The sequence below is a fragment of the Globicephala melas genome, chromosome 5 (genome assembly GCF_963455315.2).
Source record: "Globicephala melas chromosome 5, mGloMel1.2, whole genome shotgun sequence".
NCBI lineage: Eukaryota > Metazoa > Chordata > Mammalia > Artiodactyla > Delphinidae > Globicephala > Globicephala melas.
The window spans coordinates 114457086-114529174 of NC_083318.1; the positions used below are offsets into that span (position 1 = coordinate 114457086).

Consider the following 72089-nt stretch of genomic DNA (forward strand, 5'->3'; position numbering starts at 1 on the left):
GGCAATGAAGTGAGTGACTTCATGGGCAAAGCACCGACTCGAAGACCACAGTTCCAGGCCCGTAATGTCGGTTTGGGGGCCAAGTTGCTCAGGCCATCACGGCAAGTGCAAGACCGTCTGCCCTGCAGACGCCAGAGGAGGTTGAGCTCCCTCGGCCAGGACGCCGGTGCTCCCTGTGCAGGGTGAAATCACGTTGATAGAATCTGACTTCTCCAAGCCTCTGTCCCACCAGGAAGGAGGAAATCTCAATCTTCTGTTAAGTCAGCAGAGACTCTGGGGGGCTCAGAAACCTAGGGTGAGGGTCTTCCATCGCCGCTGCTCACAAGGTCATTTGAAGGCTCTGGCTCAGATGCTCTGGTGCAAAGAAAGTCTCAAGTCTCCAGCCAGGCTGGGCTTTGACCTCCCCAGATGCACCGTGTGCCCTCTGAGGGTCTCCCACCCCCTCTGCCGGGTCCCCCGTGAGTGGGGCACAGATTCCTGCTGCTAGGAAAGACTTCTTCACCCCACTCCCTTCCTAGTCTGGGGATAACTGGTTATCTCCCCTCCCCAGATCCCTCCCCACTATCTCCAGCCAACTCCCCACCCCGGTTACCTGGTATAATCTACCTGCCACAGAGAGAGGGGTAAGGTGCCAACACTTCTGCTTTAGCCCCATAACAAGTATGCCCTCTGATGCAGTGATTCTCAAAAGGCCAGCAGCCCCCAGGTTAGAGAGGGGCTGGCGAGCAGCTGGAGAGAGCCCACACACGGCTCAGTAAATAATCCTGCCATTCACCCAGGTACTAAGTGTTCCTGTTGGTGGAAACCAGGAGGACACCTTATCCGAGGCATGACCTTCAATGCCTGCCTCACTCACAGCCTCCGCTGGGTTGGCAGGACTCCCGGTGCCACATTCTGGGCATTTAGCCAGTTAGCTCACGAACACTCACACCACCGGAGGGCCGTACTACTGTTAGCCCATTTTACAGGGGAGGAAACTGAGCCCCTGTGTCTAACTTCCAAAGGTTCTAGAGCTTCCAGGCTGTGATAGACGCAGTCTCTCCCCACAGCTCTGCCACTGACCCCCTTTATAACCTCCTCCAAACATGAGGACAACCGTCCTTCTTGTACCTGCATCCCCCTGTTCTGTGAGGTTTCAGTGAGGTGATAAAGAGTAAGCAGGGAGCCCTCGGCCCGGGTTGGACACAAAGGAAGGGCTCAGAGCACGTTCGTTTGCGGAAGGGCTGAGCTGCGGAGGAGAGGCTTCCTGCCAGGCAGCCCTCGGGGGGTGGGGGTGTGAGGGGTGTGACAGTGAGGAAGAGAGCCAGAGTGGGGCTAAGAAAGAGGGTATCCAGCATCTGGGCTCCGGGGTGCACAGGGAAAGCAAGAAAACATTGCTTTTTGTTTGAATCTGCTGGAGTCATTTCACACTGGCAATCTGGCTGGACTTGGTACATTAAGTGACTAAGTGGTTACATTAACATCCCATGGCCCCCCCGACTAGAAGAGTTACATTAACATCACACACAAGAAAATTCTCTTTCATGGTGGGTTTTATGGTTAAAAATCGGCAGCTCTGTGTCCTTCGGTAAATCACTTAACTTCTCTGTGTTGCCTCCGGTATAAAATAAAAGGTTTGAATTAAATGATCCCTCAGATTTCTTCCAGCTAGAAAATTATACATATGTTTACTTTTATTTTAGTCATGAAGGCATAGAATGAGCTACCCTCAGAGCATCTTGGGATGACATGGACCAAGTCTGGCACGTGATGATGGCACGACCACACCACCTGCATCCTCCAGGTACGGGAGCAGCCTTGGAAAAGTGTTTCCCAACCTCCATGGAATCCTCAGAGATGAAGGACCTGCCAACTTCACCAGCGCAGTCCCATCCCTGGGACATTTTCTTCATGTTTAGAGGCTTCTGAAAGGGAGAAATGGAGAATGTGCCTTTGGTAACTTATTTTTTTTACTATTTATTTAGGCTGTGCCGGGTCTTAGTCGTGGCATGAGGGATCTTTTAGTTGCAGCATGTGGGCTCATAGTTGCAGCATGAGGACTCTTAGTTGTGGCACACGAACTCTTAGTTGTGGCATGCATGCGGGATCTAGTTCCCCGACCAGGGATCGAACCTGGGCCCCCTGCATTGCGAGCGTGGAGTCTTACCCACTAGACCACCAGGGAAGGCCCTGACTTTGGCAACTTATTAACACCCTTTGTCCCTTTTTCATGCCTTGGTCGTGAATTTCCATTGACATTGATTGGTGTTTGTAGGTAGATATGGCTATTCTAGTATCGTTATTGTGGTGAGCATTGCAATATTCAGAAATAAAAATTTTATTAAAACTACAGAGTTCTGGGACCATCAGTGTAAGAAAAGAGAAAAATTTTCACAATTTTCTTTGAACTCGACTTTAATTTACTTAAAAATGGGAAATTGATGGACATTTATGTAAATATCGCAGGCTTGTCGACTTGCTTCCTTCTCCATGCTGCCATGCACTTTCTTCCATTGGAAAAAAAGAATCTTTTGGTGCTTTTTTCCTACCCAATTATCCCCTCCTATATTCTCCCTGTTAAAGAACAATACAGACGAACAGGACTTTAAAACAAATCAATAGTTGCTTACTATTTGCAAAAAAAGTACTTACAGAGAGTTGGCTAATGTGAGAAAGTGTCAGCAGTATCTCTTCTCTCTAGGAGTTAACGTTTTACTTGGGGTGGGGTGGCAGGATGTAGAAGAAAGAAGTCAGACGGCAAGTTAGTTGTGTGGCCTTGGCAAGTTAATTAATGTTGATGAGCCTCAGTTTTCCCATCTGTGAGATGGGGAGATGATTAGGTTTCTCACAAGGATACTGTAAGGACTAGGTGTCCTTGTATCATGATGCATAGCAGTAAATCACAGCTGTTATCAGAAGGGAGATTAAAGCCAGGCTACCAGAATTTAGAGCAGAGAGAGGTATTTCAACTAGAAACAAGAAAAGATGGTGGATCTTAGAGGTTAGGTGGGGTCTGGGTAGATAGAGAAGGGTAGTAGAACATTCAAAGCCGGAGAAAGAGATTGCACAATGGTGTGAAAGTGGGAAAAAACGGATCGCGTTAGTTGTAATTATCCGGAAATAAAATGAGGCATGCCTGATGTAGGGTGTTGGAGCTAGTGATGTTGTTGGGAGGAAATGGAAGTAAAGGGAAGAGCCAGGAAGATCTGGAGACTGTCTGTATGGAGACAAAGGAGGGGTTTTTAAAAATTGGTATTTAGAAAGCCTGAACGAAAAATATAACCTATATCTGAAATAGGGGAGATAGCGTTCAATCTTAGACATGCTGAAAACGCCCTCTTAGCATCATCCACTCCTCAGCCAATCTCTCCTAAATGCCTACTAAGTGCAGGCCATGTACACAGGGCTGGGCTATCAAGATGAATAACACAACATCTGCCTTTGTCATGCTGGAGATGGAGACCAAAGCATCAGCAGATAATCACAAAACTATGGGATAAATGATCAGCGGAGATAGACTCACATACGACCATGGAAGTACAGAGGAGAAGTATCTGGGGGTTGGTTAAGAATTGCCTTTTCCCTTTTCAAAAAACCCGAACACTCACATCTTGTGATTGGATGCCAAAAATCAGTCTCAAAGATCAGTCTTCAAGTAATGCGTTTATGACTGTTGTGTAGCCTTTTTTAAGTATCCTACACCATGTTTACTCTTTATCCTCATGTGGCCACTTGGTCCCCCTCCCTGCCCTGCATGGCACCTGACCGGCGTTGTGTGCTTATCTTCTCTGCCACCCAAGCGCTAAACCCCTGGAGGGTAGGATTCGTCTTAAAGTTGCTAAGCTCCAATACATAGCCCAATACCATGCTTATTGTGAGGCTATCTGTTAAATAATTGAGCACAGACAGAAGCTAAGGTGCATGCGTCTCTGTGTTCAGAACTCTATGTGTTTCATTTATTTTAAACATCCTCTTCCAACCTTCTCAGGGAAGGAGGAGTAATAGCTCCCAATTGTTGAGTTCTCACTATGTGCTAGGCACACATCTAACTCTACTTGTGTGTACTCATCTAATCTTCACAACAACCCTGTAAACTATGTATTAATACTCTCCCGCTTTACAGCCTGAGGCATAGAAAGATTAGGACAACTTGTCTGAGGTCACATTGCTCCTAAGCGGAGGAGCTCTGGAACCTGTGGCCCAACCCCTGTGCTGTTACAGCTGCCATCGATGTTGCAGAAAACTGAAGTACACAGAGAGTGCGGGTTGTGAGGGTTCTAAAGAGTACATTAAGGGTGGCAGCGAGACTTCCATTTTCTGCTTCTTGGACCAGGGTTTGGAAGGCCCTCTGGGTAAGTAGGACACCCCGTGAGAACTTCCCCTCAGGGAGGAACTCGCATCCTGAACTTGCAAACCTAACATAAATGGGCAAATCCACTCCTTCAGAGGATGCAGGTAAAAAGCCCACAGCATAACTGCAGGTAAGGGCGCCTCAGTACTGCACATTGTCAAATGTTTTCCATCCTTCCATCCACGGCAGATGTTCTCAAATTAAAGAAATTTTAAAATTCTAAGGATGTATTTTCTTTTTCCCTTTTTTGTCTCCCTCTTTTCAAAATAAAGAACAAGCTTATTCTAGTACCTAAATATAATCCTTCCCTTTCTCGTCCTTCACACTGCCTTTTTCTGTCCCATCACGGAAGCAGTCCCGACAAGGAGGGTTCTCTAAGTTTCCCCCTTACGGAAGTGATCCAAACCTCTTATCCAGCCTGCATCAAAAAGAAGCAGATTGTTTGATTAGCACCCTCCACCCCGCCCTCCCTTGCCAATGGAGAATACCAGGATCTTTGAACGTGAAAGCCCTTCATCAAAATTGAGAAAATTTTAAAAAACATTTTTCAAGGCACCTACAAAGACCAAACTCCAAAGACGATTCTCTGGTTCACTTTTTATAGACAATTTCTGAAGGACAAATTCCTTCTTTGGCTTTATGACCCTCAACTCCGGAGCCGGGTCCAAATTCCCCCCAGACCCACTGGAGTTCTGTCACATTCTGTTAACACAGCCCTTTCTTCTACTAAACGGGCACCTGAAACGGACAGGCCTCGTTCACTGGCCTCCCGTTAAATCGCAGTAGCAGTCAGCCTCTAGGGCAGTGCCGCACAGCCGCTAATGCTACACCTGCACTTGCTACCGGGAGACTGGCCAGTGTCTTTACCGAATCACTGACGTCCTCTGCACACACCTCTAATACGTGAGGGGGGCCCACGTCTGCATGAGTCTGAGGCGTCTTAGAGAAATGTGCTCATTTGCTTCCGAGCAGGAAAGCTGGAAGGAGAAACACCAGCCTTCCCGATTCCTAGGCCAGCACTTAATTCTCTCTTCACATGAAAACATTGCTGAAGGGGACAAAATCCATGTAGCAACAGCACCCTTCAGTTTAATGAAAGGTCTACCTTGAGCTGCGCCAACAATACCACTTTAACGCCATCATTTCACTAAATCTCCTGCCGACTTGTTTGCTTATCTCACAGGGTAAGATGGCGCATCAGTACGAATTCCTCCACCAAAGCACCTCTATCTCCCTCCCAAAGCCAAATTCACACGTGTGTTACTGAAGGATCTGTAGTTAAGCAGAAACTATTCATTATTCGAACATAGTTTTTGTCTAAACAAAATTCAAATATGGCCGCTCCTTTAGTGTTTTGCTTTTCTGCGCCATGTGTATAAAAATAACTCTATTTGAAATATACAAGATAGGAACAGTCCCAAGTGGGATTTATATAGCCAGATTCTTTTAAATTACATATATTATAGAAGTACATCATTTAAAAACAAAAGCTTTTTACCACATATGTTATTAGTTTATTTCTATCGATTTTGAATGGCTTAGACCCATTGAAAATGGATCATTGGCCCAGGCTCTGAGCTTCCTAGAAGCTAAGTAAGAAAGGTAAGTATAACCAGTTGCCTACTTATTATCTTTATGGACCATAAGGAGAAAAATGGGCTAAAATAACACAAGGATAACTAGAGAGACGATAAACTGGCTGCAGGATCTCCGAAAGGATACTTATTGTCGTCTCCTTCATGTCACCTGGCGAGGGGCTCCCTGTGGCCCCTTCCCCCAGTGCTGAGGGAGGGAGGTGTGGCGGGCATGTGACTCTGGCCTGCAGGTGACCAGCCCTGGGATGAGCAGGCAGACAACCCCACGACAGAATAATAATGAAAAACGATCTTGACAGGCCGGAGCAATGAGCTGAATCTAACAAGATGAAATTAAACAAGGACAAATGTTAAGTGCTTTTCTTAGGTCAGAAAAAAACCAATGGTACCAATCCAAGATGGAAGAGATATGGTTCCCCAGCAGGCATAAGAAACAAAACAAAACAAACAAAAAAACTTTAGAGGTTTAAACTACAAGCATGTCACTAAAAACAACCCAAAACTTCTTAGTGCAATTTTGTCTTTTGAACAAGAATATGTTCTTCATATTCTGAGATCACTAGTCTACATTTGGAATTAGATTCTGGGCACCCTGCTTTATTTCTGTGGAAGATGGGTCTAAACTAACATTAAGAAAAATTTTGATATCGTAAAGCAATTAAAATCCAATAAAGATGTTATAAAAAAAAATTTGAAGCAGCAAAGTCGTTGTCCATAAGTTCCTTCACCCAACACGGCTATGTTCATTGCTTGCATGTCTCTTTTCACGTTGCATACTTACTTTAAAATGAGTATACAGAAGAAAATAAATAAAACAGAATAAAGATATGCAAACTGGAGTGCATTTAGAAGAGAGTGGCCGGAGTGGCTTGTGGACTCTGAACCTGCATTTCCGAAGTGCAGTTGGATGGACGGGGAAGAAGATTTATAAGAGGTGTTTTCAAATAGCTGAAGGGTTGACAAGAAGAGATTAGGTTTGTCCAAGGTAAACTTAAGGATTATGAAGAAGAAGAGCGTTTAATCCAAGATATTTGGATATCTTGGATTAAAGACATAAAATGGTTTGAGCAAAGACCTTCTGGCCAGTATGTGGCAGGGCTGAGAGACAACGAATGTGCTCGAGCTCAGAACAAATTTAAATTCAATATTAATAGAAAAAATCCTCCTATGAGTCAAATCTGTACAAATACAAAGTAGAAGTCTGCAGATTTCATGTAGATAGTGTCTTACTTATGAAGCAATGAAAGAAAGGTATTTAAGAATGGGCCATAGCAGTGGCTTTCAAATTTTCAACCACAATATTCAGAAAATTATATATATATATATATAATACATAGTATATGTATAATGTATATGTTACACATAGTATATATAATACACTATTTATTAAATATTATACATAGTATATATTATAGTATATACATATAGTAGATAATATATTTTATATCACCACCATATACATGCATACGTGATTGAGAATAAAATGGAAACAAAAGTCTAACTACTACTACTACTAATTGCTATGATGCACTTTGGGTTTTTCTTCCTATTTTACTTTTTTTTAAAAATCTATTGATTTACTTATTTTGGCTGTGCCAGGTCTTAGTTGAGGCATGCGTGCGTGATCTAGTTCCTCGACCAGGGATCGAATCCAGGCCCCCTGCATTGGGAGTGGGGAATCTTAGCCACTGGACCACCAGGGAAGTCCCTCTATTTTACTTTTTTTAAATGCTGAACTTCATCCACTAAATTGATTTCATCTCCAGTGCCATATCACGCGGACTGAAAAACATTGGCCTGGAGAACTATTGAGTGGGCTGCTTGGGTGAGCTAGAGAGCCAACAATTCCTTCCTACAATGAGATTCAGTCATTCAATAATACAAACTGTGTTATGTAGCTTAAAAAAAACCCAAACCCTAATTGAACTGCTTTTTGTTTCCAGTTTATTGCTTTCCTTCTCTTATTCTAGATTATTAAGCTTTTCAATTCTTGATCTATTTCTATTATCTGTTCCTGCTTATACTACATCATCTGAAAAATCTTTGATCCTTTTACCTGAGTAACTGATGAAAATATGAAACTGTATAGAACCCAGAACAGAAGATTGCAACTCATTTTAAGTGCAGTTGCTCACCCAGGTGTGTTTATTTATGTAGTTTCTTTTCCAAGAATCAGTTACAAATCCTTCAAGCATACCAACAACTTCTCTATTTTATTTTTGTCCACAAGGTTGAGAAATTTTGTTCCGTGTGGTAAGATTAAGAGACCATGGAAAGACAAATACCATATAATATCACTTATATATGGAATCTAAAATACGACACAAATGAACATATCTACGAAACAGAAACAGACTCACAGACATAGAGAACAGACTTGTGGTTGCCAGGGGGAGGGCAGGTGGGGAAAGGAAGGAGTGGGAGTTTGGGGTCAGCAGATGCAAACTATTATATAAAGAATGGATAAACAACAAGGTCCTACTGTATAGCACAGGGAACTATATTCAATATCCTGTAATAAACCATAATGGAAAAGAAGATGAAAATATATGTATATGTATAACCGAAATCACTTTGCTGTAGAGCAGAAATTAACACAACATTGTAAATCAACTATACTTTAATAAAATATATTTTAAAAAAGAGAGAGAGAGAGAGAGACCGTGGCTATGCCATAGGGTGGTTGGTTCTGAGGATGAAATGAGGTGATGTAAGCCGGGTGCTCTAGACAGTGCCTGGCTGGATGGCTGTTAGCTGGGATGACATCGATGGTGATGATGGTGGTGTCACAGTGATCTTCCTCCAGTATAGCTGCTCAAAACCATACTAATGTGGTCTTGGCATGCCTCCTTCAAGTGAACCCAAAGTGCCTCCTAAAAATCACCCCTTTTTTTCCTCTTTTTCTATTTTGAGTAACCTCAGAAGAATTTGAAAGGTTGTAACCTCAAGTCACAGATCCGTTGTTTTCCTAACCTTTTCTTCCTTTTTTAAAACCAGGGCACTTGCTCGCCTCTTGTTTTCTTGGATCTCACAGACTCCTAACAGTGTTTCCTCAAGGTCACCAGCAAGTTGTTTTGTGCGGGGGGACATAATTCAATGAGTTAACTTGGACGAGCTACAGTCTCCTGTATCTTGGTGGATTCTCTTTCTCTCCTAGGAATGTTTCCAGCTTGGAGAGTTGTTTTTTTTTTTTTGAAGAATAAAGAGTAGCCTGGTCTTCTTACCACCTGGTAGCACCCCGTTAACAAGTGGCCTGTCCCTTGGTGGTTCACTTTATTCTGAAAAGCCTCAGCTCATTTGTGGTTTGGGCTTCTTGACATATTCAGGTGGTAGGTTAGAGTCTTTGAAATCAACTGCTGGGTGGAAATCCCACCCCTGCCACTTACTAGCTGGGTGATGCCGAGCAAGTACCTCTTTGTGATCAACTTGCTCATTTGCAAAAGGAAGAATAATGTCTATCTCGTGGGGCTGCTGTGAGCTTAGAACAGTGGCCAGCATGAAATTAGCTGCTGTTGGTATCGGTATCACGGGGAACTCTCTGAAGGCCGATCCTTCACTTTCTCTTTGGAGTTTCTGTACCGGAAAAAACTTTACGAAGGTTTCTAACCTTCTGGAGTCTCCTCTCACAAGATGATGTTTTCTCTGAACTTTTGGCTATCTGCCTTCCTAAAGGCTGGGCTACACGACTGACTACATTCATGTTTATTTTATGTGACAAAATCACTCTCCCCAGTTCCCATCACTTCTGTCGGTGAGCATTTCCTCCTCTGAGCCCAGTATCGACCCTCCTTGGTGTTTCTTCTGATTTCTAAGGGATGAAACTGTCACCCAGGCAAGCCAAAAATGTGTCAGATGACCTCCTTGTAGCGGGATGAGCTGCCAGCCAATGTTAGGAAATGAAGGAATAGCACCGTACCCTGCCTTTGCCAGTGTTTTCAAACTTCCCAATAATATATAATAGTGGGCCTGATGGTGAGGATGAGAGCATGTCTATCTGGAAGCAAAAAGGCCTGCCAACGACCCAGGTAAATTATTTAAGGGCGTCAGGACTGCGTTTCTGTGTGGTTACTTGTCATCAGGAAGACAGCAAACAAACGCCAAAGAGCCAGACACTTTCAGGCACTGGAAATACGAAGCCAAGCACAGCCCTACCTGCAAGGAGCCTCCAGTCTACGATGGCTCTAAAATCCATCCAGTCTCCTCGCTGTTTTCTGTCTAAACACCACTGGAGTGGTGTGTCTCTCATGCCTCCACATGCGCCAGAGAGGAACTTCTTTCTTCATGTTTTGTTAAATTCCTAAAGCACCCACGTCAGTGACACTCACGCACCAGCCCCTCAAGTGGTCACTACCTGTGGGATGGGTCCTTCCTCCACTGAAAGTCAGCCGTGACCACGGCACATCTCCTCCCCCTGCGCGGAAAGCTCGAGGTAGGGTCAGCTTGTTCGAAAAATACAGAAATCGACATGACGTACAGAAGGGCAACTTGGAGAGAAAGGATGCCTGTATAAGCTGGGAGGGGTGATGTCAGGAACAGGAACTGTAGTCTCAAGGCTGGTCTCTCCCACAACACAGGGGAGATGGTGCAAGAAGAGAAGAGAACGCCTTAGTTTGGAGTTAAGTTTCACTCCGTTAAAGGGGAATGAATGACAATAATAAAAGGAATCATATTAAGAGTCTGTTCTGGGTTTTATTCAATAATAAAAAGAACGGTTTTTAAATTTTCTGTCTGATGGCTTGATTATTTACCCTAGTTTTCCTCTTCAGTTAAAACAATACTTTCATTTCTCTGAACGGGCAAAACAGGTTCATTTGGGAAAACACTGTTCTAATCAGGGGAAAAGCACCTATTCTCACTCAGCCTCTCACCCATTCTTCAGAAGTATTTTAAATAGTTCTTAAAATAGATGTTTCTCTTTTTCTCCAAAATGCAAACACAATAGGACATTTTGATGGAGGCCTGCTACATCTCTCGACATCCTGGACTTTTCCATCACAATTCTCAGTGATCAGCTTCAGTGAAAAGTGTGTTTTTTTTTTAAGTTATATAATAAAGTGAAAGATGATAAGGAGAACAGCAAAAGAGGAGTCATCAGTAAACCTGTCAAGTAAAATGTATCTAACAGGAAACACAACACGACCCGGTTGGATTCTGAGCCCCATGTGTTGGGTGTGGCGGTTTCATGGGGTGGGTCTTGCTTCAAGGGGTGGGGGGCGAGGGACCCCTGAGCTCACACTGTGGGTGTGACAGGGTGCAGAGGAGGGTGGTCAAGCAGCACGGCAAATCTCACTCTAGAAAGGGCACCAAACTGTTTCAGTCTTTATTTGACATCTGAGCGCATGTACCTGTGACCAAGGACAATGGATGCAGCCAGAGCTGGGTCGGGGTGGAAAAGGAGATCCCATTGCACACAGTCCGTCTCCATCTCTCTCATGTACTTACTGGGTCCGACGATGCAGCTTCTAACATGAAAATGCAGCAAAGGGCTGCTGGGAAACAGCCTGGCGTGTAGAAATTAGGATTCAGGAGACTCCGGGGGCGGGCGGGGGGAACAAATTCTAAAAGACAGTCATGTCAAAAAACTCAAGATGCAGCACCTGCAGACACAGCCCCAGGGCAGCTTGTACCTCGGCCGGGGTGTAAAGGGCTGTTGGCTGCCTATTGATCTTTCCTGTCACACCCAAGCAGAGCGCCAACAAATCACTGTCAGCAACATCATCTTTGAACGCAGAGGACCGCACACACCTTGGGGCCTTCTTATTGCGACTACTGGGACGATGAGTAAAGAGAACATTGATTTATTGATTAACATACAATCAACAGAGAAGTCGACGGCACTCAGCACTTAAGAGCCTGATCACATCTTCTTTATCCATTCATCCGATGATGGACACTTACAATGGAATATTACTCAGCCATAAAAAGAAACGAAATTGAGATATTTGTAGTGAGGTGGATGGACCTAGAGTCTGTCCTACATAGTCAAGTAAGTCAGAAAGAGAAAATCAAATACCGTATGCTAACACATATATATGGAATCTAAGAAGAAAAAAAAAAGGTCATGAAGAACCTAGGGGTAAGACGGGAATAAAGACACAAATCTACTAGAGCATGGACTTGAGGATATGGGGAGGGGGAAGGGTAAGCTGGGACAAAGTGAGAGAGTGGCATGGACATACATACATTACAAAACGTAAAATAGATAGCTAGTGGGAAGCAGCCGCATAGCACAGGGAGATCAGCTCGGTGCTTTGTGACCTCCTAGAGGGGTGGGATAGGGAGGGTGGGAGGGAGAGAGACACAAGAGGGAAGAGATATGGGAACATACGTATATGTGTAACTGATTCACTTTGTTATACAGCAGAAACTAACACACCATTGTAAAGCAATTATACTCCAATAAAGATGTAAAAAAAAAAAAGAGCCTGATCAAATAGTGGGAACTGTTATTCTAGTCGCAGCCACTCCCCAAGTGACCCAGGCAAGTCTCGGAACTTCTTTGCTTCAGGCTTCAGCGTCTGGGAAAGGCGACTGCCTTGTTCAGTGACCACAGAGGGAGACTGCGAGGACTTGCCCAGTCGGTTCCTGAGGTCAGGGCGGAGGTGTGATCCCGTGGGGATCTTCTACCGCACTCCCAAGGTGGGGAAATCATCCCAGAAATCTCTGCATCTGTGCTCATGCCAGAGAGACTGGGAAGAGGGTGTGAGGCAGGCTTGCTCAGCTCAAAGGTCAGGTCCTACCAACAGGACAAATAGGAAGCACATTCGCTTTCTCAGGATAAAGATACTTAAAATGGGTTTCAAATATACTGAAAGTGAGAGCCATACCAACCTAATGTTTGAAAAGTGATGAGGTTCAGTTTTAGATGTGATATACCCTGTGCCTCTGAGACACAGCTGACACAGGGTATGGCTGTGATGTACATGAAAGGCTCCACGGCTCTCCACAATATGTGGACAGAAAACATACGTGTCTGGCTTGGGATCATGTTTACCTGCTCCACGGAATGGATTTTCTTACCTTTTGCATTTTCTTTTAAATCCAGAAATATAGGGAACTTTTAAGTTATCCTGCAACAAAACCAAACCAACCTATCCACACCCAGCTTCAGAAACTATGGAAGGAACGATCACTACTTTCCTTTGGAATCTAGTGAAGAAGTAGTTAAGGCACTAGGAACACAGGTCCCTCGACCCCTGTCAACGAAAAAAGGATTTTTTTCAAGGCAATAAAAATCTGAGACTTTTTGCAGTCTGTAAGAAAAATGTATAATGCAAAGGATGTAGTTAACATTCTGGGATGGCTAATTTTATGAGTCAACTTGGCTAGGCCATGGTACTGAAGTTTTTAGTCAAATATTCTAGATGTTTTTGTGAGGGTATTTTTTAGATGAGGTTAACATTTAAATCAGCAGACTCTGAGTAATGCAAAATTACCCTCCATAATGTGGCCAGACTTCCATCTAATCAGTTGAAGACCTTAATAGAAAAAAACCTGACCTCCCCAGAAGAAATTCTGCCAGACTGCCTTTGGACTCGAACTGCAATTCCTCCCCAGGTCTCCAGCCTACCCTGTAAATTTTGAAATACCAAGCCTCCACAACTGTGTGAGCCAGTCCTTTAAAATAAATGTCCCCTCCCTGCCCCCCATGGATGGATGGATAGACAGATATACACACACCCCCATTGGTTCTGTTTCTATGGAGAACCCCAATACACATACTGTAATAAATATGAACATTGTTCACCGATATTTCTGGTTTCTTCCCCGTCTAGGTCCATGAAAAGATTATACTTTACTGAAAACTTAAGGTAAACCACGGCCATGTAACCTCCTTTGGCTAATAAGATGGGAGTGGGAGTGACTGGTGTCACTTCGAAGCAGAAGCATTTAAGAGCCAGGGCGTGATGCTTTGCGCTCTTCTGCCAGGGCACCAAGCCTTGAGTCACGCTGAGATGCTAGAAACATAAGGTGCTGCCTCCCTCTGCCTGGGCCCCCAGGTGACCACACGAGCAGAGTCCTACCTACAAGCCCCTGTGGATGTACAGCATGAGTGAAAATCATTTGTTTCAAACCACTGAGATTTGGGTGTTGTTTATGACTGACACACCACCTGGAAAAAAAACAAAGTTGTCCGGTATCCTAGCAACATCCACTCAACGTGCCGATTACCAATTTTTTATTTTTTCTTTATTACAAGTTCAGTAGGACTTCTATTTGATGTAAACACTGAATAGTAATTTGGAATGCTGCACATGATGGCAGTAAAACAGTTTCTCTAAAATTATTTTATGTAAACTTTTCACAAACTGGCCTCGCCTTTAATCCAAATTATTGGTAGAATATTTTGCTAAACCCTCCAGCATCCATTCCATTACGAAACTTGGAAGAAATGGAGTCCATATGGATTTGAACATTTTGTAAACAAGACCTATCTTGTTTACAAAATGTTCTATCTCAACTGCTCCAGTGTTTTATGATTTTATGAAGGTCCTAGAATATGTCCACCTTCTATTTGCTATAACTCCCAAATTACTACTAAGAAGAGATAATCTTTCAATAAGACAGATGAATCGAAACCAAAAATCTGGCTTTTGCTAGATGGAAAAAAAAAAAAGTGTATAAAGATGGGAGTTTGAACCATATGGGCCTGTGAGGAAATGGGATAAACAGATGGGGACAATCAGATTTCAAAATTATCTAGTCCTGAGGTTATCTTGAATTGCAAGATATGAACATACAGTTGAGATGATCAAATCCACCTAAAGTGTTCAGATTTTTAAAGGAATTCTCAAAATTTGTCTCAATTTAAAAAAAAAAAAAGGATGACACCATTTTCTCCCACAAACACCTAAACCTGCACACTTCGTATGGACAGCGTGAACAGGGTCACACTTACTTTACTCTCCCCACAGGACCTAGCACAGTGCCTGCCTACTGCTATCATTCCCTAAATGTGAAACTGATTTCTGCTACCACTTCCTCAAATCCCACTGCCTGGCCCCCTCCCCCATCCCCTAAACCAGGGAAGCAGGCTGAGAGAGGCGCAGAGCAAGTGTCAGGGTCACATCCACTGTCCCGCCTCTTGGCATGTGCCACTCTTGCCCACCCACTTCTGTGGTCTCATCCCCACTTTGGCTAACTGGACTCCAACTGGTGAGTCAAAGCTGGTCGGTCAACAACGGAGACATGCGTGAGTGCCGCACGTCTGTTGTGTACTGCTGTGTACTGGTACAAACTGGAATAAAAGTAGCTGCTGGATATTCAGATCCCAGAATTCAAGCCGAACTCTCAGGTGGAGTTTAGCTCAACAACGATGGGGGCAATCTTAGTAAAGGTAGTCAGAGCCATGCTGTTGAGTGCAGACCCTCCAGAAACAAGGTCACGGGAGATAAAAAACTGGAGTTTGTTTTCCTTTCACCAACAATTTCTTTTCGTGGAGAGAAAAAGGATGGTTAATGCAGTTTGGCTGTGGAGACTAGTCCTGGCCACAGAATGGGCCAGGATTTGCCTCTGAATAGAAGAGCTAGCCAATACTTTGAGGATCATTTTCTATGAGGACAAAGGTCAGTGTCAGCCCACAGTAAGAGGACAGACTGACCCTTCGGCCTGGAATGCTGTACTAAGGTCACTTGTGAGTCAGTGTGATTATCGAAGACAATGTTCCCCCCAGAGGTCACTTTTATTCTTATAAAGTAGATTATTATAGCCTCCCAGGTGATAAACCATACATGCAAGTCATCGCCGCTGAGTTCTCAGACCTTACGGAAACCCCTTAAACACTGACTATTTGTCACGTAATGAAGCACTACCAGCATGCACTCCACATCGCCCTGGATAAAAAAGCTGAAGATGTAAACCATCTCTCAATAGCATTCCCTTCCTGAACGCTGAGATGTGAATGTGGAAATCACAGCACATGTCTGCCATCTGTATTTGTACTTGTCAACAGCTCTGTTTTGGGATAAACAGTTTTGAAGTAAGAATCAATTCGACTTGTTGGAAGATTAACCAAGGAACAGCTCAGAAGACCAAAACAGAACATGAAGTCAGATAGTCTAAAAAAAAAAAAAAAAAAAAAATCAAGCACAATTTTCTGTTTCTCGCTAAACACTGTTTTGTCACAGCCCAAGAGACAGAGCCTGGTGGCCAGAGTTTGGGGGCAGAGAGACAGGGAAAAATGTATTTACTCAAGTGAAAAATTCTTCAACCCAGAACAAATGTCTTTGCTACAATGCAATTGGAAATCATTCACTGACCTCTAGGAGACTCCAGTTAAGAAAAAAAGTAATTTTAGTTTTTATACTTTGTTTCACCGTTCTACTATGTGAAGGTATACACAGGGGACAACTTGCATTGGTACAAGTGAATAATACAGTCCTTTATTACCATAAAAATGGTAGCACTTCCCAAAGTTGATCATGATTAAAAGTAGTTCCATGGTTGAAAACACTACTCCACCACACAGATATTAGAACAGAGAGACAGCAAGGGGAAAATAGACACATACTGAAAGGGAGGTCAGGGGAAAAGTTAGTAAAAACAGGATGCTACAGATTGGTGGGAGATAACAGTGGAACTGCTTTTAGAAGCGGCTGATGTGAGTAAATGAAGGGATGCAGTAACCTGGCAGCCCCATATTCTACAAAACAAATGAGAACATGTATGCTCCACTTGGAGGGACATCCACTTTCCCCTTAGAAGAAGTCATTTATAAAAGAGCAAATTGGTGATTTGTACTTACAGACTGGACCCTTTTCAAGCCTCTGTCAAGGAGTGATAAATTATTGAAGCATAGTTTTATTTTTGGTGTGCAGTAATACCTTGTGAAATGTTTCTGTTCACCTTTCCTAAGTTATTAATTAAAAAATAATTGTTTCCAATTACTCTGTGACCTTTAAGCTAAAACCAGACAAAATACCACACATGCCTCTCCAGACCCAGCACCACCCCTTCCCTCCCCTCCTTCCCCATCCTGCCCGCACATCCTTCAACCAGGAAACTGTTGAAACTCACACGGCGCTCCTGGAACAGGACTGCTGCTTAGAAGGGGGAGGGGTGGAGGAGGAAGGCCAACACGATGGTCACACAATTGTCTGGTGTTCGTTCAACCGCAGTGCCCAGATGTGTTTGTTGTTCCGAGAGAAAGCGTGAACTGTTCAGGGAATACAGCAGGGTTGTGGAAACGTCATGAATAGAGTGGGAAACCCTCTCGGCAGGAGCCACATGACACAGAGAGGCTGCCTCGTGCCAAGCAACGTGGACACTTGTGCTCTGATGAGGTCACATCAAACCCAGCTGGGACTGGAGAGAAAGGCTTCCCGGGAGCCCCTCCCTAAGCCAGAGCGCAGAGAAATTCTTCCAGTCATAGCAGAGCAACTGGAACCTGAATGAGTTTACAAACTCCAGGCCTCGCTTTCCACCGTGTTCACAAAGTGAGAGGACGGCGTGGATGGCCCGGACTCCGTCACCCACCGCGTGAACCGCCCGGGGGAGATGTAAGATGAGTGCGCACAGACTTGGCTTAAAAGGAACGTTTACACCTATACCTAGCATGTTGGAACCTTTAGAATCTCTCCCCCAGCTCAATTCGGATTCCCACTCCTTTTGCAGAAGTGCCACGGTTAGACGCCCAATTCTATTTCCTATCAAGATAATGGAAACAGAGGCTGAGCATCTGGTCTCAGGGAACCTTTTCAGCCTGAGACTGAAACTGGATGCCTCGTGGAACATTTTCCCTCAAGCATTCTGTACGGTGAACAGAGCAGGAGAGAGGAAGCCGTCTCTACAAATGTTTTAATTGTCCTCACGTCCATCATTTCAGTCAGTCCCACAAGCAAAGCAGGCAAATCAAATGGTGTTGTTTGAGACTTCAGTTACAAATCATGTAGGGAGAAAAAGATTTTCTCTTTTTTGAAAATTCTTTTTGCTTTCTGCTCACTGACATAGAGGTAAAAGAAAATGACTGCAACTTAAATATGAAAGAACTCTTTACAATTAAATCCACAATTTTATACATTTATCTCACTCACGTGTCAGTGAAAAATCACCAACTATGACAAAATAGGACAAATTATATGACAGAAGAACCAAAAAACTTAATAAAAAACATATCCGAGTGTGAAAAGTATGGCACTCTAGGTGTCTTCACATCCTCCTCTTCTGTGTACTTATGTACAACACTGAAAAGAGAAAATGAACAAATTGAAAAAAACTTTTCTAAGTATCATAATAGCAAGTTTTAAAAGCAAGCAGATTTTAGTCTGACACCTCTGCATATTTCAAAGGAATTTTCAAACCACACAATAAATTCTAGAACTATTATAAGACTAATTTTATGACTCTAGACCTGGGTTTGATGTCTTAGAGGACTGTGTTCTGATCTTAGCTATACATCTGACTGGATTTGCAAATCGCAACCAAGGGGATAAAATAAAATGTATGTGAAAGTCTCTGGAATCTTCGAATGTTTTATAATTCTCGGTATAACAATTATGATTGGTGGTTAAAGCAAATTAGTAAATCTACCAGGCCAGACTTCAGATTCAAAATAAAGAATAAATAAAAAATAAATATTTTCATCCATCTCCTCAATATAATCACTAAACTTCCTGTTTACTTTTTTAATTGCATCAGGATAAACAAGAGCTGAGGAGTTTGTTATTTTGTCTTATTCTGAATTCCCTGTAAAGTATCAGCCTTTGGTTTATCCGAAGTTTTGCTCAGCTAGTCCTCTCGTGACCACCCACATGAACTCTTCAGGGTATACTGAACATGTAGTACATGAGAATCAGACCACATCTAATGTCTTGGTCACTAGAGACCAAGCTTTCCCCAGAGGTGTACCTCCCCTCCTACTACCCATGCCTACTCACACTCTGACAGGTTTGTGCAAAGTGAACATTAAGAGACATCCTGATCAAAGGACATAGCACAGATTAATTAAATAAGCCAGGATCCTCTTTAAGAGCCTAGGATGTGAATTATGGAGCCGATTACCCCATAGAAAAAGTTATATAAAGGAAAGCATCAGAATGACAGTAAAAACATCCCTAGGAAACTGGCCAAGTCCAAGATGTAGTCTGTACGTGACAGGATGCATCCTATCACCTCTCACAGAACCTGCAGCTAGCTGACTGCTGTTTTCAGCTGTACTGAGATGGGGAAAGATCATTAACATTTCTTAGTAAATGGAGAGAGTCAAACAAGAACAATATTAAAAATAGGAAAAGAAATTCTACACATTGGAAGGACTAAAAAGGTATATATATAAAGATATGATGTGACCCCAATGTTCACAGCAGCACTATTTACAATAGCCAAGACATAGAAGCAACCTTGGTGTCCACTGACAGAGGAATGGATAAAGATGTGGTACATATATACAATGGAATATTACTCAGCCATAAAAAAGAATAAAATAATGCCATTTGCAGCAACACAGATGGACCTAGAGATTATCCTACTAAGTGAAATAAGTCAGACAAAGACTAATATCATATGATATCGCTTATAGGTGGAATCTAAAAAAAATGATACAAATGAACGTATTTACAAAGCAGAAATAAACTCACAGACAAAGAAAACCAACTTATGGTTACCAAAGAGGAAGTGGGGGGAGGAATGAATTAGGAGTTTGGGATTAGCAGATATAAACTACTATATATAAAATAGATAAACAACAAGGTCCTACTATATAGTACAGGGAACTGTATTCAGTATCTTACAATAAACTATAATGGAAAAGAATCTGAAAAGAATATATATAGTCAGTTATATATGCACACATATATGACTGAATCACTTTGCTGCACACCGCAAACTAATACAACACTGTAACTCAACTATACTTTAATAAAAAAATTTTAAATAAAATAAAATGAAGATATAATGTGAAGCAGCAATATGGTATTGTAAGGACAGGAGGTAGAATAACTACAATGAAAGTCAGGATGTTTAGTTCACAGCAAAGAGATCCAAGGGTTACGGGGGCTGAAGAAGTTATCCGAACTAAAGAATACACATCAATAAAAAACCCCGAATCAAGAGTCACAGAGCTCCATTTGGGGGATGGGACCAAAAAGTGGGGATGAATCAAGGGATAATTCCCCCAGTTTTGATGTCTTCCCCGCCCCCACCCCAAAATTCAAATATGACTTTACTGATAATGTGTTTTTAAACCAGGTACTTGAAAGTAACCATAATAATCATATCAATAATAAGTTGTTAAAAAAGCTGGGTAACTTCAGAACCATATTTCCTCTTTTGTCATTTCTGCCAAACTAAAGGATACAAATCTCCCACAGAAAAAAAGCATCTGAATGCTTAATAGAGAAACAAGACAAGCTAACTGCCAAACCAAAGGTAGCAGGGAAATAGTGGCCATTCTCAGAGCACCAACCGCCAGTGTGAGAGGCCGTGTTGGGGGAATATAACACACTGTATTCGAGAACAGAGCTCTGGGTCAGTGTACCAAGGCCCCTCAATTCACCATCAGCAAAGGGAGGGAAGAAGAGAATTTCTAGTTCCAAAATGCCATGAAGCATCCAAAAAAGAACTAGCCACACCGAAGATCTGAGATGTAATAAGAATTTAAAAACAAAGCAAAACTAAAACTGAACTTTTAAGTCATCTAGAAAACATGCTGGTGATCCTGTTTTGGATGCAATATAACTGTAGAGTGAAGGGCTGTTACCATTGTTTCCTCGGATAAATGCATCCCCGTACTTATTCTTCAGCTGTCCATTTACATACTCCTCTGTCTGCTCCAAGGCTATATTCATATAGCCATCCAGGCAAGCCAGGACCCCTGGAGATGGATTCAGACAAAGAGAAGACATACAAAGCAAAGAGTTGAAAATTACAGGGTATACCTTAGAGCTGACAATCTCTTTACTCATTAGCTCTTACATGCTTAATATAAAAACTCACACCGTAAATGAAATTCAATAGAGCAAAGCACAAAAGTCTTTGCTCTCTGCCCGTCTGAATGAAAGGCTAAGACGCGTACAGCACGAAGGCCGTCATGCACCCACTGCTGGCAGGGAAAACAATGGGCTGCCGCCTCCCTCATTGCATGTGTGGCAACAATGGCAACTTTTAAAGCCTTCACAAAAGTAACACGGTAAGAATATTCCAAGTACGACACCATTCTTTGAGCGCTAAAGACAGGAGTGGGCAATTATGCAGGAACAAATGATCCCTAGCCATGACTCCTCATGCCCAGTGGCATTTCTGACTTCGGGCACTAAGTGAAATACGGGTCTGGCAGATTGATCTCGTTCTTTCACAACATCTCCTGCAGCGGATGAATGTATTCCAAGGTTAAGAGGAAGGCTCCACAATCTGTCAGAATAATGGAAAAGAGGAGACAGCAGGTGCTCCTGAAAGAACATCTTAAAGCTGTGACTCCCAGTGAGGAAGAGCTTGAGAACACGGGCACCATATTGCTTTATAGCACATGCCTCTCCGCGCTGTTCCAGTTAGAATATTTGCAGAACCACACTAATAAGAAAAACAGTAAACGTTCCAGGCAGCTTTCGAGGAAACTGTTCAAGTGAACCTTTTTAATTGTGTTAAGATGGTATCAATTCTGCAAAATTGGACCTGATGATCCTTTTTTAAAAAAGACGAAGATATGTAAACCATTAACTCTGAGCCTCTAACTTCAAGTGGTATTTTCTAGATAGACAACTTAAGTAAAAACAAATACTACAAATGTGATTCAATTAACCAAGTCGATAGCCCCATGTAGTCTCAACTTCATTAATATGCTTCTCACTCCCTGCCTCTGCCCCCATTATCCTCTCAACAAAAGTTTCTTTTCAAAATTTTGTGTGTGTGTAATGAGAGCTCAAGACAGTAAGCTAACAAAATTCTGCTAGAAGCTGCAAACTTTCGAAGCATCAGAATGCATTGTGAATAATAATAAATATTTCCTATCAAAAGAAAGCTGAAGCTACAACTTTAGTTTCACTCCGGCTGTATTACTTTATATCTAAACCACAATCATAAATGAGCAAGAAACTTCTGAGACATGATATGCAAATGTTTGAAAATTAATTAAACACATTTAAAAATGAAATGTTCCCTTCTAATAAAAATATTCTCATAGCAAAGGTTTTTTAACAAAAAAGGTTCTTGGAGGTTGGGATTATAACCCCCTCCCTTCTCTAAGGGATTAAATTACAATGAATAACAGAAAACAAGTTTCTTCAGACTTGAAGGGAAATTGCTACAGAGAACTGGGCTGTTTCCTTGTTTGTTTTTATTTAATCACATTCTTTATAGTATGCTCTCAATAGTGTACAACGTTTTGCTTTAATAGTATAGAAGCCATGGCCAGACAATCATAAACGGAGAAAAATTAGGGTTACTACTACCCATGTGAAAGGTTGTTGAAACTTACTAGTAAACAAGGAAATATAAATTAAATGAGATATTACTTGTTGCCAATTAGAATGGAAAAGTTGACATTAAAGGCTAACACAAGGGTTGATGAGAACGTAGAGATGAATGAGCCACCTGCCCTGATGGAGGGTCATCTACACCCTCTTTGACTCTGAAACCGTACCCCAGGGAATTTATTATAAAGAGACACTTGGACAAGGGCTTGAGATACATGTTAAAAGAGCAGTCATTTACATTAGAAAAAAGATTGGTAAACATCTAAATGTCCATTAATAGGACACTGGTTACAAACAAAAACAAAACTGTGGTCCATCCACTCATGGTATTCCTATGTAGCCATTAAACACTCCATGTTGTCAGAAAATTGAATGCATTTAATGTTAAAAAAAAATCAGAATGCATGTACAATTAATTGATCCCACTTATGTAAAATTATGCTTATATAGAGACAGATCTAAATGGGTAAGGGTGATTATCTCTGGATGGTAGAATTTGGGGAAGATTTACCTTTCTTCTATATACTTTTCTCTATTATTTGCTTTGAAATTTCTTAAATATATATATATATGTGTATATATTTCCTTTGAAAACAGAAAATGTTCCCCTGAAGAGTAGGCTGGTGGATCTCCTCAATGAAGGAGGTACTGAGAAGATACTGAACACATGTCGCCACCCTAATCAGCTGCTGGATATTCTCTACGAATCTATTACCTCCTCTGGGCCCATCAAAAGCCCAGGGGTGAGAAGCGGCACACAGAGATGTTATAATATCGCAGTATTCAGTATAAATCCATTGATTCCACTGTAAAAGTCAAATTAAACTGGAGCTACATTATTAATGTCAAGAAACTAAAGCAGTACATAAAAAGCAGAGTATTTTTTAGGAAGGCTTTTGAAGCAAGCTTGAGTTTGAGTGCTAGCTCCTCCCTTACTAGGTGGAGATAATCAACAGAGATCTCAAAGGATTTATGTGAAGAGAAAATGAAAATTAAAGTGATTCATGCACACGGGACCCACAGTAAGCTCTCAATAAAATTAAGTTTGCACATGTGGAAAGTGGAAAAATCTCAAGAGATTTCGATCATTACTCAGGAAAGAGACCAAGAATTATTCAGGAAAGAGGCCAAAAAAGGCTTTAAAACTTTGCTAATCAATTAGTTATCCATACCTGTGAAATATTCCCAGTAATTTAACATATCTTAATTTTGGAAAATTAGGAATTTAGTTACTTCAAAAAAATGGAATTGGATACCATTCCTTACACAAAGTTAGTTTCAGTAGTGTCAAGCCTCTTAAAAAGAGCATTTCATTTTCTACAAGACCAGAAAGGTGTCTTTGGATACCCCACATATTATATGAGTGAGAAGTTTACGCTGAAAAATGATACTGTCTAAATAGTTGCTTGCCAATCTATTTTTTAACACTTTTATTACAGTATAACTGCTTTACAATGGTGCGTTAGTTTCTGCTGTATAACAAAGTAAATCAGCTATACATATGCATATATCCCCATTTCTCCTCGCACTTGGGTCTCCCTCCCACCCCACTAGGTGGTCACAAAGCACCCAGCTGATCTCCCTATGCTTCCCGCTAGCTATCTATTTTACATTTGGTAGTGTATATATGTCCATGCCACTCTCTCACTTCGTCCCAGCTTACCCTTCCCCCTCCCCGTGGCCTCAAGTCCATTCTCTACATCTGCGCCTTTATTCTTGTCTTACCCCTAGGTTCTTCAGAACCATTTTTTTTTTTTTTTTTAGATTCCATATGTATGTGTTAGCATACGGTATTTGTTTTTCTCTTTCTGACTTACTTCACTCTGTATGACAGTCTCTAGGTCCATCCGCCTCACTACAAATAACTCAATTTCATCTCTTTTTATTGCTAAGCAATATTCCATTGTATATATATCCCACATCTTCTTTATCCATTCATCTGTTGATGGACACATAGATTGCTTCCACGTCCTGGCTATTGTAAAAAGAGCTGCAATGAACACTGTGGTACATGACTCTTTTTGAATTATGGTTTTCTCAGGGTATATGCCCAGTAGTGGCATTGCTGGGTTGAAAGGTGGTTCTACTTTTAGTTTTTTAAGGAACCTCCATACAGTTCTCCATAGAGGCTGTATCAATTTACATTCCCACCAGCAGTGCAAGAGGGTTCCCTTTTCTCCACACCCTCTACAGCATTTATTCTCTGTAGATTTTTTGATGATGGTCATTCTGACCAGTGTGAGGTAATTCCTCATTGTAGTTCTGATTTGCATTTCTCTAGTGATTACTGACGTTGAGCATCCTTTCATGTGTTTATTGGCAATCTGTATATCTTCTTTGGAGAAATTTCTATTTAGGTCTTCTGCCCATTTTTGGATTGGGTTGTTTGTTTTTTTGGTATTGAGCTGCATGAGCTTATTCTATATTTTGGAGATTAATTCTTTGTCAGTTGCTTCATTTGCAAATATTTTCTCCCATTCTGAGGGTTGTCTTTTTGTCTTGTTTCTGGCTTCCTTTGCTGTGCAAAAGCTTTTAAGTTTCATTAGGTCCCCTTTCGTTATTTTTGTTTTTATTTTAATTTCTCTAGGAGGTGGGTCAAAAGGGATCTTGCTGTGATTTATGTCACAGAGTGTTCTATGTTTTCCTCTAGTTTAATAGTGTCTAGCCTTACATTTAGGCCTTTAATCCATTTTGAGTTTATTTTTGTGTATGGTGTTAGGGAGTGTTCTAATTTCATTCTTTTACATGTAGCTGTCCAGTTTTCCCAGCACCACTTATTGAAGAGGCTGTCTTTTCTCCATTCAATATTCTTGCCTCCTTTATCAAAAATAAGGTAACCATATGTGCATAGGTTTACCTCTGGGCTTTCTATCCCGTTCCATTGATCTATATTTCTGTTTTTGTGCCAGTACCATACTGTCTTCATTACTGTAGCTTTGTAGTATAATCTGAAGTCAGGGAGCCTGATTCCACCAGCTCCATTTATCTTTCTCAAGACTGCTTAGGCTATTCGGGGTATTTTGTGTTTCCATACAAATTGTGAAATTTTTTGCTCTAGTTCTGCAAAAAATGCCACTGGTAGGTTGATAGGGATTGCACTGAATCTGGAGATTGCTTTGGGCAGTATAGTCATTTTCAGAATGTTATTTCTTCCAATCCAAGAATGTGGTATATCTCTCCAACTGTTTAATTTCTCTCATCAGTGTCTTATAGTTTTCTGCATACAGGTCTTTTGTCTCCCTAGATAGGTAAATTCCTAGGTATTTTATTCTTTCTGTTGCAATGGTAAATGGGAGTGTTTCCTTAATTTCTCTTTCAGATTTTTCATTATTTGTGTATAGGAATGCAAGACATTTCTGTGCATTAATTTTCCATCCTGCAACTTTACCAAATTCATTGATTAGCTCTAGTAGTTTTCTGGTAGAGTCTTTAGTATTCTCTATGTACAGTATCATGTCATCTGCAAACAGTGACAGCTTTACTACTTCTTTGCCGATTTGGATTCCTTTTATTTCTTTTTCTTCTCTGATTGCTGTGGCTAAAACTTCCAACACTATGTTGAATAATAGTGGTGAGAGTGGGCAACCTTGTCTTCTTCCTGATCTTAGTGGAAATGGTTTCAGTTTTTCACTATTGAGAATGACGTTGGCTGTGGGTTTATCATATATGGCCTTTATTATGTTGAGGTAAGTTCCCTCTATACCTACTTTCTGGCGGGTTTTTATCATAAATGTGTTGAATTTTGTTGAAAGATTTTTCTGCATCTATTGAGATGATCATATGATTTTTCTCCTTCAGTTTGTTAATATGGTGTTATCACATTGATTGATTTGCGTATATTGAAGAATCCTTGCATCCCTGGGATAAACCCCACTTGATCCTGGTGTATGATCTGTTTAATGTGCTGTTGGATTCTGCTTGCTCGCATTTGTTGAGGATTTTTGCATCTATGTTCATCAGTGATATTGGCCAGTATTTTCTTTCTTTGTGACATCTTTGGTTTTGGTATCAGGGTGATGTTGCCCTCGTAGAATGAGTTTGGGAGTGTTCCTCCCTCTGCTATATTTTGGAAGAGTTTGAGAAGGATAGGTGTTAGCTCTCTCTAAACGTTTGATAGAATTTGCCTGTGAAGCCATCTGGTCTTCGGCTTTTGTTTGTTGGCAGATTTTTATTCACAGTCTCAATTTCAGTGCTTGTGATTGGTCTGTTTATATTTTCTATATCTTCCTGGTTCAGTCTTGGAAGGTTGTGCTTTTCTAAGAATTTGTCCATTTCTTCCAGGTTGTCCATTTTATTGGCATATAACTGCTTGTAGTAATCTCTCATGATCCTTTATATTTCTGCAGTGTCTGTTCTTATTCCTCCTTTTTCATTTCTAATTCTATTGATTCGAGTCTTCTCCCTTTTTTTCTTGATGAGTCTGGCTAATGGTTTATCAATATTGTTTATCTTCTCAAACAACCAGCTTTTAGTTTTATAGATCCTTGCTCTTGTTTCATTTTTTTTCATTTATTTCTCATCTGATCTTTATGATTTCTTTCCTTCTGCTAATTTTGGGGGTTTTTTTGTTCTTCTTTCTCTAATTGCTTTAGGTGTAAGGTTAGGTTGTTTATTTGAGATTTTTTCTGTTTCTTGATGTAGGATTGTATTGCTATAAACTTCCCTCTTAGAACTGCCTTTGCTGCTTCCCATAGGTTTTGGGTCCTTGTGTTTTCACTGTCATTTGTTTCTAGGTATTTGCTGATTCCCTCTTTGATTTCTCCAGTGATCTCTTGGGTATTTAAGAGTGTACTGTTTAGCCTCCAACTGTTTGTATATTTTACAGATTCTTTTCCTGTAACTGATATCTAGTCTCATAGTGTTGTGGTCGGAAAAGATACTTGATACAATTTCAGTTTTCTTAAATTTACCAAGGCTTCATTTGTGACCCAAGATATATCTATCCTGGAGAACATTCCATGAGCACTTGAGAAGAAAATGTACTCTGTTGATTTTGGATGGAATGTCCTAAAAATATCAATTAAGTCCACCTTGTTTAATGTGTCATTTAAAGCTTGTGTTTCCTTATTTATTTTCATTTTGGATGATCTGTCCATTAGTGAAAGTGGGGTGTTAACATCCCTTACTATGATTGTGTTCCTGTCGATTTCCCCTTTTATGGCTGTTAGCATTTGTCTTATATATTGAGGTGCTCCTATGTTGGGTGCATAAAGATTTACAATTGTTATATCTTCTTTTTCAATTGATCCCTTGATCATTATGTAGTGTCCTTGTTGCTTGTAATAGTCTTTATTTTAAAGTCTATTTTGTCTCATCTGAGAATTGCTACTCCAGCTTGCTTTTGATTTCCATTTGCATGGAATATCTTTTTCCATCCTCTCACTTTCAGTCTGTATATGTCCCTAGGTCTGAAGTGGGTCTCTTGTAGACAGACTGTATATGGGTCTTGTTTTTGTATCCATTCAGCCAGTCAGTGTCTTTTGGTTAGAGCATTTAAGCCATTTACATTTAAGGTAGTTTTCAATATGTATGTTCCTATTACCATTTTCTTAACTGTTTTAGGTTTGTTATTGTAGGTCTTTTCCTTCTCTTGTGTTTCCTGCCTAGAGAAGTTCCTTTAGAATTTGTTGTAAAGCTGGTTTCCTGGTGCTAAATTCTCTTAGCTTTTGCTTGTCTGTAAAGGTTTTAATTTCTCTGTCTAATCTGAATGAGATCCTTGCTGGGTAGAGTAATCTTGTTTGTAGTTTTTTCCCTTTCATCACTTTAAATATGTCCTGCCACTCCCTTCTGGCTTGCAGGGTTTCTGCTGAGAGATCAGCTGTTAACCTTATGGGGATTCCCTTGTATGTTATTTGTTGTTTTTCCCTTGCTGCTCTTAATATTTTTTCTTTGTATTGAATTTTTGATAGTTTGATTAATATGTTTCTTGTGTTTCTCCTTGGATTTATCCTGTATGGGACTCTCTGCACTCTCTGCACTTCCTGGACTTGATTCTCTATTTCCTTTCCCATATTAGGGAAGTTTTCAACTATAATCTCTTCAAATATTTTCTCAGTCCATTTCTTTTTCTCTTCTTCAGGGAGCCCTATAATTCGAATGTTGGTGTGTTTAATGTTGTCCCAGAGGTCTCTGAGACTGTCCTCAATTCTTTTCATTCTTTTTTCTTTATTCTACTCTGCAGTAGTTATTTCCACTATTGGACCTTCCGGGTCACTTATCTGTTCTTCTGCCTCAGTTATTCTGCTATTGATTCCTTCTAGAGAATTTTTAACTTCACTTACTGTGTTGTTCATCACTGTTTTTTTCCTCCTTAGTTTTTCTAGGTCCTTGGTAAATGTTTCTTGTATTTTCTCCATTCTATTTCTAAGACTTGGGATCATCTTTACTATCATTACTCTGAATTCTATTTCAGGTAGACTGCCTATTTCCTCTTCATTTGTTAGGTCTGGTGGATTTTTACTTTGCTCCTTCATCTGCTGTGTATTTCTCTGTCTTCTCATTTTGCTTAACTGCAGCCTGCAGGTTCATATTTCCCATTGTTTTTGGTGTCTGCCCCCAGTGGCTAAGGTTGGTTCAGTGGGTTATACAGTCTTCTTGGTGGAGGGGACTGGCGCCTGTGCCTGTGTCCTGGTGGATGAGGGTGGTTCTTTTCTTTCTGGTGGGCAGGTCCGCATATGGTGGTGTGCTTTGGGGTGTCTGTGAACTTATTATGATTTTAGGCAGCCTCTCTGCTAATGGGTGGGGCTGTGTTCCTGTCTTGCTAGTTGTTTGTCATAGGGTGTCCAGCACTGTAGCTTGCTAGCCGTTGAGTGGAGGTGGGTCTTAGTGTTGAGATGGGGATCTCTGGGAGCGCTTTCGCTATTTGATAGTACGTGGGACCAGGAAGTCTCTGGTGGTCCAACGTCCTGAACTCGGCTCTCCCACCTAAGAGGCTCAGGCCTGACACCTGGCCGGAGCACCAAGACCCTGTCAGACACTCGGCCAGGTACGTGGGGAGTTTCTTGCCTTTTGGGAAGTCTGAGGTATTCTGCCAGCGTTCAGTAGGTGTTCTGTAGCAGTTGTTCCACATGTAGATGTATTCTTCATGTATTTGTGGGGAGGAAGGTGATCTCCACATCTTACTCCTCTGCCGTCTTGAAGGTCCCTCCTGTTGCTTGCCAATCTTGACTGCTTCCACAAAAACAAATGCTGCTGGGCCAAGGAGTTCTTTAGTATCTGGTTATTCAAGCCTGGCTGTCACCAGGGGATGCAGGCACACCAATCTCAAAGCAAAGACAGGAGACAGGAGCCCCAGATCATGCAAGTCAGAGGAACACGCTCTGCTGTCAGAGTTGTCTCTAAAATGAACCATCTCAGAGGTAGAAAAAGAAATGGGTATAGGGGCATCCCTGGTGGCGCAGTGGTTGAGAGTCCGCCTGCCGATGCAGGGGACACGGGTTCGTGCCCCAGTCCAGGAAGATCCCACATGCCGCGGAGTGGCTGGGCCCGTGAGCCATGGCCGCTGAGCCTGCGTGTTCGGAGCCTGTGCTCCACAGCGGGAGAGGCCACAGCAGTGAGAGGCCCACGTACCACAAAAAAAAAAAGAAAAAAAAGGAATGGGTATAGAAACTGTTGACAACCAACACTTTTTTGGTCTACTGGGTACTTCAAAGAGGTTAATAAAAAGCAGTTAAGTCACCTTTACTTCTTTATAGTGAACACCAGTAAGGATGAAGCATAGAAATCTTACCTCGGTAATCCACTCCGGAATTTAATTTTACCACGACTGGTCGTCCGATGATTTGCTTCAGGAAGTCACTGGGTGTTTGCTTCCGCAGACTCATTTTAACAATCCTGATCAGAAATCTGAAAGGGAGAAATAAAGGTAAAGACAAAAGTTAATTATTCAACAAAAAAGCCTGGAAGCCCTTCATGTATTTATAGGAAATCAAGTGTCAAAGGACCACGTGCAAAGAGCCAACACTGCTCCACCACCACACCCAGAGCACGTGATTCCAGTTCTTACCTGGAGCCAGATACTAAGCAAAGCGTTTGACACACGTTACCTCATTAGGCCCACAAGAATCCTCAGACACAGCCTCACCACAGAAGAGTCCTGTGATTCCAGAGCCCCTGTTCTTAACCACTTGTCACCACTGTGTCCGCAGTCAACATACCCACGACCACCATGACCACCGCCACCACTTACCCAACATTCACTTCATGCTGAGCGCTCTGCTAAGATCCCTAGAAATACTGTCAAATTTAATCTTTACAAGAACCCTGGGAAGAAGGTCTTCATATCCCCATGAAATTAAAGGCTGTTGATGAAATTAAAGGCCCAGAAGGATGAAATTATGTGCCCACAAATGTGAGGGGATCAACATTCAAGTTCTAATCAGGCATGTTTTTTTGTTTGTTTTTTTTTGGGGGGGTTCACGGGCCTCTCACTGTTGTGGCCTCTCCCACTGCGGAACACAGGCTCCGGACGCGCAGGCTCAGTGGCCATGGCTCAAAGGCCTAGCAGCTCTGCGGCACGTGGGATCTTCCCGGACCGGGGCACAAACCCGTGTCCCCTGCATCGGTAGGCGGACTCTCAACCACTGCACTACCAGGGAAGCCCTCAGGCATGTTTTAAAGCCACAGTTTACATAATGTTTATATAGTATTTACAACATCTGATTGTAAATACTATATGCCAAAACATATCTCCAGAAAGAATAAGAATCATAACTGAGAGCCAATATTTGAGTGTACTACAGGTCGGCACTTATGTAAGCACTTTACATGTATTAATCCACTTAGCGCTCACTCATTTTACAGATGACTAGACACAGAAAGGGCTAAACATCCTGGTCAAGGTAACATAGCCAGTAAGTAGATGGCCAGCCCATGTCTTAATCACACCTTTATGCAGCCTCCTGAAAGCTGCTAATGTAGCCAAATATTTTTATTATATTATGTATATTATAATTATAGCAGATATACACTCCTTATAACAAAGAAAAAAAATCTTAAAAATCAAGTATAATAGAAATCTAAAATACAGAAAGAGCATTACGTACCCAAATCAATCACAGACATACATAGCTACCCATCACTCCTCTCAAAACTCATCCTGTTTTATAAGTTCTCTATCTCAAAATATTTTGATAAACAAACGTAACAAAACGAAACTGTTACTTAAATAAAAACTTTGGAAATTAATTATTCTGTTTCAGTCAAATTCAGCATCAATTTTATTTAGTAGCCATATAAACATTCACATTTAAAAATTAGTATGAATACAATACTTGAAGGACTCTCCTCAAGAACTCAAGTTGTGGGGTTTCCCTGGGGGCACAGTGGTTGAGAATGTGCCTGCCAATGCGGGGGACACGGGCTCGAGCCCTGGTCTGGGAAGATCCCACATGCCGCGGAACAACTAAGCCCGTGCACCACAACTACAAAGCCTGCGCTCTAGAGCCTGCAAACCACAACTACTGAGCCCGCGTGCCACAACTACTAAAGCCCACACACCTAGAGCCCACACACTGCAACAAGAGAAGCCACCGCAATGAGAAGCTTGTGCACCACAGTGAAGAGTGGCCCCCGCTCGCCGCCACTAGGAAAAGCCTGCACGCAGCAACAAAGACCAAACACAGCCAAAAGTAAATAAATTAATTTTTTTAAAAAAATCAAGGTTTTTCTTGTTTTGTTTTCAATCAAAACTTTCACTAAACATTCTTCCATAAATAGCACTGGTTATTTCACTCCAAGTCCATCCACTCAATGATCTCAATTCAGGTTTAAGATGATTGTTTGGAGATTTTCTCAATGTAAATCCATGCAGACTCAGCAGTTTGGATAAACTAGAATGCTAGATTATTGGCTTTTCATTTAACAATTATGTGTATGGACACGCCCTGCAAGAAAATTTTTTAAATGTACACACAGGCTCTGACCTTAAAGAACTTAGAATCTAAAAGAACTTAAACTCTTGTTTAAAGGGCATGAGTAAACAAAAATGATCGTAATTTAAGTAAAATAATTTTCTTTAGGGCTTCCCTGGTGGCGCAGTGGTTGAGAGTCCGCCTGCCGATGCAGGGGAAACGGGTTCGTGCCCCAGTCCGGAAAGATTCCACATGCCGTGGAGCAGCTGGGCCCATGAGCCACGGCCGCTGAGCCTGCGCATCCGGAGCCAGTGCTCCACAACGGGAGAGGCCACAGCAGGGAGAGGCCCGCGTACCACAAAAAAAAAAAAAAAAAAAAAAAAAAAAATTTCTTTAAACAAGAAAAGTCAATATCTCAAATTAAACAAAAGAAAATACAAATTTCAAAAACTATTCTTGAATGTGGGGCTGACATTTGGTCTATCCATTCCATCTCCTCAAGGTTTGAAGGATTTTTTAAATGTGATCAAATAATTATTCTGCTTGGCAAATTTTAATTTTTCCACTGAATTGCCAGTTTATTTGTTTAGCTACACTGTCTCAACAGATAACTGAAATTACGACTACTATTCAGGACAATCACTATTCATTCATGACTCAGACCACACAACATTATTTATGGTGTGTTGAGCTCACGAAGAAAATTACAGAGTAAACACTGTAGCAGACTCAATACCTTTAATGACATTAGTAAAAGGAAACACATCTTCCCATTTATCTACAAAGTGCTTTATTTCTGTCTTCAACATGCATTGTTCTGTAGTTGGACGGGTCTACAGACATGCTGAAGGTCCCACAGAGACTCATTCACTGAGACTTAGGTTCATTTCCCATCAGATGCTAAGTCCCATTGTGCCAGCTTCTTCATCTAAAAACTTGAGAAAAAACTAGTTTATTTTGTGCTAAAAAACCCACTAAGATGCATTCTGATGTGAAAATCTATTATTAACTACCTTGTCCAAAGTTAAAAGTTAATGACAGCAGATGACAGAGCAAGGTAAAAACCCAGCAGACCAAACAAATGAAGAGGAAATAGGCAGTCTACCTGAAATAGAATTCAGAGTAATGATAGCAAAGATGATCCAAAATCTTGGAAATAGAATAGAGAAAATACAAGAAACGTTTAACAAGGACCTGGAAGAACTAACTAAATAGCAAACAAACAATGATGAACAAAACACAATAAATGAAACTAAAAATTCTCTAGAAGGAATCAATAGCAGAATAACTGAGGCAGAAGAATGGATAAGTGACCTGGAAGATAAAATAGTGGAAAAAACTACTGCAGAGTAGAATAAAGAAAAAGGAATGAAAAGAATTGAGGACAGTCTCAGAGACCTCTGGGACAACATTAAACACACCAACATTCGAATTATAGGGCTCCCTGAAGAAGAGAAAAAGAAATGGACTGAGAAAATATTTGAAGAGATTATAGTTGAAAACTTCCTTAATATGGGAAAGGAAATAGATAATCAAGTCCAGGAAGTGCAGAGAGTGCAGAGAGTCCCATACAGGATAAATCCAAGGAGAAACACAAGAAACATATTAATCAAACTATCAAAAATTCAATACAAAGAAAAAATATTAAGAGCAGCAAGGGAAAAACAACAAATAACATACAAGGGAATTCCCATAAGGTTAACAGCTGATCTCTCAGCAGAAACTCTGCAAGCCAGAAGGGAGTGGCAGGACATATTTAAAGTGATGAAAGGAAAAAACTACAAACAAGATTACTCTACCCAGCAAGGATTTCACTCAGATTAGACAGAGAAATTAAAACCTTTACAGACAAGCAAAAGCTAAGAGAATTTAGCACCAGGAAACCAGCTTTACAACAAATTCTAAAGGAACTTCTCTAGGCAGGAAACACAAGAGAAGGAAAAGACCTACAATAACAAACTCAAAACAATTAAGAAAATGGTAATAGGAATATACATATTGATAACTACCTTAAATGTAAATGGCTTAAATGCTCCAACCAAAAGACACCGACTGGCTGAATGGATACAAACACAAGACCTATATATATGCTGTCTACAAGAGACCCACTTCAGACTTGGGGATCCATATGCACTGAAATGAGAGGATGGAAAAAGATATTCCATGCAAATGGAAATCAAAAGCAAGCTGGAGTAGCAATTCTCAGATCAGACAAAATAAACTTTAAAATAAACTCTACTACAACAGACAAAGAAGAACACTACATACTGATCAAGGGATCAATCTAAGAAGAAGATATAACAATTGTAAATTTTTATGCACCCAACATAGGAGCACCTCAATACATAAGGCAAATGCTAACAGCCATAAAAGGGGAAATCGACAGGAACAGAAGCATAGTAGGGGACTTTAACACCCCACTTTCACCAACGGACAGATCATCCAAAATGAAAATAAATAAGGATACACAAGCTTTAAATGACACATTAAACATGATGGACTTAATTGATATTTATAGGACATTCCATCCAAAACAACACAATACACTTTCTTCTCAAGTGCTCATGGAACATTCTCCAGTATAGATCATATCTTGGGTCACAAATGAAGCCTTGGTAAATTTAAGAAAACTGAAATTGTATCAAGTATGTTTTCTGACCACAACACTATGAGACTAGGTATCAATCAGAGGAAAATATCCATAAAAAATACAAACAGATGGAGGCTAAACAGTACGTTACTAAATAACCAAGAGATCACTGAAGAAATCAAAGAGGAAATCAAAAATACCCAGAAACAAATGACAATGAAAACACAACGACCCAAAACCTATGGAATGCAGCAAAAGCAATTCTAAGAGGGAAGTTTATAGCAATACAATCCTATCTCAAGAAACAGGAAACATCTTAAATAAACAACCTAACCTTACACCTAAAGCAATCAGAGAAAGAAGAATAAAAAAAAGAACCCAAAATTAGCAGAAGGAAAGAAATCATAAAGATCAGATGAGAAATAAATGAAAAAAAATGAAGGAAACAAGAGCAAAGATCTATAAAACTAAAAGCTGGTTGTTTGAGAAGATAAACAAAATTGATAAACCCTAAGCCAGACTCATCAAGAAAAAAAGGGAAGAGACTCAAATCAATAGAATCAGAAATGAAAAAGGAGAAGTAAGAACAGACACTGCAGAAATATAAAGGATCATGAGAGATTACTACAAGCAGTTATATGCCAATAAAATGGACAACCTGGAAGAAATGGACAAATTCTTAGAAAAGCACAACCTCCCAAGAATGAACCAGGAAGATATAGAAAATATAAACAGACCACTCACAAGCACTGAAATTGAGACTGTGAATAAAAATCTTCCAGCAAATAAAAGCCGAGGACCAGATTGCTTCACAGGCGAATTCTATCAAACGTTTAGAGAGAGCTAACACCTAACCTTCTCAAACTCTTCCAAAATATAGCAGAGGGAGGAACACTCCCAAACTCATACTACGAGGCCAACATCACACTGATACCAAAACCAAAGATATCACAAAGAAAGAAAATACTGGCCAATATCACTGATGAACATAGATGCAAATATTCTCAACAAAATGCGAGCAAACATAATCCAACAGCACATTAAACAGATCATACACCAGGATCAAGTGGGGTTTATCCCAGGGATGCAAGGATTCTTCAATATACGCAAATCGATCAATGTGATACACCATATTAACAAACTGAAGGAGAAAAATCATATGATCATCTCAATAGATGCAGAAAAATCTTTCAACAAAATTCAACACATTTATGATAAAAACCAGCCAGAAAGTAGGTATAGAGGGAACTTACCTCAACATAATAAAGGCCATATATGATAAACCCACAGCCAACGTCATTCTCAATAGTGAAAAACTGAAACCATTTCCACTAAGATCAGGAAGAAGACAAGGTTGCCCACTCTCACCACTATTATTCAACATAGTGTTGGAAGTTTTAGCCACAGCAATCAGAGAAGAAAAAGAAATAAAAGGAATCCAAATCGGCAAAGAAGTAGTAAAGCTGTCACTGTTTGCAGATGACATGATACTGTACAAAGAGAATCCTAAAGACTCTACCAGAAAACTACTAGAGCTAATCAATGAATTTGGTAAAGTTGCAGGGTACAAAATCAATGCACAGAAATCTCTTGCATTCCTATACACTAATGATGAAATAACTGAAAGAGAAATTAAGGAAACACTCCCATTTACCACTGCAACCAAAAGAATAAAATACCTAGGAATAAACCTACCTAAGGAGACAAAAGACCTGTATGCAGAAAACTATAAAACACTGATGAAAGAAATTAAACAGTTGGAGAGATATACCATGTTCTTGGATTGGAAGAATCAACATTGTGAAAATGACTATACTACCCAAAGCAATCTACAGATTCAGTGCAATACCTATCAACCTACCAATGGCATTTTTCACAGAACTAGAACAAAAAATTTCACATTCTGTATGGAAACACAAAACACCCCAAATAGCCAAAGCAATCTTGAGAAAGAAAAACAGAGCTGGTGGAATCAGGCTCCCTGACTTCAGACTATACTACAAAGCTGCAGTAATCAAGACAGTATGGTACTGGCACAAAAACAGAAATATAGATCAATGGAACGGGATAGAAAGCCCAGAGGTAAACCCACGCATATATGGTCACCTTATTTTTGATAAAGGAGGCAAGAATATACAATGGAGAAAAGACAGCCTCTTCAATAAGTGGTGCTGGGAAAACTGGACAGCTACATGTAAAAGAATGAAATTAGAACACTCCCTAACACCATACACAAAAATAAACTCAAAATGGATTAAAGACCTAAATGTAATAAGGCCAGACACTATAAAACTCTTAGAAGAAAACATAGGCAGAACACTCTATGACATAAATCACATCAAGATTCTTTTGACCCACCTCCTAGAGAAATGAAAATAAAAGCAAAAATAAACAAATAGGACCTAATGAAACTTAAAAGCTTTTCCACAGCAGAGGAAACCACAAACAAGACAAAAAGACAATGCTCAGAATGGGAGAAAATATTTGCAAATGAAGCAACTGACAAAGGATTAATCTCCAAAATATAGAAGAGGCTCATGCACTTCAATATCAAAAAAACAAACAACCCATCCAAAAATGGGCAGAAGACCTAAACAGACATTTCTCCAAAGAAGATATACAGATTGCCAACAAACACATGAAAGGATGCTCAACATCAGTAATCACTAGAGAAATGCAAATCAAAACTACAATGAGGAATTACCTCACACTGGTCAGAATGGCCATCATCAAAAAATCTACAAAGAATAAATGCTGTAGAGGGTGTGGAGAAAAGGGAACTCTTTTGCACTGCTGGTGGGAATGTAAATTGATACAGCCACTATGGAGAACAGTATGGAGGGTCCTTAAAAAACTAAAAATAGAACTACCATATGATGCAGCAATGCCACTACTGGGCATATACCCTGAGAAAACCGTAATTCAAAAAGAGTCATGTACCACAGTGTTCATTGCAGCTCTATTTACAACAGCAAGGACATGGAAGCAACCTAAGTGTCCATCAACAGATGAATGGATAAAGAAGATGTGGGATATATATACAATGGAATATTACTCAGCAATAAAAAGAAATGAAATTGTTATTTGTAGTGAGGTGGATGGATCCAGAGACAGTCATACAGAGTGAAGTAAGTCAGAAAGAGAAAAACAAATACCATATGCTAACACATATATATGGAATCTAAAAAAAAAAAAAATTGGTTCTGAAGAACCTAGGGGCAGAACAAGAATAAAGACGCAGACGTAGAGAAAGGACTTGAGGACACAGGGAGTGGGAAGGGTAAGCTGGGACGAAGTGGGAGAGTGGCATGGACATATATACACTACCAAATGTAAAACAGATAGCTACTGGGAAGCAGCCGCATAGAACAGGGAGATCAGCTCAGTGCTTTGTGACCACCTAGAGGGGTGGGATAGGGAGGGTGGGAGGGAGACACAAGAGGGAGGAGATATGAGGATATATGTATATGTATAGCTGTTTCACTCTGTTATAAAGCAGAAACTAACACACTATTGAAAGCAATTATACTGCAATAAAGATGTTAAAAAAAAAGTTAATGACAGAGAACAGTTCTGAAAGTTTCTGAGATGCTCTTCCTGGGTTAGGATCCTCAAATAAAATTTTCCATTGTTTAGAAAAAAGAAAAAAGTTAAAGACACATGAAAGAATACAAACCTAGACTGATAGTTGCTTAACTGATGATATTAGTTATTTTTAAAATGTTGCTAACACTATCTTTCCTCACCTTTTAAAAAAGCATGGACATATTCTTGTTCTAAACTCATCAAAGATCATGCCTCTGCCATTAAGTCTCATCTCTACCCCAATTAACATCAATCTCTTCCTGAAGGCATTCAACGCTTCAAATTTTTATGCAGCACCTACCTGTCAGGCACTTAGGCTGGGGATGTAGCACCTATAAGATGTGGCCTTGGGCCCTCAGAGTTGATACTCCAAAGGGGACAGAAACATACAAATGGCAAAGTTTTTAAAAAGCTGTATGCATTTGGATAAAATGGTGCAGAGAACAGCACATACGGAAGAGTGGCTTACACCAGGCCTTGGAGATCAAAGGAAGATTTCGGGAGGTGAACCTGAGCTGAATATGGAGGAAAAGGAGTCCACCAGCCTAAAAGGAGAGAAATCTTAGCAAAGGTATTAGACAGTGTTTGGGTTTGAGGGGAAAATGCCACCTTGGCAAGAAGGACAAGCAGCAGCTGCAGAAGGGAGCAGGGCCACCATCATGGGATCAGAGCAAGTCAGACTGAGAGAGCGCAGCCCTGAGCCTCTAGGCCAGTTTCCCAAAAGTGAATCATCTGCATCACTTGGAGATCCTGATTCGGTAGTTCTGGGGCAGGAACCAGAATCTGTCTGCAAAAGCGCAGGAGACGCCTATGAACTGGCAAGCATGGGAAATACTTGTGTCAGTGATGGGGACCCTGGGGAGGTCTGAAGCAGAGACTTGCATGATTGGAGACAGGCCCTCTCACTTAGTTCTGGCGTCAGAGTTTCCCATATGGTTACCTGTCACTATTTACTCTTTTATATGCTTTACTTTTTTTAAATAGGAGTCTTTGCTCCCTCACAAGACTGGAAGCCACGTGAAAGGAGAGACTAGTACCAAGCTTCTCATTTACTCTCTAGAACATCGACATTGTGCTAAATCTCTTGAAAAAAAATTTGTTTTTATTTGTAAAGAGGATGGTTGCTTCAAACACATTTTATCCATCACTTTAGGAGAGTGTATCTTTTACATTTGTCTTCATTAGGCTTCCGTGGTACTCCCTGTTACTTAATGACTCGTCCATAAATCCATTTTGTATGAGTCAATTGGTCTCGACACCACAATTTTTCCCATGACTTGCCTCACGTAAGTTTAAGTTTTCATCTTTTAAATTGGATAAGGCAGAAGGAACAGTTCTGACTGTTTCTGAAGGAAGAAAAAAGCCTCTTGAACCATAAACATATAAGAGGAAAAAGGCTTTCTTGCTTCAGGGTCACCTTGATAAAACTTCTCTTCAAAATTAAAGCCATAATCACCCTCTAGGCCTCCTCTCCCTTCCCTGACTCCTACTCGGGGTTTTAAATGACCTATTTTCATAAATGGCTATTAAGTCAAAAGCAGTATATTTTCTAGCAGAAGCTACTGAGAGGTCTGGTACAAGAACATCTGCCTACTGCCTTGCAGAGATTTTTTTAATTAGAAGAATGGGGAGGAAAAAGGAAACATTTTATTCATCCACTATGTGCCAGGCCACACTAGATTCCTCAGCAATTCACATAGCAACCCTGTGAGGGGGTGAGCAGAACTAAGGCTTGACCCCAAAGCCGAAGCCCTTTCAGAGGTTCAGCTGCCCTTCTGAATAGGTGTCAAACCAGGGGAATGGCCATAGAGACAGTGAGAGATCTTATCTGGAGAGTAGCAGTACTGAGGGGAAAACACCGAAAGTGACAAAGTCCTGTAAATTAGCCTGTGACGATATTTAAAAATGGTCAAACAGAAAGAAATATACAAGGAGACTTGCAAATCCTTGTTTCTTGGCAATGTTCACTGTAAACTTTCACCTACTCTTTAAGTATTTACAGTTTAGGGTGAAAAAAATTGAAAAGGAAAAAAACTGCAATGAAACCCAATACTACAACCCAAGTAAACGCAGCTGTAGACTAACACATCATTTGTCAGAGAGGGCATGAGACACGGAGAAACACAGCTCTCTCTATATCTCCCTTCCGAGACAGCGGATACGCTGCCCTCTTCCGAAGGCTGCAGACCAATCCCTCCTCCCCACCCACAGGGGGCTACCTTCCTCCCCTCTCTCCCGGGGGCACGCTGAGCTGGCCCTCTGCGCACCCAGAGCGCCTCTCTCCACTCGCAGTCACTGCCCTGGGCGGCTGTTTTGCAGTTTTCCTGTTTGCTGACCAGTCTCCCACACTGGGTTCTAAGCTTCTCGGGGACGAGGAAAATGTGTTCCTCATTTAGTAACCCTGGTACCTAAGCACACTGCCCAGGCCTGAGGAAGCAGCACTTAAGGGCAGTGCCAAGGAAAAGCCCTGTCCCTTCCCCTCCTCTCCCAGCTATGGGCACAGGGATGAGTACAGCATCATCCATGCATGTAAACAGCTCTAACCTAGTCATATCTCTATTACTGACCACCAAATTAAAGAAAGATGGAGAAAACAGAAACGTTTCTGCGTTGTCCAAGAAACAGCTGCACCCAAATCAACACAGATGGCTTGTTAACTGCAGATTCCTGAAGCCAACTCCCAGTCAGACTCTCTAGGTAAGGAACACTGTAATTTATGCTGTATAAAGCTCCCCAAATAATTTCCATAAGCAAGTGGTTCTCCACCAGCAGCGCTTTTAAACCCCACCCTCAGGGACATTCAGAAACGTCTGAAGACATTTTAGAGTCTCTTGACTGCGGAGCGCGGTGCCACTGATGTCTAGTAGGTAGAGGCCAGGGATTCGGCTTAACACTCTACAAAGCATAGGACGGCGGTCCTCCACAAGAAAGGACGATCTGCCCCCAGATGTCAGCTGAGGTTGGGAAACTCTGTTATAAGCCCTAAAACCATTGTTCTCTGATCTCAAGGCAACAAGTTTTTAAAAAACCTTCAAGGGTTAACAAATGAGAACCAACAGCTAAGTTCTAACCACATGACAGAGTATAAATCATAACTTATTAGATATTTTATTCCAACATATAAAGAATATGAAAACAACTGTCAAAAAAAATCTTGACGGGATTGCCATTCCAAATAATGAATTTCTAGTCCTGGCCATGAAAACGTCACTTTTCCCATTTTTCAGTGCTACAGATCACTCAGATGATTACAATCTCTGTTACCTGGCCCAAATCTGAAACTGTAGAATATGAAAAAAATATATATATATTATATATAGATACAAATTATATATACATAGCTGAATCACTTTTGCTGTACACCTGAAACTAACACAATATTGTAAGTCAACTACACTTCAATAAAAAAAATAAACTGTTGAATATCCAAGTGATGTAAACATCTTTTAAAATTCTAATACTAAGAACGTCACAGTTCAGTGAGAGACCACCTGCTGCAGCATAAAGAGTACTCACTTGGGATGCGGGAACCCTGAGTTCTAATCCCAGCTCTGCTACTTAATTAGCAGTGTGCCTTGGATAACTCATCATTTCACCTCTCAGGCCCCAGGTTCCTCATCTGCAAAATAAAGGAGTTATGCCAGACGATCGCTTAAGGGATCATCCTGCTCTAACATTCAGTCAGGGCCTATGCAGTAACTCCAAAAATACAAATACACACACACAATAACATCCTCTGAAGAGTCCTGCACAAAATTCAAGCAAGTGGAATTGCCACGTAACACTACATTAAAAAAAAACAAAAAACCCAAAGAGGCTCAACCTTGCCAGTTGATATCCTAGAAAAGAATTAGTTTTGGTGAAAAAGGCACAAACGTGAATGATGGAAACTGCTAAAACTTTTTTGGCAAACAATCTGGCCATGTGTATGAAGACCTAAAAAAGACCCCACAAGATCACAGCATCTATTCTAATAATTTCACTCCTCAGCATCAGTCCAAGTTAATCATCTGAAATACTTTTTAAAAAAAATGTTTATCAAAGTATTACCTGGAATACTAAAATGAAGCAAAAATTCACAAACACCCTAAATGCCCCACAGCCGGGAAATGGTTAAATAATGGGTAGGACCTACACAATGATGATTTAGGTAGCCGATCAAAAGAAAATACAAAATTAGAAATTATACTTAGGAATGATTTCTAAATGAAAGTGAAAAACTAAATATACTGTTAAGTGATAAAATGGGTACAGCCTTAACTCAAATACAAACCAGCCCAGAACAGACTGTAGGCGGAAGGGTGCCATGAACGTTATTTTCTTCACTAAACGTTTCTGTATTTTCAATTTTTCTATAACCGTCTTGTATTAATAAGGGGTAGGGAAAGGACACACCAAATCACTCTCAAGATTATCTGCATCATCCCAGTTCTAGACACCTTAAACGAAAATACGGGCTGACCGCGCGCGCACACGCCTGCTCACAAAAGCCGTGGTGACAGGACTTAAAACCATGCAACTGTGGGCATCCCCAACCTGACAACTCGGGAAGGTGGGCTAGTCCAGCTCTTAATTCCTGGGAGTCAGGCGCAGCCACCCCGATGCAGCGGAGGCCAAGCAATCCCAGGCGAAGCCTGGCCCTGTGTTCGGGTCCGCTTTCCCGCCGAATCCACGGGCTCATGTCGTGCTTCCCTGCGTACTTCGACCACCATGAGCGGTCTCGGAAGCCACCTCGTGGGGCCCGGCCAATGCCGTTCCTCCCCGCGCGATCTAGGCTGCCCTCGGGGTGGGGTTCTCAGGACCGAGCTCGGGAAGCCCGGCGCCGGCGGTCCCAGATCTCCCGGGCACGACAGGCGCCGAGGACCGAGCGTGAGCGCGGGGACCCGGCACCCGCAGGCTCCGAAGTCCGCGCTCGCTCCCGGGCCCTCCAGGGGCTGCAGGCCCGGCCCGGGGATGCTGCTGACTAACCCTGCCCGGGACGACGGAACACTGAGGCCTCGGACTGCCCGCGCGGCCGTATGGCTCACCTCGCGGCCGGGATCAGCACCCCGACTCCGGGCACCCCACAAGCCCGGCCTCCGCCGACCAACCAGGCGAAACCGAAACTGAAATCGCCGAGGCTGCGGCGCTTTTCTGTTTCAGCCAATCATTGCTTTCCATGACTACGGCAGCCCGCGAGGACCGAAAAGCCTCACCGCGCCAGAGCGCGCTAATCCCAGAATCCTGGTTTGCCTGAAGGTGAAGTTGGCGCCCCGGAGTCAAGGTGGAAAGCGCTGGGGCTCTTTTCTAACAGAAAGCAAACACCACCAGTCCTCCCTCCCCCACTCCCGCAAAGGAAAAAGCAACACTGGAAAGGATATTTTAACCAGGATTTCTTTTAGGCAGAAATGTTAAAAAAATAACTTGAAGGCGTTAAGAAACTGGAATTCACTGCGAAAGTAATGTCTATACATACTCAAGAAACGTCCTGAATTTGAATAATTAAATACAAATAAATAAATAAGACAAGCAGTCTCGGACCTTTAAATCCACTTTTGGATTTTGCTTAAATGTGTGAAGACGAAGTCTTTCTTAGCAAGAGATTGTTTCCATAGCGACGATAATCGACACAAAAAATTAAAATCACTGAAGTAACTCGTATTATAAAGGCATAAAGTGCGTTGCATTACAAACTAGTTCTAACTGGACATGGTGTACAGACATTATTTAAGTGCTGCTATTGGAACTTGGTTTGGAACTTTGCATGAATTCTCAATATTCTTGCTATTCAAGGGAGAGGAAAAAGAAGAAAACTAATATGCCAGGACTTGATCCTTTTTCCCCTACACACATACCCTCATCAGCTTAAAATTTATCCTTTACTTCTATTCCAAATTTGTAATACTATAAACAAAGCGATGATATCTTTAAGCAGATCTTTAACCCTGTTTAAGTGTTACAGGATCTAAAATACAGATTTTTTTTCTAAGACAAAAATGAGTTCACCCTCTTGTGAGCTTCTCTTAGCTAAAGGCAGAAGAAATGAACCTTTGATTGACACAGGGGACAGAGAATGACTAGGTGTGATTTGGTAGAAAGGAAGGACTTCCTTATATGCTTTTATAAGAGCTCCCTTTGGGTAAAGACCACATAATTGTAGATTTATTTAAAAGAGCTGTATTTGAAGTTCTTGCAATATAAAATATAATGTAAATTTTAAAAATTTAGGTAAAGTGTCATTTAAATAAATTAATTAGCTGCCCCAAAAAACCCCACAACATAATAGGATATAAAGCCCCATCCCCAAAAACCTTCACAGAAGACATCAAATTGTACTATATTCTGCACCGATTGTTTCAATTATTTAAAACAGAATTTTTTATTCATAGCCTCTTTCACTTTACCAAAGAGCCTCCATGGAGTCATTGTGACTGGTGGGCAGGGGACAAGGAAGAATTTTAAGGACACGTTTCATCTGCAGAGCAGCTGCAACATTTTCGAAGGGGCAAAGATTTGTAAGGGCCCAAGCAGATAAACAGGGTGGGCACCATGAATTAGTTCACAAGCCAAAAATGTTTACCAAAATGTAGTTGTGCCCAGAACCCCCTCAGCAGCTTAGAATTGGCTTTCACTAACCCACAAAGCAACCTTCCATATTTTACAGGGCTTTTTTCCCCCCAGCATCTTTTATTATACAAAGAAAACACGTGCAAGGCTTTTTCGGAATAGTAGTACACTGAGAACAAGTCTTCAAAACCCTGAACACAAACATTAATTTATTAAGGAGTTTTAAAGTCATAAAAATAGCATGACAAGATTTAGTTTAGCTTACATGCTTTAGTTGTAAGAATTGATGAACCTACACTGACACATCATAATCACCCCAAGTGCATAGTTTATATTAGGGTTCACTTTGATGGCGTACACTCTATGGGTTTTGACGAACATATAATGACATGTATCCACCATTATCGTATCATACAGAGCAGTTCCAGGGTCTCCAAAATCATCTGTGCCTCGTCTGTGTTTTTATCCTTCTCTCCCCACTGACCCCTGGCAATCACTGATTTTTTTCCTGTCGTCATGGTTTTGCCTTTTCCAAAATATCATTCAGTTGGAATCATACAGTATGTAGCCTTTTCAGGTTGGCTTCTTTCACTTAGTAATATGCATTTAGGGTTCCTCCATATCTTTTCATGGCTTGATGACTCATTTCTTTTTAGCTCTGGTTAACATTCCATTGTCTGAATGTACCACAGTTTATTTATTCGTTCACTTACTGAAGGATATCTTGGTTGCTTCCAAGTTTTAGCAGTTATGAATAAAGTTATTATAAATGTCTGTGTGTGGGTTTTTGTATAGACATAAGTTTTCAATTCACTTGAATAAATACCAAGGAGTGCAATTGCTGAACTGTATGATAAGAGTGTGTTTACTTCTGTAAGAAATGGCCAAACTGTCTTCCAAAGCAGCTGTACCATTTTGCATTCCCACCAGGAATGACTCAGGGTTCCTATTGCTCCACATCTTCACCAGTGTTTGGTGTGTCCAGTATTTTGGATTTGGGCCATTCTAATGGGTATATAGTGGTATCTCTTCACAGTTTTAACTTGCATTTCCTTAATGACATATCTTCATACGCTTATCTGCCATTTGTACATCTTCTTTGGTGAGGTGTCTTTTCCGATCTTTTGCCCATTATTCAACCAGATCGTTCATTTTTTAAAATTGAGTTTTAAGTGTTCTTTGTATATTTTAGATAACAGTCCTTTATCAGATGTGTCTTTTGCAAATATTTTCTCCCAATCTGTAGCTTGTCTTTTCATTCTCTTGAATTTATTATTCTTAAAATAGGCAAATGCTAGCATAAAAATACTGAGATGAACTTTTGCCACTCTGTTTTTTTGTTCCAAACTTGTATAGTTCTTTGTACTTAGGCCTTTGAAAAACCATGTCCTTCAGTGTTTCATGTGCATAAGAGAAGGTAGTCAAGGGCAGTCGTCAATTAGCCATTAATAAATAATAAACTGTAACCTGACTTCATTGATCAAACTCACTTTGTTTTTACAAAAACTTGCATGTCCTCCAAGCATCATGTAGCCTAAACAATAAGATGTTTGCCCAAGTATTTTTTTTAGAAACTTGGAGTCACCTGTGTCTCCAGTTCAAACTCAGGTAGGTTAAGACTGGTTAGGACCACTGACCTTCCCATTAGGCTGTCCAATAGGTGACCTGTTGACATCAGAGGATCCAAAACTCCACCCTCAAAACATGCTGGCACTGCCACTCTCTGAACACGTGTCCCATGTAAAAGCCTGTAGCATAGTTGCGCTTGCGCAGAATGATGATCACCTCACCTTGTTCTTATCTCCAGGCACCTCTCTCCACGCTTCCTATGCCTCAGCTTTATCCCATAAATATCCTGAGCCCCTCGCCTTTGAAGGAGGCGGTTTTAAGATCTGTTCTCCCTTCTCCTCACTTGGCTGCCTTGTGAATAAACTTTTCTCTGCTGCAAACCTCATCATCTGAGCATTTGGCTTGCTGAGCCTCAGGCAAACAAACCCAGTTGGGTAACAATATCACGTCTAGCTTACTTTATAAAACACCCAACAGCCCTGCGGACATGTGGGTGATTGTGTTATGTTCATGACATTGATGATGAGAAATGCAAACATGAAACTGGATTGGTCAACAGTCTCCAAAGCAGATTTTAATATCTAAATTAGTGTTATGCTTCTAGTAACTTTGGCCGTCTTGTTCCAGCAATGCATTAACTCTATGAAGTGCTGGCTTGCACTTGGAGCTTCAGACTGGACAGTAGAAACACCTGTCACATCCTAGATTTGGGTATTTGGACCACTGTTATCTACCTTTTATCATGGGATGTGAAAATTTTTTGTTAAAGACAACAAGGAAAAAGATACTCTTGTCGAATATCTTCTGAGAAGTAATATAAGCTTATTGACTGTGGGCCAAATTTCTCAGAAAAAACCGTGGTGTGCCTTTTATTTTTCCCAAAAGATGTGATATATTCTACATCATGGGCACTGGGTTTCAGATATAACATTTGAGATGTTTAAATAAATGTTCAGATGTCATCGACCATCATTTTGGTATAACTTGAATTTCAGAAGAGATGGGCTCAGGGTCTGAACTCCTATGAGGACAGTCTTTATGCTTTATGCTCCACTCTGAACTCTAGAAAACCGCTCTCAGTAGTAAAATTCAGTGAAATCGGTGTGACGCTGCTCTTGGATTTTTTTTTTTTTTTTTTTTTTTTTTTGCGGTACGCGGGCCTCTCACTGTTGTGGCCTCTCCCGTTGCGGAGCACAGGCTCCGGATGCGCAGGCCCAGTGGCCACAGCTCACGGGCCCAGCTGCCCCGCGGCACGCGGGATCCTCCCAGTCTGGGGCACGAACCCGTGTCCCCTGCATCGGCAGGTGGACTCTCAACCACTGCGCCACCAGGGAAGCCCTGCTCTCGTATTTTAATCAAGATGAACTTGAAAGGTGAACAGTATACGTGGGAGAAATTATTTATAATTTAGTAATAAAAGTTTATGTCTAACACTCCAAATTTCATACATCTGCTATGTGCTGGCTCTGAGATATAAAACAATTGAAGTTACCTTTACATTTGGCCTTATATGAAAGGTCATAAATTAGAATGATAGCGTTCGTCTTCTTTCCTAGCTCACAAAATCTCCATATTAACATCTTCACCTCAGACATAAATGGTTACCCAGCCACAAAGAAAAGAGTTGTATTGGCCTTTTCTGAATTATAGTTTATGTTGGAAATCTGTGGTCCATAAGGCTGCTGTTCATCTTGCAGTGGAGTGAATCTACTTCAGTGATCTAATTCTACCACAGTGAAACTAATTAAAACTGTACAGCCAGTTGAAATAAACAAATTACAGTCTATAAAAATTCAGGAATAGTTTAGATATCAGCAAATGATTTCCAAGGTATGTGGTTCTTTTCTTTCTTAAAAATGCACATCTACCTCTCTGAGGGATTTTCTCTGCTTGAATACTTGACACCACATTTATTTAAAATAAATTCAATTTTCAAAATGTTTCTTACTAACGTGATTTTAACTGATAATGGAAAATTTTGATCTTTTCAACTACAAAAAACACCACAATCCATTTCTATTATGACACATAACTAAATTCATTCCAAAATATTAATGAATTGGACCAGTGCTTTATGTTTAGACTTTCAAAAAATGTTTACAGCAAAAAAAAAAAAAAAAAAAACCAACAGGTGTCCTTGATTTCCCAGGGTGGGTTATCAAATCCATATGCTTTTTTGATGTAAATGTTTCTTTCACCAGCACTGTGGTGTAGTTAAAAGACAGCATATTATAAACTAGCAGGGTCAAGTTCAAGAACAACTTCAGAATCTCAGGCCTTCAATACAGGGAGAAAGCAAAAATTTAAGAGCAGATGCTACCTCTCTGTAACTTTTAGCATTAGAAGCTGTTTTTCCCAGTTCTGGATTAGTCAACATAATACAGCTAGAAATTACCAATATGGTAGCATAAACTCTTTCCTTCCAATTTTGTTTTTCTTAAAACAAAAGAGAAAAAGTTGCCTTTTTCTCTCACTGAAGTTACTGCAATAAAAAACACATCTGTGGCTACCTAAAACTCTGAGTAGCAGACTGTCTAGTTCTTTCTGGTGTGACAAGACCTGCACCAACGTCTGGACACATTTCTAGAAGGTTACCCATAGGTAGAGGGTGATCAGCTGCCTCAAAAACACAACACTGTCCTCATTTCATAAGATTCCCAAAAAAGAATTTGGGGAACTGACAGCCATCTTATAAATTGTAACTAGAGCAAAGGATAATACCCTCTTTCCCTGAGGGTCTTCTACAGACTCAGCTGAGGAGAATCCTTTCTGCCTTTTTATTTATTTATTTATTTATTTGGCTGTGTTGGGTCTTCATTGCTGCACGCAGGCTTTCTCTAGTTGCGGCAAGTGGGGCTACTATTCCTTGCGGTGCACGGGCTTCTCGTTGCAGTAGCTTCCCTGTTGCAGAGCAAGGGCTCTAGGCACGCGGGCTTGAGTAGTTGTGGTACGCAGGCTCAGTAGTTGTGGCGCAAGGATTTAGTTGCTCTGCGGCGTGTGGGATCTTCCCGGACCAGGGTTTGAACCGGTGTCCCCTGAATTGGCAGGCGGATTCTTAACCACTACGCCATCAGAAAAGTCCCTTTCTGCTTTTTGTTAGAAGGAGAAACAAGGCCTTCGGATTTACGCTGAAGAATTGAGACAAATAGGTCGCAGAGGACACAAAACGTGGTGAGGACATCACAGCGTCCAATTTAGTCAAGAGCCAGGATGTATATTACAATTGCTGGATATACTCTTCTCACACCTGGTGGGGGAGATACTGAAAAATTAATGTAGGCATTTGCTAGATTAAGATCCATCCTAACATTATATCCATATGACAACCTGTTCCCTTTTAAAGTTTTATGTCTTTGTTCAGTGCCTGGCAAAGAAAAGGTACTCCTAAATATACGTGGATGAATAAATGTGACTACGTGACACATCCTCAGCTGGTCCCAGAGTAAGACCCTCTGAGAACCACAGCTTGAATAAATATTAAATAAAATATGAAAGAATATGAAGTTCCTTGATGTGAACTCTACAGGAATCAGAGTTTCAACACTTCTTGAGCCTTATTCTCCCATCCCCAAATCACACAATTAGTTAATAAACATTTCTTCATCAATGATTAAGTACCTGAAATGGGTAATGGCTTCCGAATCTGACTTTCTGCATCCGTTCCTCTTCAGGGGCAGCAAAGATCGCAGAACCTTCAATGAAGCTTACTTTTCACTTTCCTAACTGGATAAAGACCACGCCAGTGCCTCCTTCAGCACGTAAGTTACTTCCTAACTACATGTGAAGGAAAACTAGAGTCTTACGGATGCCAACTGCCCCACCCCAAATCACTTAAGGAGGGTTTTCAAGAATAACTTACTGTGAGCAAAATTCAATAGTACACTCCTAAAAATTCAAAAATCAAGAGAAAAGAAGATTCTGGAGGAAATCTGTTATAGAGAAAATTGATTGTTCTTTCAAAATACAAAGGTAGATGACTTTTGTATTCTTAGAGTGTATGCATGTGTTCTAAACAATAATATTTTATTAGTCTCCACTAGCAAAGGAAGCCTTGGGTAAGCTCTGTGCGTGGTCTCTCTCCATCATTGAAGTTCCTTCATTCCTAAACCTCTGGCAACTTGTCATTGGCCCAAGAGTGCTCACCTAACTTAGAGGTATTGATTGATAAGGTATGAGGCTGTGAATTTCACACAAACCTGCACCAAGTGCCGTATTAGAAAGGGTGAAACTTTTCGCCTGGAAACAGCTGCTGGACAAAACTTGGGCAGGGATTAATTTTCACCTTTGACCATTTGCAAGACTTATCCCAGTACTAAAGCTGAATATTTGCATCTGACAGGGATTTGCAAGGATGGTTAGAAAGGTGGCAATCGTTAGGTAGGCCACCATAGCTCACCACCCCTCAGTCCGAGAGGGACCTGGCAAGTCAGATATGGTGCCACAGAACAAGAACGTCCACTGGAAGACACGCTAGAAGCAAGGTTTCTGTAGAGAAGGGCATGAGGAAGGGGTGAGCCTTGCCTCTCAGCTGGGGAAATAAGCCTCTAAGATGACACCCTCAGCCTCCCATGTGAATAGTGAGTGCCAAGGGAAGAGCTGTCTGAAGAAAGTTGTTGTCTTTGACATCTTCCCAAAGTTTCCTTGCCAAGATTCTCCTCCTTCTGGTCTCCTAGACCATCCCCTGACAACACTGGAATTCTTTTCGGGCTGTTTCTCTCAAGTGTCCCCAGGAACTGAGCCTTGGCTCTGAGTTTGCCCTTCTACCCTCTAAATGTTCCCCAAGGTAATTCCTGTGCTTTCGGTCTCTTCCCCAGGTTTTCAGCTGAACGTCATCATAGCAAAGACCTCATAAGCTCATTTTTGATAAAGTGATAATAGCAGATCCAATATGTGATTTTGCTCGTGTGCATTTGTAAGGTGGAGTTCTTTAATAGCTTAGAGTCATAAATCTCTTAGGAAGCGTTGGCATCAGTGCCAGGTGTGGGGACAGTGTGCAGGTATTTATAGGTGCAATGCTTTCCCAGACAAGCAGGAGACGAGCCCACTTGCCCAAAGACGCAGAGCAGCCTGACTGCCTAGCCCTCCTGTTGTATAGGGCTAAGAGTGGACCACATTAGACTCTGTCCATCTCATTCAAACCAAGGAATAAAACAGCACCTGTTTGCAAAAAAAAAAAAAAAAAAAAGGAGGGGGTGGAGAGGAAGGACATGAAGGTGGCATGGAATATAATTTATTTAACTCGAACACTTTCAATATTTATAACCCCAAAGATTTAAGCCTCTTATTCCATCCCTGAAAAATGAAAGGCTTCTACCCCCCAGTTAGAATAGTGGCAGCTGTCACGAAGGTGAGCCACAAAGATGATCGAGATGAACGTGCCTGATTACTTCCAAGGAAGTCGATCCAGTTAAACCACAGAGATGATGCGTTATTCTCTATCAATACTGTTAACATTTTATATCACGCTTCAGATTTTAGTTACGCTCCATTAGTGAATCTGGATGTGGAAGCGCAGAAGGTCGTCCAGGAAGGGCGTGTGTTTTCTTAGCTCATGTCCGGTCCTGGCTAACAAACTTGCACTTCACCTCCTGTTCCAATACATCTCCATCCAAGCCAGAAGGTGATTCCAAGTCTGCAAAAACTAATGCTTGATCAAATATGTGTTTTTATTTAAGGTGGACCAAGAAGTGAGGGCAAATATGAATATTTAATGAGATGGGTTTGTTACTCTTCAAGAAAAAACACTGAGTGAAATGTAGTCATTCTTTTAAAAAAATTATCTACTTTTTAAAAAACACAAATATGACATGTTTTCTGTAGATAAATACAGATGAAAAAGAGAAAACTCAAAATCTGCCTGTTATTTCACCACTTCCGAGCAAACCAGTGTGTGAGTACAGAGCCCCCCTGGGCCACTGCCATTGTCTGTGTCTCTCGCTCTCTCTTACTCCAGATGACACTCACTCTTGTATAACTTTTTTCTCATTTAATTAGACTTAGTGAAGATCTTTCCATATCAGTGAATATAAAATCATTTTAATAACAGCATAACACTCACGTCACAATTTAGTTAATCCTGTCATTATTAAACAACTTTGTATTTTAAATTCTTTGCTACAATAGCAACATATATTTAAATATGTGTGTGAGGTTTTTTGTGTTTTTTTTGAATGCTTATCTATTTCCTTAGATAAATTCCGCAATGTAGAATCAGTATTTCCAAAGATTTGCGTGTTTTAAAGGATATTTTTCTACAACTGTAGCCAGATGTGTCTCCAGGAAGACCAATTTATACTCCTCAAAAAATAAATGAGAGTGCCCAAAGATAGATGTTTTCCAAAATAATCTGCCTCGTTTGTAAATTTCTGTTTATTTTCCTGCCTTCCCTTGTGGTGTATAAGCTCCTGGAAGACAGCGAGAACTCCTGGTTACTACTATGTCCCTAGCTCCTGGAACATGCCTAACCCAGAGTATGTCTAGTATTTGTAATTTTATGTATTTGGAATTAAGAGAAACCAAATTGGGGCTTCCCTGGTGGCGCAGTGGTTGAGAGCCCGCCGGCCGATGCAGGGGACACGGGTTCGTGCCCTGGTCCGGGAAGATCCCACATGCCGCGGAGCGGCTGGGCCTGTGAGCCATGGCCGCTGAGCCTGCGCGTCCGGAGCCTGTGCTCCGCAACCGGAGAGGCCACAGCAGTGAGAGGCCTGCATACCGCAAAAAAAAAAAAAAAAAAAAAAGAGAAACCAAATTGTGTATGCTTCAGGCCCCTATATAACCTGGACTTCTCCTACTAACACTTACTCTTTGCCAGGCACTCTCCTATGCATTTTATGAATATGAATTAATTTAATCCTCACACAGACCCTGTGAAGTTACTACAGCTGTCATCCCCGATTTGTAAATGAGTTGATTGAGGCTCAGAAGAATAATTTGCCCAATATCACACAGTTGTGGATCTGAGCTTTGAACCCAGGTTCTTCAGAACCTTTTTTTTTAGATTCCATATATATGTGTTAGTACACGTATTTGCTTTTCTCCTTCTGACTTACTTCACTCTGTATGACAGACTCTAGGTCCATCCACCTCACTACAAATAACTCAATTTCGTTTCTTGTTATGGCTGAGTAATATTCCATTGTATATGTGTGACACATCGTCTTTTCCATTCATCTGTTGATGGACACTTAGGTTGTCCTGCCTATTGTAAATAGTGCTATAATGAACTTGTCCTGCCTATTGTACATAGTGCTGCAATGAATGTTGTGGTACATGTCTTTTTTTTTTTTTTTTTTTGCAGTGCTTGGGCCTCTCACTGTTGTGGTCTCTTCTGTTGCAGAGCACAGGCTCCGGACGTGCAGGCTCAGCGGCCATGACTCACGGGCCCAGCCGCTCCGCAGCATGTGGGATCCTCCCGGACTGGGGCACGAACCGGTGTCCCCTGCATCGGCAGGCGGACTCTCAACCACTGCACCACCAGGGAAGCCCCATGTCTCTTTTTGAACTATGGTTTTCTCAGGGTATATGCCCAGTAGATTTCTTTTAAATTGCAAATACTAATCTGTGCACTGCAGTAGTCATGGGCCAAATAGTTAAGTTCTTTTCTGTTATCTATTGTTTTATAACAAATCACCCCAAAACCTAGTTATTTAAATCATAATCATTTTATCTCCCACAGTCTCTGTGGGTGAGAATTTGGGACAGACCTGGGTGTCCCTAGCTCAGGATCTCCCTCGAGGTTGCAGTCAGATGGTAGCTAGAGCTAGAACTACAGTGGGCTTATGCAGCTGGGGATTAGCTAGGTACTTCTCTCTCTTTCTCCATTCATGTGGTCGTGAGTCCACTCTGTAATGGTCTCTGAGCATGAGCTAATTGTGCTTCCTTCCAGCATGGCAGACAACTTACAAGGTGGTTAAAGACTTTTTGAGTGAGTGTTCCAGCAAACAAGGCTGAAGGCTTTTATGAACCAGCCTCAGAAGTCACAGAGTCAGTTCTGCCGTAGTCTATTGGTCAAAAGTCACAAAGCAACTCCGCTTTTAAGGGAGACTCCTCCCCTCAGTGGGAGGTATGTCAAAGTCACATCGCAAGAACACAAGGGATGGGAAATCTTGTTGCTGTCCTCTTTGAGTGATTTGTAGTGAGGTGGATGGACCTAGAGTCTGTCCTACAGAGTGAAGTAAGTCAGAAAGAGAAAAACAAATACCGTATGCTAACACACATGTATGGAATCTTAAAAAATGGTACTGATGAACTTAATGCCAGGGCAGGAATAAAGACCCAGGACACGGTGGGGAAGGGGAAGCTGGAAGGAAGTGAGAGAGTAGCATTGACATATATACACCAGCAAATGTAAAATCGTTGGCTAGTGTGAAGCTTCTGCATAACACAGGGAGATCAGCTCAGTGCTTTGTGATGAAGACCTAGAGGGGTGGGATAGGGAGGGTGGGAGGGAAGTTCAAGAGGGAGGGGATATGGGGACATATGCATACATATAGCTGATTCACTTTTTTATACAGCAGAAACTAACACCACATTGTAAAGCAATTATACTCCAATAAAGATATTTTTAAGAAGTAAATTTAAAAAAAGGGAAATACAATCTGCCACATAACTAAAAATTTCTTTGCCCATAAAACGTGCTTTAAAACTCACAGAGTTGATAATGTGGGCGCTGATTCATTCTTGTTTGTCAGCAACCCACTCTTCTGATTGATAAAACATGCCTATAAAATGGCAAATTGGCAGAGTATATTTACAGAATGGAGGTAGAGTTTGCGGCTCTGGACCAAAGAGAAATGACCAGACTTTATATAAATTGAGCTTGGGACCCTGACCTAATGTCCAGGATTTTAATGCAGAATTTCAACTAAATGGGAAAGATATACTTTTTCTGCTTCTAAGAAATTATCCTTATTGCAAAACTGTTTTTTATTACATACACGAATTCGATTCAGTGTAGCTGACTTTACTGTGCTGGGCTTTCTATATAGGGTCACCGGTGTCCAGGCAAGTGCTGGCCTCTGGCAGCAGGCCAGCAATAAAGGGCTGGGAGCAGAAAGGCGAAGGCAACTTGACCCCCTCCCCATGCAGTGATGTCCACCGCGACGGCCTGTCCCCTTTCAGCTGTGATTTCATTTACCAAACAAGGCTGATTTAGGAAGTCGTTAGGAGGCCCGAGTAGTGACAGCTAGAGATTTCAATCCTATTTACTTCTTGGCTGTAGGTAACAAAGTAAAAGTCCCCCCAAAGGAAACCAGCTAGGAGTGATTCAATCAGCCCTCCATGACGGCCTTGGGGATATCGGGTGCTTACGGTTGGTTTGTTTGTTTTATAAAGCCTGTCATTGATTTCAAACTGGTGGAGTCTGAGAACGCTGCGTTTCTGCGTAGGTTAGTGTCTCTGGTTGTAAGTCACTACGGCCTGTCTGTGCTAAATTGTCCCACCTGTTCTGGACAAGTCCAAAACACTCTAGTGCGTGACTATGTTCAGTGGCACAAAGTAACTTAGGCCCATTTTATGTGAGCTTGTGATTATGACTTCAAAAGGAACCGACAGCCAACATCCGTGAGTACAGACTGCCTGTAGCACAGCTAGGGAGAAAAGCGTCCCAGCCCCAAGCCAGACTCCGAGAAATTCCCAAAAGGCCAAGAGTCTTTCCCCCTCCTCTCCTTCAACAGAAGGATTATAAAGTAAGGGATCCCCTTAAATGCTCATTGGATCTGATGATGAGCGAAGGTTTGGTCTCCTTTTGAATTGGCACAAGGCACACCGCTATTGGTGGGAGGTTGTTAACTTTTGTAACATGGTCTAAATATTCTAAGGGCGAGGGTGGAGAAACAACAGAACTTGCCCTTGAGAATTTTGCTGATAACTGAAAACATCACTTCGCTTCACTAGATAGTGGAGTGCCCCAAATGCCTTGACTTATAACATTGCCGGAACCAATTCTTTGCCGCTAGGAACTACAGAGCCTGTTCCCTGACTTAGTTTTATGTCTGGGCATTTGCGATCACTGACTAATCTCAACTAGATTTCCTCCTCTACCGAGAGAGCCACAGAGCAGGCCCCAGCAAGCCAGGCTGGTGTTGAGACACACTACACAGAACACAGCAAACAGAGGATGTCTGGGCTTCAGCCACTTCCCTGGAGGTTTTCTTTTTTGTTCATGGTAATTGGATAGCTTTTCTCATACCCAAGCCTTTCTTGGGCGTGTTGAGTCTGGTTATTTTCATTTGAATTAATCCATAGAAAGTCACCAGTCATAGGGCCTAGACTTACTGAATTACAGATAAACACAGCCATAAAATCATTTCACGGCTTACCTTGGAAAGTGATAATGTACAGTCCACAGCGTTGTGTCAAAAGCAAGAGAGGGAGCGTTGTGGCATTTCTATTCATTTGTCAGTGGGATGAATATAGAGATATTGATATTTTAGCCTTTTATGAATGAAAGAGGAGTTAATTCCAACCTATGAGAAGTTTTTGATTTGTCAGCTTTGAGAAGCTGAGTTCTCTGAGCCTTTAAGAATCCACAGAGTAGCTGACAGCCAGACACAGCTGTGCCACTTGTTTTTCACTAATGGGATGCCCTGAATAACCGGCATTGATCTTAATGGTCACTTCTGCAGAGAGAAGTAATAGTATCTGAAATCTAAGTTCCTCTTCACGAGCTACCAAGTAAGAATAAACTTCGGAGATGAACCTCAAAACCAAATTGAGAATCATTAGTTTGCTTCACAGACAGCTGATGAAACCCCACTCCTGAATGCAGCGGTGTTTTGAGAGTTTAATTTAGGTCTTTGATTGTAAGACCTTTCAGAAAATGCAAATGTCCCTGCCTGGAAAGTGTTAATTTGGAACCTGAAGCCTCACAGAGGCAAAGGTTTATACTGTAGTTTCCTCAACCATTTTTCTCTATTTTATGTGTTTAGGTAGAAAGGAAACCCCACCTTCCATGGATAATGCTCCCTAAACTCACTTTTGTCAACTGAAAAAAAAAAAAGCACAACATAAGAGTTGTGAGTTACGTTGGTTTTTTCTTTTTTTCTTTTTTTTTTCTTTTTTTTTTTTTTTGCAGAGCACAGGCTCTGGACGCTCAGCGGCATGTGGGATCTTCCCGGACCGGGGCACGAACCCGTGTTCCCTGCATCGGCAGGCGGACTCCCAACCACTGCGCCACCAGGGAAGCCCGTGAGTTAAGTTTTATTGGGGAAAAAATGAGGACAATAGCCCAGGAGACAGCATCCCAGATAGCTCTGAGAAACTGCTCCAGAGAGGCAGGGGGGAAGGTCAGTAAAGATGTGATTTTGGTGAAGGGGGAGCACATGCAATCAATCACATATTTTTTGCAGGTTTCTGCCAGTCTCGTGAAGGTTACTGCGAGTCACGAGGAGCAGACGTCACCATGAAGGGTTTTAGTGCTTTTCTATGTACAAGGAGATTGCAAGAATTGGGCTCATAAAATCTTCCCTTGAAAATATCTAACTATCTAAAGACCTGTTCTACCAGTTTTTCCCAGAGCACAGAGGGCCTCATTCCTGATCTCCACCCTGAACTCCTTCCAGGGGGTGTTGAAAGTCAGCAGCTGCAGCGGCTCATGATTTAATCGTTGTAGAGGTAGATGACAAGTGCCAGTCTGTAGTTGGCACCATCTTTTTCCATGTGCTGGAGAGAGGCCGTCGTCAAATAAGTTCTACGAGCAAGAGATGATTTGGCAAGTCTTTAAAAATGTTAAGGAAAAGCTTAAGTCCAACACAATGGCTACTTCATTTGTGAATTACAAGTGACTGGTGGGTTAAGTATTCTTTGGTCACTTTCGAGACTGGACAACAAAAAATGAAGGGCTAAAATCATTGAAAACGTCTAATGATTTACTCTAAGAGTAAGTGTGAAAAGCATGCATTAATAAATCTTACTCCAGCTATATATCCTATCTGAGCTATGCCAGCCCGCTTTCTAAGCCTGAATTTTTAAAACTTAAAAAAAAAAGCGGGGGGAGCTATCTTTTCCAAATGTGCTCCTATAACACTCAGTTAAGAAAACGTATATTTATTTTTTAAAGTAATGTCATTACCAGAAGGCTTACCTTTTTCCCTTTGACAGGAAAACAGAGTGCTTATCTTTGTATTTTCATAATGAAAACTCCCCAAGCTCAGGCGACTCTGGCAGATTTACAACCTTTGAGCAAGAGAGCTGACAGGCATTTTAATATGAAAGGAGATATGATGTCTTTAGTGTACAGTGATGTCACTTCTAACGAGGGAGAAGCCGCTTTCTGCAGTGCCATCACCATAACAAGGCCGACCTGGCTGCTTCCTAGGAGACCTTCTCACCTAGAGAAAGGTCACAAATAAGACAGAAGGAAGGGACTCTCCAGATTTAGGTGGAAGGGCGCCCTGCGAGGTCCTGGGCACAAGTCTATTGTGAGTGTGCTTAAGCTACCAGAAGTTGAACTGTCTAGACAGAGCTGACCTTGAGAAGGGAAAAGGTAAGTCCTGATACTGAAAGGGTAATGAAAATCCTCCGGGGAGGATTTCAATGAAAGCTGCATTGCCTGTTGACCATTTCCTCTCCCTGCTCTCCTACCTGGAAGAGGTCTCGTCACTTGAAAATGATATTGACAGCTCCTCTGTCATTAGGAGGGTGCCTGATGATTGTGCCTGGAGAAACGACAGTAAACAAATGCTAGAAACTCGCAATCTTTTTGTTTGCAAATGAGGCCTTAAAGGTATAGCATTTGGTGTAGAAAATACTGGTTCTGGTTTTGAAAAGAGCGTTGCATTCTCAGAGGCAGATATTCAGATGTCCTTGTCCTAAGTCCTCTAATTAACACTGCTACCCACTCCTAACTGAGCAGGAAGGATTTTTATCAAATCATCTGAGAATTGCTATGTTGCTAAATCCCGTGTACCTGGGAAAGGGGAGAAAGGAACTCCTGCAAGCTACTTCCCCGTGAAATTCTGAAAGCACCCTCCATCACATCAGAGAAAAGTCTGATACGGCTTAGCAAGGAAAACCCTAATACTGTATTCCAAAACCAGAGGGGCTCTCACTATTCAAATAAACTTTCATTCATTAAGCAAAATTTCTGGAAGTCCGAGGGTTAACTTAAGAACTTAGGAGGTCTTGCCAGCTCAGAGGATAGCCGAGCATTTAAACTTTGCCAGCACAATGAAACGTACTTCTCTTTAATTAAATGGAGGTACATTCAGCCATCTACACACTCAAAATTAAGTATCAAAGATTTATCGTGTAAAGGAGCCAAACGGTAAAGGCAAGGGTTAGAAATGACCAATATCACAAAGGGCTATAAATTTTTTTAATATGTTATTATCTAATTAATTTTACTGCAGTGAAACAGTGGTTATGAGCCTGAGCAGGCAGTCCTGGGCTGTATTCTGTCTCTGCCACTTACAAGTTATACGATTTGGAAAAGTTACCTAATTTCTTTAGGCCTCAGTTTCATTATATGTGAAATGGGAATAATCGTTTTACTACCTCACAGTATCTGTGAGAATTAATTGAGATAATCACTGAAACCCACTTACCGCCAGGCCTAAAGCATGGTTAGACACTCATGGGAGTGCATAGGAGTTTGGGATTAACATGTACACACTATTATATTTAAAATAGATAACCAAAAAGGACCTACTGTATAGCACAGGGAACTCTGCTCAATATTCTGTAATAACCTAAATGGGGAAAGAATTTGAAAAAGAATAGGTACATGTATATGTATAACTGATTCAGTTTGCTGTACACCTGACATTAACACAACATTGTTAATCAACTATACTCCAGAAAAAATAAATGATAGCCCCTATCACCACTATTATTAAAATAATTAAATTAAATATTAATTTAATTTTAATCAATTTTATTTAATTGTTAGATATTTAAGTTAAATTATTAAAATAAGATAGTTATCCTAAGTAAAAAAGATACATATAATAAGATATTGATCTTAATTAAAAGAAGAGAAATATCCATATTAGTCATGTGTCTTACACTAAGAGCTCATTTGTAATACTTCAGAATATATAAAATTACCTTATGTATAGAGTTTGTAATGGAAATTTTTTCTTCACGGTTGCTCAAAGGATCATACTTCAAGCTCTAAACGACTACATGTGGCCCTAGGTCCATGGGCTACTGATCCTTGAATGATGACTTTGACATAAAAATGTGTACCCATTCAAATATTAATGGCGACTACTACCCCACACGCCTGCCCTTCCACCCCCAGGCTACTATAACCCAGTGGTTCTCAAACTCTGATGTGCACAAGAGAATCAAGGGAGCACGTTATTAATGTAGACATGCCGGTTTGGTAAACTTGGACAGAGGCCCAGGCATGTGCGATTTTAGTAGGTAGACCATTGATTCTGAGGCAGATGGTATATAGAGGTCCTAATAGCTCACTGGAGGATGATGCCCTTCCCCTCACACATCGAGGATGAGAGGATGTACTTTTGGAAGGATGTGTAGTTTCCCTTCTCTTTCTTGGTAAGATTGGTATTGCCTTCTGCTTAGGAGGTACCTTCAGATCTAGAGGCCTGAAGGGGGCCAGGTGAGGGTCGAGAGAGAAGAGACAAGGCAAATTTCTCAGGCCACCTCTTTCCTGTTTTTTAAGGGCAAGGGATGAATGGCTTCTTGATGTCTTGCTGGAGTAGGAGAGGAAATGAGGACATGACTGGAATCTTGGCACAATATTCATGGCTGTGCATATGGCTGGAACATCTTTTGTTGTTGTCTCTTAGTTTCTAAGTGTGACAGGAGGTAGTGGGTGAGATTTTGGATTCAGTCGAGGCATGGGAACCAAACAATATCCTTGGAATATAGGCGGCAAGGTCATAATATACTAGAGGGGCTCCTAAACTAGGACCCTGGCTCACTCAGGCAGAGCGCAAGACCTCATGGCACACATACCATACCAGATCTTACCTTTCATGTGTTATTAGTTCCATTTTCTGTTTTTCCTCATCTGCATATGTTTATACACACACAGGAAGAATTTCACAGTATTGCCAGGCGTGGGAGGCAGGCTTATTAGTAAAATATTGAGTCAAAACTTTCATTAAACTTTATTAACATAAATAAAGCAGAAGTTATCATACCTAGTCACAAAACAAACAAACAAAAAACACTGAGCAAATGGAACATCAACAACTGTTCTTAGATCCGTCAGAGAACTGAGGTCACAGGGCAAACCTCTGCCCCCAAAGTTGGAGAAGCAGAAAGGTGGCTAGAGAGTGAAAGCTTCCCAGAGCAGAGAGCTCTGCAAAACCAGAGCAGGGGGCAGGAAACCTAAACTGTAAGTAGGTAATTGCTGGCAGTTCGGCGTGGACAAGTCTGAGAGTTAAAAATGCCAGGGTTTCCCAGTCTTAGGTGGTCTCCACACTTTGGTGGGTTTTACCTCCAGAATCCTGAACCAGTTCTCACAGTGAAGAGTAGAGAAAAATCCCCTTGTGCTTCTACCATGGAGAGGGCAAATGTAGCCATTTCGAAACAGCCCAGAACTCCCTGTTCTTAGTAAGTCCTGCCCTCAAGGAAAATATTTTACAAAAGTCTAACCAACATGGCTTTTACCAGAGCCTAATGACCTAGGAGTAGGGAAATACCCAATGTCAGTCCCATCTAGCCTTCCTGTCTCATCTAAGAGGGAGAAAATAAAAACCTGAGAAGCCCCTGTGAAGGTCACAGCTCAGGGGCATGGGATCATTAAAAGACTAAGACCTAATCCTAGGACCATAGAATGCTTTTCCTTCCCCCACATCTTACCAACACATAAGTAGGGCTCCGGTATAATATCAGGGGATTACGACTGAAATAACTGCACACTTCAGACTTTATTTAAGAAGAAGTCTCTAGGAAAACACAGAGGGGAAAGCAACAAAGCCACCAGAGGAAATTTTAGCCTCGGATACCTACAGCTATAGCAAACAGTAAACATAGCCTAACTCCTAGCCAGCTAAACATAAAACTTTATACTAAAGGTCTATTTACTTTAGTCCTTTTTATTCAGTAAATTATGTTCTTCTTTAAACAAAAAAATTACAAGGTATGCTAAAAGACAAAAAACACACCCTGAAGAGATAGAGCAAGCTTCAGGTCCACACGCAGATATAACAGAGACTTTGTTTGTTCGTTTGAAAAGAGGTATTAGATGTATTTATTTATTTTATTATTTTTTAAAGATTTATTTATTTGGCTGTGTTAGGTCTTCACTGTTGCACCCGAGGTTTCTCTAGTTGCGGAGAGCGGGGGCTACTCTTCGTTGTGGTGCGTGGGCTTCTCATTGCGGTGGCTTCTCTTGTTGCAGAGCATGGGCTCTAGGCACGCGGGCTTCAGTAGTTGTGGCATGCAGGCTCAGTAGTTGTGGCACACAGGCTTAGTTGCTCCATGGCATGTGGGATCTTCCTGGACCAGGGATTGAACCCGTGTACCCTGAATTGGCAGGCGGATTCTTAACCACTGCGCCACCAGGGAAGTCCCTGGCAGAGACTTTGGAATTAGCAGATTGGTAATTTTAAACAACATAATTAATATGCTAAGGGCTCTAATGGAGAAGTGGACAACGTACAAAAAGAGACTGGTAATATAAGCAGAGAGATGGACATTCTAAGAAAGAATCAAAAGGAAATGTTACAAATCAAAAACGCTGTAACAGATATGAAGAATGCCTTTGATTGGCTTAGCAATAGACGGGACACAGCCAAGGAAGGAATCAGTGAGCTTGATACTTGAGTCAATAGAAACTTCTAAAACTGAAATACAAAAAGGAAAAATAGTGAAAAAGATAGAGCAGAATATCTAAGAACTGTGGGACAATTACAAAAGGTATAAATGCCAAGCATTAGTCACCATGGTGAAAGGAGGATAAAACTCTCCTGACCTCACATGTCCTTGAGGCAACATAGGACAGAATCTCTCCTGGACTGTCATTGCCCCTTGCTCACATGTCCCAACAGAAGGAGAAGTAAATAATTCGATTGGTGAGTTTGGGAGAAGGAATTAAGTATCTCTGACAACACCACTTCTTTCTGTGTTCTATACCTCTCTACCATGAAAAAGGTGGCCTGTCTCAACTGGCAATACCATATTTTTCCACTTCTGCCTTTTATTGGATGGGTAAATTTTATTCTGATAGAAATACTCAGAAACTTTTTTTTTAATATTTATTTATTTGCCTGTGCCAGGTCTTAGTTGCGGCACTTGGGATCTCCATTGCCCCTTGCAGGATCTTTGTTGCAGCATGCAGGATCCTTAGTTGTGGCATGTGGGATCTTAGTTGCGGCATGCAAACTCTTAGTTGAGGCATGTTGGATCTAGTTCCCTGACCAGGGATCGAACCCAGGCCTCCTGCATTGGGAGCATGGAATCTTAGCCACTGGACCACCAGGGAAGTCCCCAGAAACTTATTTTTTTTGCAATTTGTTTGTTGCATGAGTTTCCTAGAAAATAGAACCTGAGATGAAACCTACAGGCTAACTTTTATTGGGAAGGGGTGCAATCCCATGGCAACTGGAATGAGGGAAAACGTGTGAGGAAGGGAAGAAAGGAGAGCCAATATAAAGTGGTAGGTGTATCACTAAGCTGGCCATGGCGTTACAAAAAAATTAAAACACAGCCAATTACCTTGTCACATGTCACAAACTGTGTGGAATCACTGTCTCAGAAAAGTTCTTTGGTGGGAGAAGGGAGAAAAATTATTTACTAGTTCATCCCCCTCCCATTCTGTATACTGTCTCGCATTGGTCAAAGTTTGCTCCAGGGCTTCCCTGGTGGTGCAGTGGTTGAGAGTCCGCCTGCCGATGCAGGGGACACGGGTTCTTGCCCTGGTCCGGGAGGATCCCACATGCTGCGGAGTTGCTGGGCCCGTGGGCCATGGCCGCTGAGCCTGCACATCCGGAGCCTGTGCTCCGCGATGGGAGAGGCCGCAACAGTGCAAGGCCTGTGTACCACAAAAAAAAAAAAAAAGTTTGCTCCAGATGGCATGTACTCCCTAACACTTAGAGGTTGTATCACCCACACTTCCAGGCAACTGATGGGGAAGTCAGATCCCACACCCACTGGGTGAGAAGAGCTAGATCCTCAGCAAGTCCTATCAGTTTAGTTCTAGGGACCAAGGCTGTTATGGCTTTCATTGTGACGCTCATGACAGAGGTAGTGTCAGAGCCTTAGAGGCGTGGTGGCTGAGGCAGAGACACCACATCTGGCACAGTAGCTGTGCTCAGCTCTATCACTTGTTAAATTTGCAGCAGTTCACTGTCATGCCCTATGATCTCTCTGATTTTCACAGAAGCCAGAGAGTTGACTCAAAAGAGAATGTTATGAGAACCCCTCCATCTTTAATGATGGTGTTAATCTCCGTCATTCTTCAAGGACTGTGGTATTACTCCTGCAAATGACAGGGGATAAGGGAGTTTCAGGGGCTTACACGTAGCCAGTGGTTCTCAATCAGGGGCGATTTTGCCCTCCTAGGGGATATTTGGCAATGTCTGGAAATGGTTTTGGTTGTCACAACTACGTCTCACTGGCATCTAATGGGGAGAGGACAGAGACACTATTAAATATCCTACAATGCCCAGGGAATACCACACAGCAAAGAATTGTCTGGTTCCAAATGGCAGTAGTGCTGAGTTTAACCGTTCCTACCACAGTCACGCTAATTCACAGGACAGGTCATTGATTTGAGGATGCTGCCAGAGCTAAGTACATCTGTCTTGACTATACATTCAGAAACCAGGGAACTAATCACAAAGCGGGTATCCAAAACCACTGAACCCACCATTAGAAGGACTTGGTCTCCATAAGCCTCCGTTTTAACCAGAGGACTGTGTTGGTGATTCAAGTCTCCTGATATCAAGATCATCTCATGCACTGTAGCTAATGGCCCTTGAAAAGTCTAGGTTTGACCCTTTCCCCAGCGTATAGTTACCCAGGCAAATTGCCTCGGTTCCCTCCGGGGAAGGATCAAGTATATATACTTGTATATACTTTCAGTGGCATTAGAGGGTCCTTCCTCAAGGGGATCCAATCAATCCAATCCAATCAATCAATGGGCTCTGGGTTTGTTAACTGACTTAGATCTAGAAACTCAATGATGGAGTACAGTGTTCCCTCGTGGAAGGCAATGATAGCCTTCTGCTCAATAATTATTGATTTTTTAAAGTATTCAAATTAAGCAACACCCTAGTCAGCTTCCCAATGCCATATATCCCTGAAAGTAGGCACTTCTAACAACAGTCTATTGAGGGCAGTGTTCCGGTTTTCTATTGCTATATAACAAACTACCCGAGAACCTAGTGGCCTACAATAAGCATTTTATTCTGCCCTGATTTTGTGAGGAACCTGGGAAGGATGGGAATGAGTGATCCACCTCTGCTCCACGTGGCATCAGCTCTGGTGGTTGGGATAGACGATCCACTATCAAGATGGCGTCCCCACTCACATGGTCTGGGATCGCTGGTAATTGATGCTAGCTCTTGGCTGGGAGCTCAGCTGGGCTACGTGGATTCTCCATGTGGATTCTCCATGTGGATTCTCCAGCATGGATTCTCCATGTGGTTTGGGCTTCTCTCAGCATTATGGTTCCAGGAGAACCAGGCAGACATTGCAAGACGAAGTCCAAGAATGTTGCTCCAACTACATTCTATTAATCAGGCAAGTCCCTAAGACCAGTGTAGATTCGAGGGGAGGGGAAATTAAACTCTACTTCTCAGTGGAAAGCATAACAAGAATACGCTGCCATCTGTAACCTACCACAGGCCACGGGCGGGGAAGAGGGACAGCAAATATAAGATGGTACGTGACTGACCTGGCCAGGGTTATACAAGAAAATACAGCCAGTTATTTGAACATTTCAGTCTCCAGATAGGATGTTTGGAGAAAACCACCTCAGAACAGTCTATTGGGAAGAAAGAAGACTTTATCTGCTGGTTCCTCACCCCCATGTCGTCTGTTGTCTTTCGTTGTCAAAGTTTGCCCTATGAATTGGCAACCCGTACACTCCAAGGTGGCTGCTGGGGAAGCCATATTCCATAATCCACTGTGTGGCCCTTCATCTGAGTCCAGAAGTAAGTGGGATGATCCAGAGCGTCCAGCCCTTGGTGGCAAAGCTGCTGTAGCTCTTGCAGTGGTAGGCAGTCTGGGGCACTCTATAGCCAGGGGGGCAAGATAACTGGTGGTGTTAGAAACTGGTGCTGCTTAACTTAGGTGACAGTGGTGGTGGGCAAGGCTCTCCGATGAGGGCAGGTGAGGCTGTGAGTCTGGGGACATGCGTAAACCTGGTTCAGTGCACACATCAAAACCTTGTCACTGAATGCAGCTTTCATAAGTAATAAAGCAGATATTTTTATAACCATCTAAGGTCTCTCGTGGTTGATTTAGAACCATCTGTGCCTCTCTCAATTGGTTCCAACTTGGGAGAGGTAGTTGGATATTTTCTGTTGCCTCTCCAGATCTCCTACCCATGTTTATCCAAATGTCTGAGCTCTGGAAGGCTGCCTATAGAGACTATATCTAGAGGTTCCCCAGTTTTCTAGCTTCTAGTTGGTTTAGCCAATGCGATACACCAAGAGATCAGAGGATAGGACCGGAGTAATGTTGCCACTGTTGGCTGTGTCCCTTTAACAAAGAGCACAGCTCCTATCAAACAATCTTCTCCTACGGCAACGCTCAAATAGTTCCAAAACCACCTTCTCCCTTGCCCTATCTGGTCCAGGAGCTCACCTCTGCTTCTGACCCTAGGATACCCACCACTCCTAGTAGGTTTCCTTTAACACAGCCCACACATTTGTAGAGTGTCCTTTTTAAAATTCTCTTTAATTACAGCTTTGCGTGTGCCTTCTGTTTCCTATTGGGATCCTAACTAATACAGGTGGGGACAGGAATGTAATTAATTATCACCTCTAGATCCAGAAAAGTAAGCCCTATTAACTGTTAGTAGATTACTAGTAAACACTCTTCAGTCATATATAAAAATAAAAGTTTTGGGCTTCCCTGGTGGCGCAGTGGTTGAGAGTCCGCCTGCCGATGCAGGGGACGTGGGTTCGTGCCCCGGTCCGGGAAGATCCCACATGCCGTGGAGTGGCTGGGCCCGTGAGCCATGGCCGCTGAGCCTGCGTGTCCAGAGCCTGTGCTCCACGACGGGAGAGGCCACAACAGTGAGAGGCCTGCGTACCGCAAAAATAATAATAATAATAAAATAAAAATAAAAGTTTTACTGTTGGCTCATTGTGCTCCTATAAGTAGAAAATAAAGGACTTCAGTTTTTTAATCAGTCTGAGGCTCATCAGGAGAGCCCCCAGGGCTCAACCAGACTATTACTGGGATGGAGTGACGTGCCAACGCATTCTCAGGGGAAATAGATGAAGCTCTCATTTCCTACCATCTGCCAGGGAAGAATTGGAAGTAAAGAGGTAATGAAAACAGGTAATTTACTCTTTTGGGGAAATTTGGCAAGTCCCAACGTTGACTTTATTAAGGCAAAAGGAACATTACTAAGTGGCAAATATCCATGAATACTTTTATCTGAATATAATTCAACCGATTATAACTTTAGAGCTGTGAGTTCAATCAGTGGCTACTGGACACATGTGGCTATTTAAAAGTGAATTCATTAAAATTAAATAAAATTTAAAATTCAGCTTCTCAGTCACCCTAACCACACTGTAAGTGCTCAACCGTCCCAGTGGCTAGGACTACAGTATTGACATCACCTATATAGAACTTTCCCATCTTCGCAGAACGTTCTGTGGATAACTTTGCTCTTAAGAACTAAGCCCCCAAAATATTGCATTTTTTAAACTACCATGTTTATTAAACTTTGGGGGCACTCAATAATCAGATGCCTGAGAACTCTATTAAGTGCATGTCATGTTATCTGGAGAAGTAAAAAGAGTTCTGGGTTGTGATCCTTTTGAGGAGAAAAGACTTTGACTTACTTCAGAATTTTTTTTTTTTTTTTTTTTGCGGTACGCGGGCCTCTCACTGTTGTGGCCTCTCCCGTTGTGGAGCACAGGCTCCGGACGCGCAGGCTCAGCGATATGGCTCACAGGACTAGCCACTCCGCGGCATGTGGGATCTTCCTGGACCGGGGCACGAACCTGTGTCCCCCTGCATCGGCAGGCGGACTCTCAACCACTGCGCCACCAGGGAAGCCCTTTCAGAAATTTTTAAAGTGTGTGCTTTAAATTTTGTTAAACTTATTAAACAGAATAGTGAAAAAAGATAGTCGCCCTAATTGAATGAACTATGTGTGCTTTTTTCCCCTCAGATATTGGGATCAACATTATAGCAATTTGTTTTAAAATTAATTCTTGGGATAAAAATAAAAATCTTAAAAGCCGTGTATAATATTTTCAGAATTACTTCTGTTTTAGCATATTGAAAAGGAAAGTACTTTTTAAATAAAAACTAGAAAATAAATAAGTAGAGACATATACCTACCCCCTCCAAGTAAGGTAAAGAAAAATGAACATTTTAGGTACTTAGGCTTGAAATCTATTTTAAAAAAAAAAGGCAAAGTTAATCATTAAGCATTCCAGCCATAATAAGACCACTTATAAAGAAAAAAAGGGGGGAAATCCATGCAGAAATGATAAAATATCTAGGATATTAGAATGGGTTGGGTATACAAATAAATCCAAATAAACAGGAAGCATAGCTTAGATAAGAGGTCTTTAAGTTATTTTTTTCTGCATATCAGTATTCATCCTTTACGTATTTTGAGATTAAGCCAGTTTGCAATTTTTACTTTTAAACTCTCAGACAGAGTAGCCAGGGTTTTCTTAGAAGGGTTGTCATCATGGTTGGGTCGTACTACCTTCTCATGGAAAATACGTTGAACGCCAGACCACACGGATGAGCACGGAAAGCACGCTATTGGCTAGTTCAAATTGACATGCTGTTCTTCTGGAAGAGAAACAAAACTGAGGGAAAAGAGGTAAATTGAGGTCATCTTGGATATAAGTAGACTAAGATCGGTCAGTCTGGCAAGCTGCCAAGATTTTCAAATAATTTTTTTAAAACCACACTTTTTTACTTATTATAAAGATAATTCATATTCATTGTAGACATGTTAGGAAACACAATTAAGCAGATAGAGGAATATGAAAATGACCAATTTATTTTCCCTAGGGATAAACTCGATTAATAGTGTGGGATGTATTCTTCCAGAATTTGTGTTTCCTTGTATAGAAAAATATACTAGTGTCACCACTTGAGCGTGTCAAGGTGAAACTTTTAATTTGCAACCTGCTCTTTTTCGTATTACAACATCTTGTATCTCTAGAAGTTTTTAGAAGTCTTTTTTTTTTTTAAAGAGCAGTCAGAATTTTTCTGATCTGTGAGGAAGTTCACTGTAGTAGTATTAAGTATTCCATTTTCCCAAGTCAATCAAACACTGATTCAGACTATTTGATGTAATGATTCCCTAAAAAGTCAGCTCTCAATTTTCCATGGTCAGAAACAAATGACTAAAAATAATAATAATTAGACATCAATAATGCTTCTCTACTTTTCTGCTTCCCAAACCTCACTTGAATACTGTCGACGCCTTTTCAAATACAACAGAGACACATTTGCATCTCCAAGGAAGGTAGAGGATTTTTCTTTAAATTACTCAGGAGGAACAAAGAAAACTTTAGCCCTTCATCTTAAATTAAATGTGCAACACATTCCACGATGAGAGTTGTGACATTACCTGGAGTCACTCGTGGTGTGTCGACCACAAGTCATGTCATCACTTTGTGTTTGAAGACGGTCTTTCCAGAGGCAGCAGAAGCAGTGAGGTTACTGTTACAGATAAAGGGAAAATGGAGGGCAGAGGGGAAGCAGGAGCAGCTTGGGTGGAGACAGGGGCACACAGGACAGTCTGAGAAGGTAGATTCAACAGACCTAAGTAAGTAAACTAGCAAATGGGGAGCCACGAGGGGAGAGAAAGAGTCTGCGTGGCCTTGCAAGTCTTGTTTTTTGTTTTCGTTTTTTTTTTTTTTTTTTTTGGACAACGCAGGTACCGACTATGAGAAAAAGATAAGGATTATAGGAGAAAAGGAACATAAGAGGAGACACTTTGGCTCAGGCAAAATAACGACATTATTTTTTGTTGTTGTTTGGCTGTGCCATGTGGCATATTAGTTCCCTGACCAGGGATAGAACCCTTGCCCCCTGCATTGGCAGCACAGAGTCTTGACCACCAGGGAAGTCCCAAAATAATGTCAGTTTTGATCATTTTAACTTTGAATTACATGGGACATCTAAGTGTAACATACAGTAAGCAATTGGAAGCATCATTCTGAAACTTAGGGCGCTGGGCTCAGAATGCAGATTCAGGGCCATGTTTCCCTGTTACTGCAGGACTTCTCAGAGCCTTTACTTTGACAATACGGATTGCAATTCTCCAAGAGCAAGAGGTCTCTAGCTAGCATTTCTCAACCTTATTTATACATGGAATCTAGTGTGCCTTGGAACATCATTTTGGAGACACTAGCGTCGCTGAAGGATGGATATAGATCAGATCCCCAAAGAGAAAATGTTGCATGGGAAGAAAAGAGGGCTGAAGATGAAACATGGGAAACTCTAGGCATGTCATGTTCCAAAAGTTTAAAGAGAACAAACAGTGCCTTATTTTGATTCCTTATTTTAATTTTCTGTCCCAACGAAAGCTATGCTGCCTCAGAACAAATAAAATCATGTCTTAAGTTTCACCATTTACTTAGGCATATTATGTGCTTTTCACAATTCTATGTCTGTTCACACATTTATAAAATTTCTTTTAACTCTTAAAAACTGTACCTCAAATTTAGATGGATACTGGAGAATATCAACATTTAAAAGGGGTCCAGCAGAAGAAGAGGCTGGCAAGAGACTTATGAGAAGGGACCCCAGCAGTCAGGAGGAAGGTCTTGCTTGGAAGCTGTGATGGTTAATTTTAAGTCAACTTGGCGAGGCTGTGGTGCCCTGTTATTTGGTCAAACACTAGTCTAGATGTTGCCATGAAGGTATTCTGTAGATGTGATTAATCTTCACAAACTTAAGCAAAGGAGATCACCCTGGATAATATGGCTAGGCCTCATTCAATCAGTTGGAGGCCTTCCTTAAAAGGAAAGACCAAGGTTTCCTGAATAAGAAGACTAACAGAAATCCTGCCTGAGTTTCCAATCTGCTGACCTGTCCTACAAATTTCAGATTTGCCGACCTCCACAGTCCTGTGAGCCAATTCCTTAAAATAAACCCCTCCCTCCCTCCCTCCCTCCTCCCTCCCTCCCTCCCTCCCGGACTGATGTGGAAGCTGAGCGAGGAGAATATTTCAAAGAGGCCATGACGGGCTTCCCTGGTGGCGCAGTGGTTGAGAGTCCGCCTGCCGATGCAGGGGACACGAGTTCGTGCCCCGGTCCGGGAAGATCCCACGTGCCGCGGAGCAGCTGGGCCCGTGAGCCATGGCCGCTGAACCTGCGCGTCCGGAGCCTGTGCTCCGCAACGGGAAAGGCCACAACAGTGAGAGACCCGCGTACCGCAAAAAAAAAAAAAGAGGCCATGACCCTCACTATCCAACTGTCCGATGCCCTAAGGGGTCGAGATAAGGAGCAAAAGAAATGTCATCAAATTGAATGGACA

The 72089-nt window shown here is 41.5% G+C and overlaps 1 protein-coding gene across 2 annotated transcripts; it reads right to left on the reverse strand.

The window, feature by feature from the left end:
• Positions 1 to 17704: 17704 nt before the first annotated feature.
• On the reverse strand, positions 17705 to 43503 carry LSM6 (LSM6 homolog, U6 small nuclear RNA and mRNA degradation associated). 2 transcript variants are annotated; one of them, XM_060299707.1, is made up of 5 exons: positions 43385 to 43493; positions 41874 to 41976; positions 30061 to 30176; positions 20621 to 20734; positions 17705 to 18107 (listed from the first exon to the last, which is right to left on the reverse strand). In XM_060299707.1, exons 3-5 carry the CDS (start codon positions 30152 to 30154, stop codon positions 18073 to 18075), a joined length of 243 nt encoding a protein of 80 aa, XP_060155690.1. In that variant the 5' UTR covers positions 30155 to 30176; positions 41874 to 41976; positions 43385 to 43493; the 3' UTR covers positions 17705 to 18072. The 2 variants fall into 2 exon arrangements, with proteins under 2 accessions (XP_060155690.1, XP_030734016.2); XM_030878156.2 differs by lacking the exon at positions 41874 to 41976 and having other exon boundaries at positions 43385 to 43503.
• Between the last annotated feature and the right edge of the window lie 28586 nt (positions 43504 to 72089).

What these genes read in the sequence shown, in the direction of transcription:
- LSM6 (XM_030878156.2), bottom strand. Translation starts at nt 30,154, where the DNA reads ATGAGTCTGCGGAAGCAAACACCCAGTGACTTCCTGAAGCAAATCATC. An exon ending in TTCCGGAGTGGATTACCGAG is followed by an intron (nt 20,735 to 30,060) that starts GTAAGATTTCTA and finishes ATCCATCTCCAG; the next exon opens with GGGTCCTGGCTTGCCTGGAT. An exon ending in ATTTATCCGAGGAAACAATG is followed by an intron (nt 18,108 to 20,620) that starts GTAACAGCCCTT and finishes TTCTCTTTTCAG; the next exon opens with TGTTGTACATAAGTACACAG.